This window comes from Porites lutea, chromosome 8 (genome assembly GCF_958299795.1).
Source record: "Porites lutea chromosome 8, jaPorLute2.1, whole genome shotgun sequence".
NCBI classification, from domain to species: Eukaryota; Metazoa; Cnidaria; class Anthozoa; order Scleractinia; family Poritidae; genus Porites; species Porites lutea.
The window spans coordinates 29,116,874-29,188,794 of record NC_133208.1 but is presented as its reverse complement, the minus strand read 5'-3'; the positions used below and the strand labels follow the sequence as shown (position 1 = coordinate 29,188,794).

General features: G+C 39.1%; 3 protein-coding genes, 1 long non-coding RNA gene and 1 pseudogene across 4 annotated transcripts; 4 read left to right on the top strand and 1 right to left on the bottom strand.

Annotated features, from left to right (window-relative positions):
• The first annotated feature begins 21,405 nt into the window (after positions 1-21,405).
• On the top strand, positions 21,406-29,481 carry LOC140946259 (uncharacterized). The gene is made up of 6 exons (XM_073395352.1): positions 21,406-21,796; positions 22,696-22,840; positions 24,146-24,268; positions 24,347-24,469; positions 27,731-27,762; positions 28,247-29,481. The coding sequence occupies exons 1-6, from the start codon at positions 21,419-21,421 to the stop codon at positions 28,883-28,885; spliced, it is 1,440 nt and encodes a 479-aa protein (XP_073251453.1). The 5' UTR covers positions 21,406-21,418; the 3' UTR covers positions 28,886-29,481.
• Positions 29,482-40,899: 11,418 nt separating this feature from the next.
• Positions 40,900-44,987, bottom strand: LOC140946277 (COX assembly mitochondrial protein homolog). The gene is made up of 3 exons (XM_073395366.1): positions 44,859-44,987; positions 43,548-43,638; positions 40,900-41,949 (listed from the first exon to the last, which is right to left on the bottom strand). Exons 1-3 carry the CDS (start codon positions 44,959-44,961, stop codon positions 41,856-41,858), a joined length of 288 nt encoding a protein of 95 aa, XP_073251467.1. The 5' UTR covers positions 44,962-44,987; the 3' UTR covers positions 40,900-41,855.
• Positions 44,988-45,032: 45 nt separating this feature from the next.
• On the top strand, positions 45,033-49,485 carry LOC140946269 (progestin and adipoQ receptor family member 4-like; annotated as a pseudogene).
• A 2,383-nt stretch (positions 49,486-51,868) lies between these two features.
• On the top strand, positions 51,869-54,133 carry LOC140946278 (progestin and adipoQ receptor family member 4-like). Its single transcript, XM_073395367.1, has 2 exons — positions 51,869-52,114; positions 52,932-54,133. Exons 1-2 carry the CDS (start codon positions 51,895-51,897, stop codon positions 53,585-53,587), a joined length of 876 nt encoding a protein of 291 aa, XP_073251468.1. The 5' UTR covers positions 51,869-51,894; the 3' UTR covers positions 53,588-54,133.
• A 6,070-nt stretch (positions 54,134-60,203) lies between these two features.
• On the top strand, positions 60,204-65,650 carry LOC140946281 (uncharacterized). The gene is made up of 3 exons (XR_012166830.1): positions 60,204-60,403; positions 60,515-60,729; positions 64,440-65,650. It is a non-coding gene; the product is annotated as an uncharacterized lncRNA (long non-coding RNA).
• Positions 65,651-71,921: the final 6,271 nt, after the last annotated feature.

Sequence of the window (71,921 nt, the reverse complement as noted above, 5' to 3'; positions counted from 1 at the left end):
TTCCACAACTGTATCATATAAAGATGAAAATTTCTTGTGATTGGGGTTTTATCGCAATCGGAGTCGCCATGGCAACGTAACGACGCCATTTGGTTTCTTATTTATCTTTGTGTTTCTCTGCACCAGGAGTTTTTTTAAGAAATCGCTTAAGGGAGTTTGTACCTGCCATAATTGCCTCAATTATTGTAAAGTTTGAACAAATTCTATGAGAGCATTTTCGAAATATTTTGAAACGAAGTTTTAAGCATCATATAAACAGGGAAATAGCATGCTATCCACACAATTAGCTAATTTTTTAAGAGCGAATGCACAGAAAAATCCAGCAAACCGTGGCCACAGCTCAAAAACTATCCTACCCTCATTTTAGGTCTGTAATAAGGTTTTAATGAATTTATAACACTGCTGAGGTTTAAATTTCAAAATGCGGCAGAATTTGGGAATTATTTGAGATTTTCGATTTCAACGGTCTGCGGGCCTAAAATTAGCCGCCGAACACGGCAATATAGCCAAGCGACAGAAATGAGCTGACTTTCATAAACGAGCGAATATATTGGCAATCTTCCACTTAAATCTCAAAAAACAGATATGAACAATTTCTAAACAGCACATTTTTTTAGATTTAGAGAATAAAATATCGACGAACGAGCACAATTTTGAAACGTAATTTGCATAATGCTTATAACTGCAACAATTTACCGCTAAAACCAAAATCGAATTTTCTATATGGGGGAATTCTCCAAATCACCCCAAATCCCGCTTACTACCCATTGAGATATAGTACTTCAACATTATCTGAAAGTTAGTCTGGTGTTCTTGCGAACGCTTGTAAAATAGATTGATTATTTTGAGTCTTTTGAGGTTATTTTGCCCCAAACAACCGCTAATTGACCCCAGGGTCAATTGACACGTGCACGTCACCCTAGTTTTATGCATCGATTTGAGCTCGTTAAAAGGGAGAAACTAACAAGATTCTTTTAATATGTACCTGTTTTAATGAAATACACACAATCTTCAAAAGGAGAGGCCGTTCAATGGGTAATTTCTGTTCTTGAGATCTTGTAGATTGTACCATGGCGTCTGCGAGTGGACCTGAGTCTAGGTCTGTTTTCCCGTGACTGCGAAATCAGAATCAGCTTTGCAGTGCCTTACCTGAGATAAAAAGTGGGCCGAATAGAACAACATTCTAGCGCAATTTGGATCCTTTGCAGCACGTAATGTATTTTGCTAAGCGGCGATGGTGTCAATCAGATCAAGGACTTTTAATTAGTTACTCACCTCCGATTGCGTGACCAGGCAATTATCGATTGTCTCCTGCGAAAAATAAGTGCACGGGAAACCAAAGCTTTCGGGATGCAGTAAATTCATCTTCCTGTATGACCAGGTGTCCTTTTGTCCTATTTTAAAAGCGGTTAACTAAGATGATTAGCAAACATACTGTCCCACTTTTAAAAATGGTACGGTAACTGAATGTTCTGTTCTTCTGATTTTACCCCCAATCCCGGAGTGTTCAGAAGATATATTTTTGCACTACGCATGAAAGGCAAATGGATTAAATTTTAAGGTTCATGGCGGTTTTAAGGCATGGGTTACCAGTGGATTAGTCAGACTTGTCATAAGGTGCATTGAACAGAAAATTACAGGCATGATATCTCTGCTATTGTATGTCCATTAAGTGATTTTCCAGCAAACACTATCTTTTGACTTTTTTACCCCAAAAGTTTTTTTCCGTTCAATTCTTACTCTGTAATTTGTTGTTAAATGCAATTCTGCAAACAACTAAGTATTTAATTTTGCGTAAAAGCTACATGAAATTGTACTGTTTAGCCGTAAATCATTAAAAAGAGAAAGCAAAATGCTTTCTCTTTTCAAGTCTAGTAGGACTTAAGCAATGGCATTGCTTAAGTCCTAGTAGTTGTTCTCCATGTCTGCTAAGGAGGAAGTAGTTTGCTCTTTTCAAGAAATTGTTCTTGCCCATTGCGGTTTTAAACCAAGGATAGCAGCAAGTCTGTCGTGGTCATATACTGCTACTTCAGTGCAAACGAAGCATAGTGACACACGTCAGCGCTTGCTTTTTAGTCAGGTGCCGAAAATGAAGTGGAAACTTAACCCCAAGGGCGTTCATGTTCGCTCTGGCTCGAAAAGGTAGAATCAGTTGTGCAGTAAAAAGTAATGCGAAAAACCTGCGGGGGCTGGGGAAAGAAAGGCGTATTATTTTTCTTTGGCTTCTTCTATTTTCGCGACGTGGTACAGGCTCCTGAGGCTACGAAATACTGACAAGCTCAGTATATGTCTTCACCACCGAGAGTCACTTGCCCTTAGCCGGACACGCCCCTCACGTATCATGTTTCGTTCCTAAAGTTATTTCAAAGCACAGAACCAAACCTAATCAGCGGCCGAAGGCAGAAAGGGGGATGAGCAAACGGATGTCACAGCATATTTTGCAAGAAACTGGTATCCTTGTGCCTATCGGCTCAGGAAGGATTGATTACTACTAGAATTAATATCAGGGTCAGAATTTGAGTGCTACAATGGGCGGGAAGGAAGAAAAGGAAACCGCCGCGCACACCTGTTAAGTCTTTTATAAACTTTCTCGTCCTGACGGTTTCAAATTAGGGCGTTGTGGCTGCTATTTAATTTACAGTGTCTGTTGCAGGTGTCGAATTAATCTTACAGCAACTGGAAACGTGGCCACGCCTGCTGAAACTGAGATTTGCTTGTACGATGAACGGCTATAGTTTGGTATATTCACGAGCGCGTTTTGTCCAGTGAACTGAGCGCGTAGTTCTTCTTAACGAAGGGATGGAGTGGGTCAAGTGAATAGTTCGGGGAACGTTTGCTCTCTTAAGGGGGGGGGGGTATATTTGTTGATATCAGGAGTTCTCGCCTGGATAGAGTCGTTGTAAAGCTATTTTTGCTTCGGAGTATCGGTTTACCGGAAGCTGAGCAAGGAAAAGTCAATGGTGCATTTATGGAATAATAATAGAGATTCTCATGGTCTAACAGTGCGAACATTAGACTTCTGGTAAGGTGGCAACGATCAAGGCCCGCATTATTATTCGTGATAATTGAAGGTCATGATGTGGAAAAAGCGACTGAAATGGTGGATGCCATGCAATCCTCTCGGGTGGAGGCGGCTTACCTGGCCTTAACGGTTGCCCCTGCGACAGAAGGCAAGCATGCCCAAATTGTCCACGGGTTGCTAAATGAGACCGTCCCTTTCTTAGTACCCGTTCCCTGTCTTATAATTTAGACCCGGGCAAATTTCTCGAGATTGCACCATCATTTTGGGCTTAAAGCTTCCAAAGTCCAACAATAATAGCGCATGTTCGCGACGGTTTCTTAAGTCAGCCAAGTTCTTAAATCAGGCCTTAAACGGCCAGTTTTAAGTGTCGATAACAGTTAAAAAGACATACAAGCCTCATGCAAAAGACAGTGGGAAGGAAGTGCACATCGGTGATGGGGAAAAAGGAGTAGCCCACAGTTATTTAGGGATGGATCTTTCGAAACATTCTTATACTCTTGGACAGATATGCATTGTTTAAAGTTTTAGACAAACCAGGTGTAAATTTATAGTAACAAACTGTTAAATATACACCAGCAAGATTTTTGCGAATCCTATTTTTCGCTGGAGACTATCGTTTACTGGCTGGTCACGCAATCAAAGGTAACGTACTTTTCCACGTTTGTTTACTCACCTTTCGCACAGCAGTACACTGCGATCCACAAAGGATCCAAATTGCTCTAGAAATGTTTTGCTATTCGGCCCACTTTTTATCTCATGTAAGGCACTGCAAAGCTGATTCACTTACGAAGATTCGAGGGAGAATTATTTCTTGATGTTATTCTGATTTCGCAGTCACGGAAAAACAGACCTAGACTCAGGTCCACTCGCAGAAGCCATGCCGCAATCTACAAGATCTCAAGAACAGAAATTACCCATTGAACGGCCTCTCCTTTTGAAGATTGCGTGCATTTCATTGAGACAGGTACATATTAAAAGAATCTTGTTAGTTTCTCACTTTTAACGAGCTCAAATCGATGCATAAAACTAAGGCGACGTGCACGTGTCAATTGACCCTGGGGTCAATTAGCGGTTGTTTGGGGCAAAATAACCTCAAAAGACTCAAAATAATCAATCTATTTTACAAGCGTTCGCAAGAACACCAGACTAACTTTCAGATAATGTTGAAGTACTATATCTCATTGGGTAGTAAGCGGGATTTGGGGTGATTTTGAGAATTCCCCCATATAGAAAATTCGATTTTGGTTTTAGCGGTAAATTGTTGTATTTATAAGCATTATGCAAATTACGTTTCAAAATTGTGCTCGTTCGTCGATATTTTATTCTCTAAATCTAAAAAATGTGCCGTCCAGTTTTTGTCAGATATCTGCTTTTTGAGATTTAAGTGGAAGATTGCCAATATATTCGCTCGTTTATGCATGAAAATCAGCTCAATTCTGTCACTGGGCTATTTTTCCCGAGTTCGGCGGCTAATTTTAGGCCCGCAGACCGTTGAAATCGAAAATCTCAAATAATTCCCAAACTCGGCCGCATTTTGAAACTTAAACCTCAGCAGTGTTATAAACTCATTAAAACCTTATTACAGACTGAAAAAGAGGGTAAGTTAGGTTTTGAGCTGTGGCCACGATTTGCCGATTTTGCTCGATTTTTCTGTGCATTCGCTCTTAAGAAAATGATAAGCTTTGAAAACTGCGTACAAAAACAGAGGGGAATTGCTTCTGGCGATCGCGAGTAAGAAGAATTTTATTGACCTGCATTCAGCTGCTTTTGTTACAGTTTTTGCACGTAATTTGGTCCACGCCTACAAATTTCGCATTTTCCAAAAAACCACTCGATAAAACATTTAGCGACCGGTTGTTTGAAAAATGCGAAATTTGTATTCGTGGACTAAATTACGTGCAAAAACTGTAACAAAAGTAGCTGAATGCAAGTTAATAAAATTCTTCTTACTCGCGATCGCCCAGAGCAATTCCCCTCTGTTTTTGTACACAGTTTTCAATGGAATCAAACCACCATGAGATGAAGTCGCGTTTCCAAAGCTTATCATTTTCTTAAAAAATTAGCTAATTGTGTGGATAGCATACTATTTCACTATTTTTATGATGCTTAAAACTTCGTTTCAAAATATTTCGAAAACGCTCTCATAGAATTTGTTCAAACTTTGCCATAATTGAGGCAATTATGGCAGGTACAAACTCCCTTAAGCGATTTCTTTAAAAAAAAAACTCCTGGTACAGAGAAACACAAAGATAAATAAAAAACGTAATGGCGTCGTTACGTTGCCATGGCGACTCCGATTGCAATAAAACCCAAATCATGATAATTTTTCATCTTTATGTAATACAGTTGTGGAAACCTTTTTTCCATATCTTTACTCATGGAGACGTGGTTAATGCTCAAACTTGGGAGGTATCGCCCCCAAAAAATCCAGTCGAGCCACCTTAAAATCCCAATCAGTAGAATCCCTTATAATTTCACCCCGTTAATGCGGCCACTCGATCGAACTTTAGAAAATTAAAATGCCTGTGACATGTCGATTTTATTGATCTAGTAATCTTAGCTTATTCTCGTACTGTTTTTAGACTACAGTGCACTTAAATGCTCTTGTGGCGATTTATAGCCGAATTTTAAAGAGTTTCATGAACTGACAAAAAAAAAATTAAAAGAAGTTTTTTCACTTACTGCAGGCGATATCTGCATTCCGCTTGTTTATCAATGAGATCAGTACGATGAATGCTATGTACGGTGTATTCCTGGTGTATTTGTCATTACGGCCCTCAAGTAATGAAATTTGAGCCTACCCCGGTAGTACGGCCACCCTGTTAATACGGCCAATTTTTTTTTTGGCCTATTGGTGACCGTATTAAAAGGGTTCCACTGTAATAATTATTTCTTCTTTATTTTTTCCAAAAGTGATAATTATTTCTTCCTCATAATTATTTCTTTCCGCTTAAAGAATAAATAAAAGAACTCGAAGATATCTCGAACCAATTCCGAAGCAACTTTGGGACCTCCGGATGCATCTTTGAAACGTTCCTGAGCTGCGCGAATCCTTTACTTCGCGCTCCGCTGAAGTAATAAGCGTGAGGTGACGTTAACCCACTTGCGCAGTGCCGTTTGGAACCCAGTTATGTATTTCCAAGAATATTTTACCCTGCTAACAACAAAACCTAAGTCAATACTGGGAGCATCAGTACCCAATGCACTCTACGAGTTATGAACGGTTTCTGTCTTTAATTAGCACCGATATTAAGTTGTTTTTCAAAGTGACATAACTAATAGCTCACGATCCAAGTACTTTAGAAATGTAGTTTTCAGGCGAGTCTAAATTCACATGACAAGTTAGATGGCACTGGCTCATTCAAAACCTCAAAGACTAGGAGTATACTATTCGGCAAATCCCAACGCGCTCTGCGAAGGGCGGCGGAACAATTCGAGCAAGGCATTGATTAGTCACGTAGACCTCAACTAGCCCACAACTAGCCCACAACTTTGACATATGCATTGTGCGAGCAATAGTGAAGAAGGCCACTGGAAAGAGAGGAAGGGGCACAGATCCTGGGGGTTACTCCTGGGAATTCTTGGTGGGGTGTGCCGCCCGGTTCTTCAAATCCTGACCCTAGCTATTTCAGACCACAAATGTCATTTCCCGAACCCGTTTTCAAACCAGACCTCTAAAATCCACCCCCGTTTTCGGACCTGGCCTTTAGGCAGAAATTATGTCATCATTTCTTATTAGATTAGAGCGCAAACAAAAAAATTCTTCAAATCCATTTAGAATTTGCATATTTCTCTTTCTTTCTTACTCATTTGGAATTGAAACAATAAATACGTTCATACACTCACATAGTTCCCGCGAAAACCACACCCGATTCCAGACCAAACTGGGCAAAATCTATACATATTAAATTCTGCAAGGAGAATACTACAACGCTGATCGTACTACGTGAAATTTAACTTTGCAACACATCAACGCGACACCAAAAGAACTCAAAACAGAGCGCTCTGTTTTGAGTTCTTTCGTTGTCGTGTTGATGTCTTGCAGAGTTAAATTTCACGTAGTACGATCAGCGTTGCAGTATTCTCCTTGCAGAATTTAATATGTCTACATTATTATTTTTGCTGATCAGGTCTTTATAGATCCTACGTTCTTCGGCATATTCGTTTGCGGTCCTGTGCAGTCCCTTGTGGTTAATGTTTGTGCAAAATCTATACCCGTTTTCAGACCAAAAAGGCGCATGAAAACCCTACTTGTTGGGGCGGCAGATACCTATATGGCTTATATAAGGGCCACCCCCAGGGACATAGAGTTTGCTCGAAAGAAAACCACATTATGGGCCCTGCTGCATACAGATTAATAAATTTTAAGTTATTTTCCGTACCAAAGTGGTGAAAATTGCACCATATCTTTGATTTTTTATAGCCAAACTTTCATATGCGACCACTTCTCAACTTCTCGTTAGCAAATACCTCCGATAACTGTCCACCGATTCAAAACACCAAAACTTCAGTCCCAGTCAGAGCCCTGTAGTTGGAACCTCGTGAACGACCATCTTCAAGCGGCCACGACCACTCTTTGGGGTTACGGGTTAACAATGTTTGACGGTGTTTTTTTAAACCTCATGCAGCCAATAAACTTACTCTGCATGATCTCTAGCTATCTCTATGTTCGCGGTATCATGTACTACGCTACCAAGAGTATGCAAAACACTTTTACAAGTGACAACACACATCACAACTTAGAAACTGCGTGGAATAAATCCTTTGCCAGAAAGTAGATATCTCTGGAACTCTTCCCGAAAGAGACTTCTGTGGTTTTTTCTCCGCGATAGAATGTAACTGCCTCATCCTGTAAGCGAGCACTTACGAGGAGGATCATTTTCTTTAAAGGAAACCAAAACATATCGATCAAAGGTCCAAACTAGTCAAGCTTTCAAAAATGAAAACGCAAGATTTTACCAACAGAATTCTGAGAATTCACTGGTAAAACTTGATTGTTAGACTAATTCGTTTGTTAATAGGCCAACGGTTCTAAATATATTTTTGATTTTCTCGTCTTGAACTAAAAACAACCTGGGAGGGATTATTATCCGCAGAATATCATGCTCTTAAACCTACAAAGTTTTCAACACAAGAACATTTTTCTAAGATATATTTACTTAAACATACAAAGCTTTGAACAAGAACATTTTTCTCACATATATTTAACATGGTGGGCTAGAATTCTGGTGGCTGAACAAAATAGCCACTGAAAAACAAGAGAAAGGCATTCTGCAAGGCCAGAGAAAACTGCGATCAGTGATAGTCTTAAAGCGATTTTTAATTGTCTGAAAACGTCTTCACTTCCTTTTTTAAAGTTATAATTGAGCGTACTTCCCTCCTGTCTCTTCTTGAAACTGTTCTTATGTATGGTCATGATAACAATGCCAAAAACCAAGCCACTTTTGGAGGAATTTCCGTCATTGATGCACTAAATAAAAAAAATTCTATTGGTTTTACAAGAAATACTTCATAACACCGCCCCTTTAAACGGACTCTTGAGCCTAAAACGGGTATATAGTAGTGATCTTCTGCTTTGGTTTGCAGGACACGCCATCAAGTGTTACCAATGTGTTTCTACAAAGAGTTGGGATGACTGTGTTCCTGAAAAAGATACGGCATGCCATTTCCCCCAATTTAACAGTTGCTTGAAAGTCAAATTAGAAGGAGAAAAGGGAGGCAAAAACATCATCTATTTCGTCAAATCATGTGATCAAAAACAGAGTTGCACCAAGGAAAACTGCAAGTCTGCCGCACAGAATCGGAATATGACGTTCAAAGATTGCGATGTCAACTGTTGCGACACCGACCTGTGCAATGGAGCCAAAGTAACGATGGTCAGCAGCTTCCTGTTCTTGGCATGCGCTCTGGTAGCTAATTTTCGTTAAAATATGTACACAGTTGTTTGAATCCGGCAAGTTACAGTCTTTTGTGCTACGTTTTCTTAATTGCAGTTGATCAGTCTCTGTGTTTTGGTTGATTTTACGACTTAATTTCTTCATGTACATGTAGTGCTGTAATTGTTAGTATTGTTTTCAAAAGATGAACAAATAAAAACATTGTAATTAAGTAAAGTCACCGTATAGCCTTGATCGGCCTTGTTTTATACTGGTAGCCTCCTCTCTTTCGTTTGGCTCACCACTTTAAAAAGTAACAATTGTGATTGTTAATATAATCAGAAACATATGAATGGACCTATAACCATGCACGAGGTTTATAACCGGGATTTTGCGGTATTAGTTTTCTTTCCTACTTGAGCATATAGTAAGACTATAGTAGTTTGCGAATACAAACGTCTGTACTCACTCCTCGCCGCTAAGGATGTTTGGGGAAACGTCTTTCGCGATCGGCGATAGGGTAGGTGGTTTTTGGGGTCTCCATCCTTAAACAGGGTATCATTTTTGCCCTTGTTGGCGTTTTTTTCTTAATGGGATCCTTAGATCGGGTACCGTTGTTATATCAGCTAAAATTCACCCAGCTACCCGAGAAAAAAATCATCTGTAAAACCTGACTAAACCTTACCTTACAGAGTAATAGAAAAGCGCTTTAGGGATCAAAGATTTTTGTTTTTTTTCGTTTAATTTCTTAGCTTCTGCTCTTCCCATTGGTCTCATTTTTCAGCCTTAATTATGGTACCAGTTTTCGTTTGTCTCGCCCTTCCGATTGTGTCACATGGCACATAATTTCAGGGTAAGCTTTATATTTGATTAAATTTTTAGAAAATTTTCACTCCCAAAATATCATTGAAAGAAACACCATTGAAGAAATGGCACAAAATCTTTTTACCTCGGCCGGTCTGATTATAGCGCAAGACACTGAGAAATTATCTTTCAAATGTTATATTTTTACTAGTGGTCTCAAAGTTGCTATATCCCATTTGAAAAAATGGCATTTTTCCATGGGCGTCTTAGGGAATTCATGATCGAGTGTGCGGGAACTCGCTATCCTGTTAGGCGTGTGCCTGATTCATGACTGTGCCCGCGTGGCCAACGGAGACTTTATCAAAAATTACAAATTGGCAGGTCTTTTTTGAAAAACAATATTTTTTTTGTTTATTCAGGGATATCTATTTATCCTGGTTTTTTAAAGGGGCTAATTTGTTTGATATTTCATTTTACTGGATTTATGCATTTGTCTCAGTGTATTTTTGTGCTAATATTACCTTTCCCCCGAGTACTTTACTATAAGAGTCTTGCTGAAAATCCGTGACCTCATGTCTGGCTAAAAATGATGAATATGTGTCTTTTGGCTTAGGTATGAACTGGAAAGAATGGAAGTGGACGAAAGCGTGAATTCTTTGGATTTGACAATATTAGTTTGGCACAAATTCTTCACAAAACTTGTTTTGTGTTTTTGAAGTCTTAAGGCGGACTAAAGGTGATGTTACATGGGACGATTTGCAACGATGATTTTTTGCGGAAAGCAGTCTTCCAATGTTGGAATAATGCTGTAATCATTCAAAATTGTGTCGCAACAATGTTGAAACGCTGTGTTGCGCTAAAAATCGCCGTTGCGAGTAATCTTGTGTAACATCACCTTATTAGGAATTGATAAGTTACTTCTTGCAGTTCGCTAAGTCCATTTTTAGTTTACGAGTGCACCGTCCAGGATTATTTCAGCGTAGTCTGCACGAAACACTGGAAGAATTCACTCGATACTGCGTCTGTAATCTTTGAGTTTCTAATATTGGCTCATGGCACAAGTTTCCGCCGCATTCTCAATATTCGATCAAATTTTCTTCATGAATTTTTCAGAACCGAAAGGCTCTCACATCCGTGAAGCCTGTCCTTTTCCTCATTTTTTCCACTTGCAAAACGGAAGGAACACCAGCGAAAAAAAATCCGAATCCAATATTTTATCTATATGCTATTTATGGTTTTATTTATTGGCCTTTTTATATTCAATTTTTAAACGTTACGTGTGAACCTCGTTTGAGTTCACTTTTACGATTCCGCACGGTCTTTCGTTCATGTCCTCTTTTTTATTAAAGTAGGTAAATCTTACCCGGCCCACGTAGCCGGGCAGGTTAAAATTATGTGACAGTAGCTAAGAGATCCACCCTTACCAGAACAGTATCAATGCAAGCGAATTCTTCTAATGTGTACGCTGATATAATCAAATGGTCTCTCAGTGAACAGCAGGAGAAAATTAAGTTTAGTTATCATTCCTTAGTACGCCTTAAGGCTTCGAGCTATTTCAATTTTCCCTGAAAAGCTCAAGTCGCGCTTTTCTCTTTGACTTTTCGCTATTATAGTTCATTTGTCAGCAAGATTTTGATATTGTTATGGTTATGAAGGTTCAGCATTTACGAGAAACAAAGGGTTGTCCCGGCACGTAGATATTCCCATCTAAAGGGGGCGGGGACTCAAATCTGAGCGTGAGTTAAGAGTTTTTTTACTTCCAGAAGTTACAATTCTAAAAGAGACAGCTAAATAAAATCTATTATTTTTCTAATCCGATTCAGAAGCCGTCACGACAATACTTGTTTCTTCTTAGTTTTGCTTTCATTGCTCCTTAAAGCACATCCACCAGCGATACCTGTTTTGGAAAAGTGATGAATTGACGCTCCGATCTTTCCTGGTGATATCAAAATCTGCACGTTACACTCCTAAACGAGACGACGAGTGTTCCACCCTTTCTCATATGAGACTAATACTCTGATACTTTAGCACTTTTCACTGAAATATATGATTTCAAATATTTTGAAAAAATCTTTTTCATGTATCAGCTCAGAGATATTTCCTGATTGGCCGGTGCCACTCAAAAATTTGTATATATACATGTATGGGTGTATATCGCATGCCTCATTGTGCTCAGTACGGTAATACTGAAGGTTCCGTTTTCCAGCAACTCAAAGAAAATGAATATTTTGTTTGCCTCATTGTTGATTTTTGCCTTTTGCCTCTCTGTAGGTAAGTAGAACGGTAGTTTTTCATGTGCAAATACTAGCAATAGTCGAGTAGTGGAGTCCTTTGATTCTTAGACGAGGACGACTAGAGAACGAGAAATTGTCAGAAGTAAGTATATGAAGTGCTCGGGTGTTAGCCAGCGCCGTCATTTTTGGCGGAAAAAAGTGATAGGCCGCGTCGTCATTCACGGCCACTACGGCTTTTCAAGGGCGAAAAAATCGTAGTGGCTTAAGGAAGTTGTCAAATGTTTGAAGTTTTATCATTTTGCTATAGGGGGAGAACTTAAACTCCTTCAATAAAGATAACAGTGCTAGCTACCTTTGTTCTATTTATTTTTTGGAGAATACACCAAAAAAAGGCGTTAAGTCAAATCTTGTCCTCGAACAAGGTCTCCAATTAATATCGAGAAGTCGTGCTACAACACCTGTTTCTTTCTTAACCGTATATACAGTATGCCTAACAATCCTCGTTACCTTAAAACAACAGGGGCACCCTACGGCAATTTTCGGGAAAATATCTGTTCGGAAGACGATTTGAGATCTAGAATTTTCGGAGCATTTGTTGTAAAATTTCTTGCTTGCCTGCCTCTCCTAGGATTTTCGAACATCTACAAAATGGTATAATTACCCATTTTTAACGGATTTTGACCCTAAAAAAGGCCACCTAGAATTTTCGGGAGCCTTTTCCTGGCTGAAATTTTCGAGAAGGTAAGTTTTTATCCCTATAATTTTCGGATCACTAGACTTTCAGCTAGGAAATCCGAACAGATGAAAAGATTTTAAGGGATAAAAATACGCCTATATCTACCGTTTGAATTCTAAAATACGTTCAACAATGCTATGTTAAGTGGTTTTGAACTATATTCTCGTTGGGTGCCCCTGAAACAACCTAATTGCTTTTATTTATTTATTTTTTGTTCAGTTTCTTTCAACCTTGATGCAACACACAAATATTCAGAACAATTCGAGTAAAATGTGAAAAAATGAAAAAAGAAAAAAATAACGCGCTAAAGACGACGGATACAATTTAAATCAGGGGAGAGGGTGTCTCTAATAAAACTAATCTGTGCCCCATAAGCTAGTAATTTGAAAAAGAAAAATAGGAAGATAGGAGAAAAAGAAAAAAATACAATAAAGATAATGTGCCATTAGAATTAAGCAATGTACTATTGATAACCTGGCTGAAACGTTTTCTAGGGTTAGTCTTTAATAGTCTTAATTGACCCAGTGAGGTTACTATTCCAAAATCACATAAAAGTTAGACAAAAACTCCCCATGTTCGGACATGAAAAGTTGATTAATTAACAGATGCGAATCCAGGACGGGAAAAGCCTATTTTTGACAAAGTCTTTGTTTGCAGTAGACCATTTCCAAGTCAACTTCAAAGAAATTGGCACACTACAAATTAACTTGAAAGGAAAACGTTGCTGCTTAATTTTTCAAGTTTACCTATTGTGTAATCCGTGCTTTAAGCATTATTTTCCAGTTTACCCCATCCATTCTCTTTTTTAGCTTTTTGATATAAGTATTTCTCTCGTTATTTCTCTCCTTTTTCTTTCTTTCTCAAGTTTTTATTTTATTTTATTTTTTTTTTTTTACAGTGAAGCAGTCATTTGGATATTTTATTCAATGCGGTTATTATACTGTTTGGCCAATGCAAAAAAATAAAGTCACCTACATGTTTATATAGCCTTTTAGAGCCGGAGGAGCCCCTCGGAACCATGCAAAGTACCAATTTCAAACATGCCGAACTAGCGGAACTCAAAGATTAAAAGATATGAACAAGCACTTAATCAATATATTGAGCATCAATATCAAATTTTCACCACAAGTTATAAGATTTTGTCATATTCTAACGAACAAAGCTGTCTTGATATTGGCATACGTAACAGATCAAGATGCCAATCGCTTCTTGGTAATTATAGTTCTGGCTGGCGTGTCTGAATTCAGCTAACAAGTATGGTCACTACGTAAGTTGGTGCATGCGCAAGCCAATTCATTACAGTTGTGTTGCCCCTGTAAGAAGAAGTGACTGATCTTCCGTACGAAAACAACCTACCTGAAGATTGTAAAAGACAAAAATCAGTTGCAAGCTTCGCAGCCAAGCCATGATTCACCATTTAGCTATTTTTAATGAAAGTCGTTTATTTGCAGGTCTACACTCTAAACACAAGATAAGGATCGCGATCAGTTCGTTTTCTACAAGGTCACAGCAAACCAAGATAAGTGGTGTTTTCAGTTTAAGCACATATCTGAATTCGAAAAACTTAGCCTCGATCGATCCTTTCAAGTCAGTCCTTCCTATGCCTCTGTTTTTTTTTTTTATGTATAAATACTGATGGAATAAATACAAATTTGAAAACTTTAGTTAGATTTTCAAGTGGCTCAAACTTTTGGCGACACTGCCCCTTCAAACGTTTCGCCCGAAAGTCGATTCGCTCCACATTCTACCATACCGGTCATCATGCTTATTAGCAATATTATTTTTTTAAAGCTCGGATTCCAAATGCAGCATGTGCAGTCACTGTCTTTTCAACCCTACGAACTGAGCTTCCTTTTGTCTTCTTCAACGAGGAGGAGAAAAGGAGGCTCGGCCTGAGTCACGTCAAACCTTTGAAGTAGCCGCAGCCCAAACTTCTGGAAGAGTCAATCTTGTTTTCTTGTTTTGTTAAAGTAGACCGAAATGTTTACAAAACCGCTAACAAGAGTGTCTCGACTGACACACTAATCACATCCTGCTTTCTAGCAATCGGCTGGCGCTATCTCCATGATCTTTCACACACGTTTTTGAAAAGATTGAAACTACTATGAGGTAAAATTCAGTGCATGTCAAAAGCGTCTCGTTTTCTACAGTTAACGGCCGAACATCAAGATCATCCATTTTTTCACTGTAGGCTAACCATAAAAAATTCCTCCCAAAATATCTCGATAACGCTTTTACAGATTCCTCTTAAACGTCACGAACATCGAGGCGGCTAATGGAGGAAAAAGCTCCCGTAAGCGATTTTGGAAGGACCGTTCCCAGTGCCATGAAAAACTGCTGCAAGAAAAATAGGTAATGGCGTCATTTTGTTGCTATGACCACTCCGATGATTGCAACCTTGATCATAACAAATTTTCATCTTTATCTAATACAACTGTGGTGGCAATTTTTCCACATCTTTGTTTATGGCGACGTAGTTTATGCCCAAACTTGGGAGGTATTGACCCGGAAAAACTGTATCGAGCCACCTTATGCTAATGACCTCACGTTTTCCTTAGCATCAGGTCAGACCCTGGCTGCATTCGAAGTTGTCGCATTCAAAGTTGAACGCGTAGGAATGCAGGACTTAAGAAACGCGGGATATTGGGTTGAACAACTCTTTGCGATCGTTTATTGGCTGAAGGCCTTTAATTTAATATATAAATAAAGGGGTGTGTTTTTCTACTCAGTAAAGCTTCGTTTAAGGTGGCGGCTTCGAAGGTGGCTTATTGCTCGAATTCAATCTTCTGTTCTCCAGCAACTCCTAACAAAATGAATACTTTGCTTGCCTCTTTATTGGTTTTTACCTTTCGCCTCTCAGTGGGTGAGTACTTTACGATAGTTTGTCAGGTGCGAGTAGATAATTGAGCTGGGTGTGCCACACTTGGCATCCCTCAAAAAATTGCGCGTATTAATTTTAGTCAAATCAACCTTAATGCCTTAAAATGAACACAGTTGCTCTGATTACCACTTTGAATGTTTGACGTTTTCTCTAAGTCGCAAAATATGTCCATTTTGGTCAGTTTAGCCCTCCTCGTGTGCGCCTACATATAGCAGGCGTTATTTATCTATGGTTCGATCTGGTGCTTCAGTTTGCATTCGAATGTCTCCTCCTTGCACCTCTGCTGGCCATGTAAGATCACTAGAAAGGGTAATGACGAGGTACTAGCCTGGTCTATACTGAATTAATCGAAATAGGCTTCTGTGAAGAAGTACCACCTTAAGTATCTCATGAAAAATGCTGAAACTAATGTTTCAGGTCATTTAAAATCCTGTGAGCTAGGCACACCTCTAGAAAATCATGCACCCTTATAAAGGCTCGGACCCTCGGTGTTTCCATTTTAAAATTCGTTGCTACGGCCCTGGAAGTCTGTGTGGTGAGCTTATAAGCGTTATGACTTCGTTCCATGTTATTTAGCGCATAAATTTTGCAGCGTTTGCGGTGACTACTGCTTTTGAATCTTATAGTTATAGAAAATAACCAACAGGTAAATATAACATTTTCCAAAATCTTCCATTGCCACGTTTGTTTGTTTTTTAACTCCACCATCATCACTGCATTTTTCACTGTTGGCAAAATTTAATAATGGCAAGGTGTGGCGTTTGTAGTAATTGCTTTTTCTCGAATACTTCCAGAACATTTACGTTAAGCTGGTTGGCATTAAAAATATTTGCACTGAAGATCATGTTAAAAGAGTTTCCTTCTCAAAATAGCTGAGTTTCAGCTAGAATATTGATTTTACTCAATGCTGACTCTTTGGAGTGATCATTTTGATAAGCCACATTTCATGATATGAATGAATGAAATATCGTGTTGCGGTAACTTATGGCAGAGTTCCAACAATGCTACAGGTGTGGCTTTAACTGTTGACTGTTTAAGAGCGGATGTCAGTAAATATCGACCAGAGGTCTACAAAAGTGAAAAATCGAAAATTCTCAAAAAAATTCACAAAGTAGCACCAGGTAAGCTATTAACACAAATGTAATTTTTACTTCGACCCGCTAATTATTTTCCACGTACGGGGGGGTTATTGGTTTCGCGGCTCTCGGACCGGGTTTTCCAGGCCCGAGACCGTGTGTCACAAAAAAATCGTTTTAAAATTCAAATCCAAGGCAATGCGGACAACAAATAACTTATTCAGAATAGTATATAATTGCACACATTTTAAGTGGTGATGTACTCAGTTTGAGCGAAAGTGTAATATTTTGGAGATTTTTCATTATTTTCAATATTTTGAACGTTTTCGTTCAATGAAAAAATGGCAAATTTCAAAGCCCAAAATCGTCGACTGGTACCTCGATTTCAGTAATGAGTCTTATACCACCTTAAAGAGCGTTATCTCTTCTTTCAAAATCTGTTTTAAATACTATGGGCAACTTAAAAGAAAATTTTTGAGGCCAAAAGATACAAGTAGTACTTCTCCGAAATTTGAGCTTTCCAGACTCAGCGGGCCGATGCTAAAAACTCAGAAAAATGCAATAAGAAATCAGTTTGAGCAACAGTGGTTTAACGTTATCAGCTATCAGAAACCAACACGTGTTTATCGAGCGATATGATAAAATTTAAAGCCGTTTTCCAACAAGGAAAGCAGAGTTTAGCCATCTTCTGCTACCAAACGCACGAGTCACGTAAGGTTGTCAAAGGGCAAAGCACAATAATAAACTTCAAAAAGCACAACGTTTCTGCGTCCAGGAATTAGACTTTAGCGGACAGAACAATGCCTACGAGTGTATGTTTCATACCTTAGCATGGGTTTCCTAGATATTGGAAATAAAAAACATCAAGGACAGCATCGTCAAGAGCATCTTCAGCTGCTCTCAAACGACGGAGATTGCGTTACTTTTCACAGATTGACCGCTTACCACCTGTTTTTGGGCTCGCATTTCGACGGAACGCGCGCCTCGCAAGAGGCGCACGGCACGGATCTGAACTCTTCTTCACGAGACATTGAAATGAATTTATCGGAAATATGCCACCACCAACAACAAAACGAGCTTTTTTCGGGTATTTGTCGTTTTTTATACGAAAAGTTCGGGTAAGCAGATTCACGCAAAAACCATTTGGCTTAAAAAATGTGTTTAAAAGCCCACCCTGGATTTGAAGCAAAAAGTATTTCCTCGAAATAAGCTAAAAAATACCCAACTCACGCGGTGAAAAAATGGATGATTATGGAAAGATTATCGACAAAACCTAAGTCAATACTGGGAGCATCAACATCCGATCACTACGAGTCATAATCCTTGGCGCAAAGAAAAAGACAACCACACGTATATATACTATCAAAATCATCTTTATTGTTTGCCGGAACAAGCAAAGCCGTGTGGGAGGGGGAGGGGGAGGAAAGACCGTGGCCGTTCCCCCCTGATGCTGCCCGCACGGGGTGGGGGGGGGGGGAAGGGTGGGTAAAAACAAAGGCGAACTAACAGTGATGCAGTCGATAACGAAACCAGCGCACATGATTAGAAGCTCAGACGTATTATATTGCCATTGGACGGTATCCAATACCTCACATAAACAATTTCTGTTTTTAATTAGCACTGATATTAAGTTGTTTTTCAAAGTGACATAACTAATAGCGCACTAGTATCCAAATGCTTTAGAATATGCAGTTTCCAGACGAGTCTCAATTCAGATGACAAGTTAGATGGCGCAAGGCCATTCAAAACCTTACACACTAGAAGTATACTAGTAATAGTTGACACTACAGCTGCCCCCGCTCTGTATATTGTCGGTCAATAGCATTCTTGTTCGTTGTGTAGCTCTTTGAAATATACCGATTCTTAAGGAAGATTTTCACACATATTCCATACAATAGGTGAGATAAATATGGGAAACGCAAGGTTCCATGCACAGTTTCAGGTCGATTTACACAGCTTTGATCAAAACATTCTCAGTTTCGAGAATAGTTTATTCTAAACCATAAGAAAAGACTGATTTAATTAGAAGTTGAATTTTTCTCTTTCACTTTTTACATTCAGTTCATTTTATTTGCCGGAAAGGAAGCCTTAGAAATTAAAAGGACGTTTGATCAATTCACACTAGCGCATTCTAGTATTATTTTAAACTTTTTAGCGGAAGGACATCTCTGAGCAGGGAATAAGTCAGCACAGAATTTGATTGTCGGCGAATTTCTGTAATCGTCCATCGTTCTGCTAGTGAGAAGCTAGCCGTTGTTCACTCGTCTTACTTGTTTGGGGCTCAGTCTTATTCCGATCAAACAGAGAGAAAGAGTGTCTGGCAAGGTTTCCAGTGAAAGATTTGTGAACTCGTGTCTGGCAAACTCTCCAAGTGTTTATATATACACAGTTATACGCACCTTATAACTTCTTCTGCGCTTAACGAGTGTCGTTAAAATTTTGGTCCATAACTTTCACTGAAACAATTGCTCCACAGAATGTCACTGATAACACGTAACGCAAAAGAGTGTCGAAGTATGACTGCACAATAAATGTCACAAAATCTACCTAAGCGGTCCCTTGGGGATGTTGTCTTTACGCCATCCTAACCATTTCGTACTTGCGGGCGCAAACAACTGAAACGTCATCGTTACCTACCGATTCCTCGCGGCCCCTGTTCAAGCAATCGAGACTTTTTCTATATTGACTGTATGACTGTATATTTCAACTGTAAGTACTTTCCTTAACATTGTACAACTAGTAATAGTAGACACTACAGCTGCCCCCGTTTTGTATATTGTCGGTCAATAGTAGGTTAGTAATAGTAGGTTGTGTAGCTCTTCGAAATATACCGATTCATAATGAAAATTTTCACACATATTCCATACAATAGGTGAGATAAATACAGGAAACGCAAGGTTCCATGCACAGTTTCAGGTCGATTTACACAGCTTTGATCAAAACATTCTCAGTTTCGAGAATAGTTTATTCTAAACCATAAGAAAAGATTTAATTAGAAGTTGGATTTTTCGCTATTTCTCTTTCCCTTTTTGCATTCAGTTCATTTTATTTGCCGGAAAGTAAGCCTTAGCGCATTCTAGTCTTATTTGAATCTTTATAACGAAAGGACATCTGTGAGCAGGGAATAAGACAGCACAGAATTTGATTGTCGGCGAATTTCTGTAAATGTCCATCAATCTGCTAGTGATAAGCTAGTCGTTGTTCACTCGTCTTGCTTGTTTGGGGCTGAGTCTTATTCCGGTCAAAGAGAGAGAAAGAGTGTCTGGCAAGGTTTCCAGTATAAATCAGAGATTTGTGAACTCGTGTCTGGCAAACTCTCCAAGTGTTTATATATCTACACAGTTAAACGCACCTTATAACATCCCCTGCGCTTAACGAGTCGCTTTTGGTCCATAACTTTCAAAACAACTGCTCCACAGAATGTCACTGCGTAACGCAAAAGAGTATCGAAGTATGACTACACAATGAATGTCATAAAATCTACCTGAGTGGTCCCTTCGGGATTTTCTGTCTTTACGTCATCCTAACCATTTCGTACTTGGGGGCGCAAACAATAGAAACGTCATCATTACCTACCGATTCCTCGCGGCCCCAGTTCGAGCAAATCGAGATTTTTCTAGTATACTGACTGTATATTTGAACTGTAAGTATTGTCCTTAATATACGCGCGAGTTACTAGGGTGCCTCCTCGGGATTTCGCCTCTGGGCGAAATCCACGCGGGGGCAAATATGACTACAGTTTTAAGATAATTTTAACAGAATTTTTTTTTCTGTCAGAGCTATAGGACACTTTATCGACTTTCGAATTATATACAGATGCCGTGGCATCAAAGGGGAACGGAGCGATATTTGGAAAGCACTGGGTTTTATGGCCCTTTTCCTATAGTATATGGCACTGCCTTTTAAAATAAAACTTTACTCGAGCCTTTTTATTACTCCCGCGCTTCATATTTGGGGGCCCACCATGGCAAATGGTTGCGTCTTGTTTTTCACTGACAATGCGGCCCTTGTAGATATTATAAACAAACGAACCTCAAAAACATTAACAGGTCATGATTCTTTCTACGTAACTTTGTACTCAGCTGCTAAATACTGGGGGGGGGATATATCAAATTTTTTTGAGCCAGCCGCGTCCCCGACTTAAAGAAGAGTCCTGCATCTCCCGTTTACAGATGGAGGGATTCAAGGAAATCTCGCCAGAAGAGGACAACTTTCTAACAGCAGTGCCAACGAACCTACTGCCGGAAAGTTGGTCACTCACTTGAGAGACTTGCTATTAGGCTCGGGCTATTTGGCTACTGCCTCTCGCAGCCCGTACCTTAAAGCGTGGCTGGGAACCAACCCTTCCATACCAAGATGGCCGCCTTTATCTCCAATCTCTCGGCCCATTCTACGATTGTGAGGCTGCGATGCCTTCTGTCCTCTCCTGTCGTAGCCTCCCACGCAGACTTTCTTAGGGGATTCGTCATAGAGTGACTTCAACGAGAGCCCCCGAAGTTACTTTTAGGGTATCGGTATAAATATGGCAATTATATTTAAGTTAATTGAGCGGCTAGGTCAGAGAACTGGTTCCCCGTTCTTTTCTCCTGGCTTGTTTTTCGTTTTGCTTTATTTTGTTTGTTTGTTTGTTTTTATTTTCACTGTCCTTTTGTTTTCTTTTTACTAACTAAAAAATTTGGTCTTTTAGTCTTACTTCATTTTATGACTCGTTCGCTTCACTTACAGTTTAAGTCAGAGATATCAAAATGTTTCCTAGCCTCTGCGGCTCGACCGGTAGGTCTTACTGATAATGATAACGACAAACTCCGCAATGTTTTGCTGTAGACTGATTCGTTTCCTTACAGGAGAGGGATGCCGTGACGCTCTTGGAATGGAAAACGGAAAGATTACTGACGACCAAATAACTGCTTCCTCAGAAAGGGAAGCCTATCCAGCCGTTAATGGAAGATTACATCATATCACTCCACAAGGAAGACCATTTGGTTGGCAACCTAAAAACAGTAGCTGCATTGAATGGCTGCTAGTTGATCTTCTTCTTGACAATAGCACAATAACAGGAGTGGCAACACAAGGATGTAGCAGTCGCACGTCAAAATCTGTTTTAAGTGTAACCAAATACGAACTAGAATTCAGCAATGATAGTAAAGCGTTTTATGCAGACCATCGGGTAAGCTTATTTCGTTTTTCTTATAATGAAAACCCAAAGGTTATATATTTGTCTTTAGAGTTAGTTCCACAAAGCTGAAAGACTTTTTGTCTAAACGTCTGAATTGGGGGGTGAAAGTGCCTCTTTAGGGGACAGACGCCTGTATTTTATGTGATCAAGTAAATGGTTTTCCAGGGAGAATTTAGCATAACAAGAGAAAAGTATTACGTGTAAATTAAAGGATGGTTTCAAAGGAAAAGGTTTCAATTTAAAGTATTTAAATACTTTAGCAGAATTTCTCTCTCGATGAAATGTTTACAACTACAGTTTACTTGAAAGCAGGCTGTTTTGTGAACTCAACATTTCCTAAAAAGACGAATTTTTCCCCAAAATGAAAGCAAATCTTTACGATAATTCTACATTTCAAGTAAACAGAACAAACTATGGAACACTACAGAGAAACAACGCCTTATTTCAAGCAACCGTGGCCGTTGTCTCCGCTTTTCTCTAGCCGCCTCCTCCCCTCTCTGATTTTTTTTATGAGGGGAGGCTAATAGAACTCAGGCTTGAATAGCAAATTTATGCCTTTTTCAGATGTGCCAATTGAAATCGCGAAACTGTGATAAATCCCCGCGAAATTAATGTAGCAAAAACGGCAACATAACCCCTCAAAAAAAAAAAAACGTGGAAGTGTAATTACGGCACTGATCCTGAGGTAACAGTTGACTTTCTCTGTTGATATCAGTGTTGTTAATGTTTATTTCCGTACACTATGTTTCTATTTACTTTACCAAAGTACGTTAGAATAATTACTGGATGACACCGTAATACCTCTTTCATAAAACAGGGGAGAATAGTCATTACATGTGACTTATCTATGTTCTCCGAATACTCTAAAATCCTGTTTTCCCTTAAATTAGTTATACGCAGGAAACACAGACGAGGACACAGTCGTATATCACACCTTGGATACACCAATAAAGGCTCGCTACGTTCGCTTCCAACCAAAATTTTGGAAAAATGAGATATGCATGAGAGTGGAACTCTATGGCAAAATCCCAAAAGGTACTTAAGTTATGTAACTGGCACTTTTTTCCTATAAACTATACTGTTGGTCCCAAATTACTGTTTGAATCAGTTGGCTTAAAAAAGATTTTAATTTACTTTTGGCTCACTATAAAACGTAATCAAATTAACATCACATAAATAATACTTACAGTTACTATTTGTTATACTACTACATGAGAAATTTCTGCGATTTGATTGGCTTAGAGCAGTGGTATTTCAGCTTAATTTGAAATACCTACATGTGAAAATTACAAACCTTTTGCGGGTAGTAGTATAAACAAATAATAGCACGATTTGTACTGATATTTGGGATAAATACCACTCGTGATATTTCAAAATTGTCTCAAATTTCACTCGCCTAACAGCTTGTGAAATTATGTATAACAATTTTGAAATATCACTTGTGGTATTTATGCCAAATATCACTACAAATCATGCTATTACCTATACTAATATCATCACCTGTAAATTGTGCGTTTGGAAATTAAATGTCTGTTCAAGACATCTTTGAAAAGCGTAAATGAATTTATTATTTGACAATATGAAGAATTTAAAATTATCGAGGAGGTAAGTGTATCAAATGAGGCTCCGCTAGTCAATCAGGCCACCTGATGATCCCCTTCCTATCCAGTAAGACACTTCTTACTTACCCTACTCGGCGTGCGCTGATGAGCGCCGTTTCAACTCGATGAAAAGAATGAAGACTTCATTACCTAATACGATGACAGATGAGCGACTTTCGTCCTTGTCGATTTTACATATGCATTAACACAAAGATGTTTATTTTGATAACGTCGCTAAATTTGCGCAACAAAAGGGGAGGCACCAGAAAATGGTTTGATGCATGGCGAAATGACCGTAAACCTTGCTTTCTTATTAGCCTGTGTACACAGGGCTTTTTTTAAATATAGATGTCTTATTGTTTCATGTTCATTCAACTGTGCCATTCTTTCCCAAACTTGTGATTCCAGTCCATGTCTCAATGGAGGAACCTGTTCTGAAGACGAAAGCGGAAAAGAGTACATCTGTAAATGCAGTAGTGGATGGAAAGGAGACAATTGCGAAAAAAATATGACATGTAGCCACTGATATAAAGAAACATTCTCATTATATATTTGTGGCTTGTAAGAAATCTCATGCATGAGCGGTGAATTCCATATTTTGAAAAGACGTAAGATAAATGTTATGAATGAACTATCGCGTTGCAACCCCTTATCATAGTTATATCAACTGTAAAAATAGCCTATTGTTTCTTGTTTATTTATTAATAACTGTGTATTATCAATCTTTAAAATTTCCAAGCTTGTGATTCCAGTCCATGTCTCAATGGAGGAATCTGCCATGAAGAGGAAAGTGGACAAGGGTACACCTGTAAATGCAGTTGTGGATGGACAGGAGACAATTGCGAAAACAAGACTTATACAGGTACCCCCTAAATTTAGAAACGTTCTTCATTATACATTTGTGGCTTGTGCTTATTCAACTGTGCCATTCTTTCCCAAGCTTGTGATTCCAGTCCATGTCTCAATGGAGGAACCTGTTTTGAAGACGAAAGCGGAGAAGAGTACATCTGTAAATGCAGTAGTGGATGGAAAGGAGACAATTGCGAAAATAATACTTATACAGGTACCCCCTAACTTTAGAAACGTTCTTCATCATGCATTTGTGGTTTATGTTCATTCAACTGTGCCATTCTTTCTCAAACTTGTGATTCCAGTCCATGTCTCACCTTGAAATTTCAAGACACGAACCGGTCAAAAATCCGCGCTACAACATTCACTGTTTTGATGTTATGCTAATTTTTCCCAATTAATGCAGACCGTACATATATCCATGACTAGTACATTTCAGTGTGAGTATTGTCAATGTTTTACATTCAAAAGATTTGATAAATTCAGACTAAAATGTACTAGTCATGGAGGTATGTATAGTGCGCATTATTTTGGAAACATTTCCATAACGTCAAAACAGTGAATGTTGTAACGCAGATTTTTGACCGGTAAGTAGGATAGGTTTATCTTGAAATTTCAAGGTGTTGCAGTGAATCAATCTTAATGAAAGTTTCAGACATGATATCATATGACGAATTACTCCGTAATTTTGGCGCGAAATTTCAACGTTAATTTGTAATTTCACATGTGAAATTACTAAATTGCCATGGCAACCTGCCGTACGTCTCCGTTTCAAGATGGCGAGAAAGTTTTAAAATGTCATGAATGAAGATGTCAGGGCATAAAAAGACGCTTTACAAAACCTGAACACACGAAAGAGCACATCAAGAAGGATTCTTAGAGGTATTTGGTCGAAAAATTCTGAAAACTTAAGCCAAATTTAGCTCTAAACGTTTGAGAGAGTGGAGTTCACGATCGATCGATGCGATCCAGGATAAACAAGTCAAAAATCCTCGATTGCTAACGTAATTCGTCACCCATGAAAATAATAGGTAATCAAATGGCATACTCGTGAAATTAGGGAATAATTTCACTTGCGTTTTGTCCAAATCCTTATAATTTCCCAAGCCTTTCCCTAATTTCACTCGTCACCATTTGATTACACATACTTATTATGTACATTGTGAAGATTATGTGAAGAGATTTTAAAAAAAATTCGTTCGAGTAGTTTCAGAGATATATAAAAAAAGCGCTGAAAGTCCAAATTTTGAATAAAGTTGCACTTATACAAGTAGTGAGAAAACGGCTTAGCTTTCAAGATCGCAAGAACGAAAATACACCAAAATTTCCTAGCATCAAAATATGATATTAAGCAACATTCTGACGCTATACTTATTAAGAATAATTTGAGTCATTTATAACGTTTTTATTAAATAATCCATCACGGCTATTGAACATTTAAGGTTTTAAATTATATTTTCGTTTTAGTCGAATTCAAACCTACAGAATTTTTTACCTCTTACGGAGATAGTTTGCTAAATACTAAACTTTTTAGTTCCTAGTGTTAGATTTTCACTAGCTGGTCTAGATCACACAATACAATACAATACAATACAATAAGAGTTTATTGTGAAAATACACTTAGCCACAATAATGGTGTACTTTCACAGACGGGACCGAAATCGGGGTCTGTGAAAGCACGCCAGCTAATTTAGAGGTATTCCACAAACACAATAAAATTAAGAGTTAAAAAACTAGATATGGAATATTCTATAATTAAAATTATATCAATAAAATCTTAATAAGTATATCTTATATCTAAATAAATACTAAATTCAATAAAAAAGCGTCGAAATTATAAAAATTGCACTAGGTCAACTTGGCTAATGGATCTCTTAAAAGACTTAAAATTTGTTATATTTCTAAACATGTTCGGAGTTGAATTCCAGAGTTTCGGACCAATATAGCGGACTGAGTTCAAGCAATATGTAGTAGACTTTGGCTTGGGTAGCGAGAGGATATAGTCACCTCTTAAATTGTAGCTAACGTTCTTCCTATGAACTATCAGATCTTGTATACTTTTGGGCGCTAAAGAATTGTGGACGGCATTAAAAATAGACCGTGTGATTTTAATTAATCTTTGTTGTTTTAAAGATGAGAGGCCTAATGCGTTGAGAAGTTCCGAGTAGCTTGTGTACTTATCCCTGAAAACAAATCTGATCGCGCGCTCATTTAACCTTTCCAATTTGTCTGCAGCACTTTTACTACAAAAATTCCAGGTTTCACTGCAATAATTGAAGTGAGGAAGGATAAATGCTAAATATAGGTCGCGCCTTGTTTCGAAGGGAAGCATTTTCTTCATTCTTTTAAGAACAGCTATTTGCTGTGAAACTTTGCTACATATTTTAGCAACATGATTGGCAAACTTCAGTTTGTTATCTATCGTTATGCCAAGCATCTCAAATTCTTTAGTCACTGGGATACTGGAATTTTCACACTTGAAATCAAGTGTGGCGTCAGTTTTTCCCATCACAATAGCTTGATACTTAGAACTTTTACCAGTTTCAAAGTTTTTTGTTTATTGTTGTCATAGTAATATTGATTTTACTTAACACTACATTTTCACAAATTTCAATCCATAGGCAATTACTGGTGAAAATTTTATAGCGATCGGACAAGGAAAAAACGACTTTTAAGGCGATTGAAAAATGTCGGTATGGCCTCTGAAAAACTGTATCGAAACACCTTACACGCGGTCGGAATTTAGTAAAAAGTTGAATTTGCTAATCAGTAGTACGCTCACAATTATTAAGCTCACCAGCACGAAAGTATCGAGCTAACCCGTTTCAAGGACGACCCCCCGCAACAGAAGTAAGTAAAGCATGATTGTGAAATTAGGGTTTCGAATTGAGACATTTTCCAGTGAAATTATTGTGCTAGAAATTATAAACAAGCTAAGTTGCGTAATCTTAAATTGTATTGCTCTGTTTCAGATCGAATAATCAAATCAAATCAAATCTAGTCCAATCCAATCCAATCCAGTCTACTTCAATTCTAGTTTAATAAACAAACGATTATACGATAGATGGTGGTCGTTGGAGTTTGGCTCATGATTTAGTCCCGGGATTTAATAATAATAATAATAATAATAATAATAATAATAATAATAGACACTTATATAGCGCGGTATCCACTAATTGCTCAAAGCGCTGTCCAATAATATGGTAAGAAACTAGAGTTAAAAACTATTATAAGATAACATTAAATTAAATGAAGCTACTAAAATCAGACATCGTAGGCTAACTTAAATAAGTATGTCCTCAACTGCGAGCTGAACTGGTCGACAGATGTAACACCCCTGAGTTCCGAAGTAATTGGTTCCATAACCTAGGAGCAACTGCGGAAAAAGCCCTATTTAGTGCATGTCTACGTGAAACAACCCATTCCTTACATTCTTGTCCTAGAACTAACCTAGCGCTTAATGACAATTTTTCAGGGCCTTGTGAAATTCAAAGTCCATTTGTCAAGGTACACATAATTATTCATTTTTATAGTTTTATGTGTACTTACATTAAGTAATCTTCATCAATCTTCTAGAGTGGCTCTAAGGGGTGGCGTTGGGGGGAGGGGCTGAAGTTATTGAAATTTATCATGTTTGTCGACACTTCACATCACCCTTGAATTGTCATTGGTCTTTCAATATACTGTTAGGTCAAAACATCTCTTTGCTTTCCTCCTGGTGTCCTGAGTATAATTCATTGAAAACAAAACGCCACTGCGAAATTTACAGGACTATATGTCTGCTGATTTAAATGTTATGTTTCCGTTGTAACCACAAAGTTGTATTAGGAGTTGCTAGAGTCTCCAGATTACAGCTAATACAATCAACCTATGGAAAATCTCTAGACCCCTGCTAAACAGAAAAGTGTTATGTGTTGCCGAGGTACCTTCACTCAGAACCTCATTTGTAAAATAAGCTTTGCATGATTAAGACAATTTTTTCCCGACTTAGGGCTGTTACTCAGGCTGGATGCTGGTTGCTCGGTTCTCCAATAACGACGGCAAAAATTGGATGGCTGACAGTGGTGATTGGTGGTATGACCGACGTTTTGCTTCTGGAGCAACAACTGATCCGTCAGTTAACGCTGACATGATCTCACCAGCATTTTGGCTGCTGAAAGGCAGCGAGTTTAAAATCACGCGCAGTGATGACTCCAGTCACACGCCACTGTTGCAGACCACAGGGAACTGTTTGGGTGAAAAGACATTCCGATCAAAAATCACAAGTTATGGCGACTTTAGAAATGGTAAGGTGTGGTCCAGTGACAGGTGCCTGGGAAACTGCACGGTTCAATATGGCGGTCAGTACAAGACAACAGACGGGTTTCAACAGGCAGAGTGTAGTAGCATTATCCAAAGTAGCAATGAGATCGGCTTCTGGTGTGACTGGAGCAGCGGTGATGGATCAGTGATGATGATTGGTGGAGGAGGAAGTAGCTGTTCCCGTGCTGATCACGGGATTGGAATAACAGAACAAGATGCGGCCTCTTTTGTAGAAAAGAGCAGTTCTGAAACTGAATATGACTTTGGTAATAACGCGGAGCGAGCCCAGCCATCGCGATCCTACTCATTAAACTTATGGATTCGTTGACCGACAGTTATCCTTACTCACCCCTCTTTGTAAAGTGGGCTACGTCCATGAGTAGAACGTATTTAATCATTTTGTTATGAGGTAGTTGCCTTTAGTTTTGTTTTTCAGTTTTGCTATTTTTTAAGATTTTGCTAGCTTCGTGATAAACAGTTTATAGACTTTTATAGACTTAGAGACTTAGAGATTCAGTGTATTTCCCCACATGGTTAGTTCCTGAGTTTTTGTTTAGTATTATCCATTTGAAGTGTTTGTTAAGCTTAGTTTTGGTTCTTTGAAGTAGGCTTGTTTGGGGAGTACAGTTGACCTTGAGTTTTACCCACAATCGAGTTCCTATTTTGTATGTTTTGTCCTTCTGGGCAGTTTCACTGTTAGCATTTAACTGGTTCTTTGGTACTTATCGGTTGCGGCTGTGCAGGCTTATCTAACTATAGCAAACCTGTTGCAAGATAGGCGATAAGATATTCAATGGAAACTCTTCCGGTCAGCTAACCCAAAATAAGTCTACAATTTGGTTATTTTATTCGCTGTGTAAGCTAGTAGAATTAGTAGAGTTGTTGTCAGTAGCTGCTGAAGATTAAACTGCTATCTTAAAGAGAAAGAACAGAGTCTTGGTCCTCTCGTTATAAAGCCTAGCGAGCTTCACAAGCCCTCAACATACTTAAGAGTCCCAGAATTCAAGCTACTGATGTTGCTTCAATGATAAAAATGAAGGGCAAAATGTGACTATGAGAATTGTAAAATACCCTCACTGCACACCTATTACCCCGTCACGGAGAACTAAGTTATGAAAGATGCCGCGACTGTTAGGGCAATAGGCGTGCCGAATATCGTGCAAAAGCGGTGCCAACCGCCACCAGGGGAGGTGGGAGGAGCGAAACTTAAACGCCACTTTCACCGAACTCCGTAGAACTGGCCAGTGAGCAGCTAAACAGCGCTATTTGAAGCGAGGGCCGCAAGGCATCTGATGCCCGGCAGCACGAAGGTCCAGTAGGACGGAATTTAACTGAGCACCTTTCCGTGTTACGGGCTATTTTGCTGTGAGAATAGTCACTGAACAAAGCATCAAACTAAGAAACTCAGGATGCCGGGTTTGACTTTTTCTGATAACTTTAGTGGAAATCTTTCATAGCAAACTAAATAAAGTAGAAGTCAGTCGTACAGAAGAATATTTGCTTCAAAAGTTGCAAAGGTTTTCTTTAACTCAAACAATATTTATTGTCAACGAGCAGCTTCGAGAAGACGAAAATTTACACAAATTGCCGTACAAGGTTGATTACATCTGTATGATTTGGTTTAAAATTTTGAAAACCCACGAACGTGCCAGCCGTTAAGTGATTTTAATAGTAAGGTGATGTATTCGAGATGTATTATCCACAAATCTTTACTGACCAAACAACTGGGAACTTTTTGGAATAAAAGTTATCCCATGTATTAACATATATTCACAAACCTCTTTGCAGTGAAGATTTGTACTTTTCACAACAACAATTAGTATTACTGACTGAGTTTCTTGGTTGACATAAATTAAATTGAACAACCCCGACACTCTTCCCCTACAAAAACCCTGCGTATGCAGGCCCCAGTCAGGTGAATATGTTCCAGATCAACTACGAAGTGAATAACACTGAAATTACAGGCCGACTTTTCTGGTCCAGTTTGATCTTTCCTCCTAATGTTAGCCCGTTAAATATCTTAGCCAAATCTTGATTGTGTGACATTTAATAATTATAATTGTTTATTATAGATTTAAGACAGAATCCACTAGGAAATTGAGTAATTTCAATAGGCCATTTCCGATTTCCCCCGGGCTTCTGTTTCGAAACGAGGGTAGGTGCTCAGCTTTTGATATGGAAATCATTTTTCATTCTCATGCAAATAAAACTCATTTTCACAAGAAAGATTGTACACCTAGCCTAATTTTGAAAGTGAGGGTTTTTGGAACTCGGTAGTGGCCTATTTTCAGTGGACAAAAACCTTGTACCAAAATACATGTAGTTTAAACAATACCGGATTCTTTTTTACATTTTTCAGGGGCTATGAATACGTATAACCCTGTAAAAAAATAAATCTCAAATTTCACGAGAATTGTGAAAACACAGGTAAAGTTCCGAAAATGTCATGCTTATTTTGTGAAATTTGACATGTACTTTCTTGGGCTCTCATAAGAAATATTCTTTGGTGTTATTACAGATAGTCAATTACATCTCTCGCCCTTGAAAAATGTAAAAAAAAGAATGCGATATTGTTTAAATCATTCTGGTACAAGATTTTTGTCCACCGAAAATTAAAAGTACTCGATTTCCTGATGGATTTCGTCTTATTATGTGTTGCTAGTCATCAGTTCCTTCGAACCCGAGGAAGACTGTTGTTGTAATACAGCCATCTTTGTTTTACTTTATTTATCGTGTCAAAGGAACCTCACCTACGTAGCCTTTTAGTCTGTTTATGAATTTAACTGATGCGTTAAATTCTTGTTATTATTCAGTATAAATGTGGCATATGAAACATACGAAAGTTTTACTTACTAAAAAAAAAATTCTAGCCATCGGATAAAAAAAAAGATTTCCACCTTACATCCGGCGCGAGTTACTAAATACGTTCATACACTCACATTGTTCCCGCGAAAACCACACCCGACTCCAGACCAAACTGGGCAAAATCTATATCCGTTTTTAGACCAAAAAGACGCAAAAACCCTACTTGTTGGGGCGGCAGATACCTATATGGCTTATATAAGGGCTACCCCCAGGGGCGCTTAGTTTGCTCGAAAGAAAACCACATTATGGGCCCTGCTGCATACAGATTAATAAATTTTAAGTTATTTTCCGTACCAAAGTGGTGAAAATTGCACAATATCTTTGATTGTTTATAGCCAAACTTTCATAATATGCGACCACTTCTCAACTTCTCGTTAGCGAATACCTCCGATAACTGCCCACCGATTCAAAACACCGAAATTTCAGTCCTAGTCAGAGCCCTGTAGTTGGAACCGCGTGAACGACCATCTTCAAGCGACCACGACCACTCTTTGGGGTTACGGGTTTACAATGTTTGACGGTGTTTTTTAAAACTTACTCTGCATGATCTCTATGTTCGCAGCATCATGTACAACGCTACCAATACACACATCACAACTTAGAAACTGCATGAAATAAATTCTTTGCCAGAAAGTAGATATCTCTGAAACTCTTCCCGAAAGAGACTTTTGTGGTTTTTTTCTCGCGATAGAAAGTAACTGCCTCATCCTGTAAGCGAGCACTTACGGAGAGCATCATTTCTGTAAAGGAAACCAAAACATCGATCAAAGGTCCAAAATAATCAAGATTTCAAAAAATGAAAACTCAAGACTTTACAGACATAATTCAGGGGCACCCAACGTCAATTTTCGGAAAATATCTGTTCGGAAGACGATTTGAGATCTAGAATTTTGGAAACATTTGTCGTAAAATTTTTTGCTTGCCTGCCTCTCCTAGGATTTTCGAACATCTAAAATATGGTACAATTGCCCATTTTTAACGGATTTTTACCCAGAAAGGTCACCTAAAATTTTCCAGAGCCTTTTTTCTGGCTGAAATTTTCGAAAAGGTAGGTTTTGATCCCTATAATTTTCGGATCGCTAGACTTTCAGCTAGCTAGGAAATCCGAACAGATGAAAAATATTTAGGGGATAAAAATAAGCCTATATCTACCGTTTAAATACTAAAATACGTTTAATAATGCCATGTTTAAGTGGTTTTGAACTATATTCTCGTTGGGTGCCCCGGAGAAATTCACGGATAAAACTTGCTTCATGGTTAGACTAATTCGTTTGTTAATAGGCCAATGGTTCTAAAAATATTTTTGATTTTCTCGTCTTGAGCTAAAAACAACTTAGGAGGGATTATTATCCGCAGAATATCATGCTCTTAAACATACAAAGCTTTCAACAAGAACATTTTTCTCACATATATTTAACATGGTGGGCTTGAGTTCTGGTGGCGGAACAAAATAGCCACTGAAAAACAAGAGAAAGGCATTCTGCAAGGCCAGAGAAAACTGCGATCAGTGATAGTCTTAAAGCGATTTTTAATTGTCTGAAAACGTCTTCACTTCCTTTTTTAAAGTTATATTTGAGCGTACTTCCCTCCTGTCTCTTCTTGAAACTGTTCTTATGTATGGTCATGATAAGAATGCCAAAAACCAAGCCACTTTTGGAGGAATTTCCGTCATTGATGCACTAAATAAAAAAAATTCTATTGGTTTTGCAAGATACTTCATAACACCGCCCCTTTAAACGGACTCTTGAGCCTAAAACGGACATATAGTAGTGATCTTCTGCTTTGGTTTGCAGGGCACGCCATCAAGTGCTACCAATGAAATTCACCAAAGAGTTGGGATGACTGTGTTCCTGGAAACAATACGGCATGTGCTTCGCCCCAAAACAGCTGCGTGAAAGTCAAAATAGAAGGAGAAAAGGATGGCAAAAACGTGAACTATTTCGTCAAAGCATGTGTTGAAAAAAAGAATTGCAACAAGGACGACGGTTGCAAGCCTGCCGCACAGCGTCTGGGTATGAAGTTCAAAGATTGCGATTTCAACTGTTGCGAGACTGACCTGTGCAATGGAGCCAAAGTACCGATGGTCAGCAGCTTCTTTTTCTTGGCATGTGCTCTAGTAGCTTATTTCCGTTAAAATATGTACACAGTTGTTTGAATCCGGCAAGTTACAGTATTTTGTGCTACGTTTTCTTAATTGCAGTTGATCAGTCTAGGTGTTTTGGTTAATTTTACGACTTAATTTCCTCATGTACATGTAGTGCTGTAATTGTCAGTATTGTTTTCAAAAAATGAATAAAAAAAAACATTGTAATTAAGTAAAGTCACCGTATAGCCTTGATCAGCCTTTTTTTTATCCTGGTAGCCTCCTCGCTTTCGCTTGGCTCACCACTTTAAAAAGTAACAATTGTGATTGTGAACATAATCAGAAACATATGAATGGACCTATAACCATGCACGAGGTTTATAACCGGGATTTTGCGGTATTAGTTTCCTTTTTCTGGCACTTGAGCATATAGTATTTTGCGAATACAAACGTCTGTACTCGCTCCTCGCGGTTAAGGGTGTTTCGGGAAACGTCTTTCGCGATCGGCGATAGGGTAGGTGGTTTTTGGGGTCTCCATCCTTAAACAGGGCATCATTTTTGCCCTCGTTGGCGTTTCATTTTTCAGCTTAGGCCTTACTGCGCTTTTCACAAACATGCGAATTCTGAAGTTCAAAAGCCAACTGACGATTGCGTTTTTTGCTGCCGTCAATCATCTTAACGGACCTCTTAGGAAACAAAACTTTATATTAGGGGGTTCAAAAGGTCAAGGTTTGTGATTTGTGATTCGTGGATTTCGATCCGTTTTGTGTGTTTCTGTGTTTCCAGGTTCGTTGCTTGTGATCGTAATTATGATTGACGGCAGCGAAAAACACAATTGGGAAGGCGGCTTGTGAACTTTAGAGTTCGCATGTTTGTGAAAAGCGCAGTAATTATGGTACCAGTTTTCGTTTGTATAACTCTTCCGATTTTGTCACATGGCAAACAACTTCAGTGCAAGCTTTATATTTGATTAAATTTTTGGAAATTTTCACTCCAAAATTAAAATATCATTGAAAGAAACACTATTGAAGAAATGGCACAAAATCTTTTTACCACCCTGCTACATAAGACGATATGTGTTGTAATGTCGGCCGGTGTGATCATAGCATACGACACTGAGAAATTATCGTTCAAATGTTATATGATTACTAGTGGTCTCAAAGTTGCTATATCCCATTTGAAAAAATGGCATTTTTCCATGGGCGTCTTAGGGAATTCATGATCGAGTATGTGGGAACTCGCTATCCTGTTAGGTGTGTGCCTCATTCATGACTGTGCCCGCGTGGCCAACGGAGACTTTATCAAAAATTACAAATTGGCAAGTCTTTTTGGAAAAACAAAATATTTTATTTGTTTATTCAGGGATATCTATTTATCCTGGTTTTTTAAAGGGGCTAATTTGTTTGATATTTCATTTGACTGGATTTATGCATTTGTCTCAGTGTATTTTTGTGCTAATATTACCTTTCCCCCGAGTACTTTACTATAAGAGTCTTGCTGAAAATCCGTGACCTCATGTCTGGCTAAAAATGATGAATATGTGTCTTTTGGCTTAGGTAGGAACTGGAAAGAATGGAGGTGGACGAAAACGTGAATTCTTTGGGTTTGACAATATTAGTCTGGGACATTAATTCTTCACAAAACTTGATTATTGTTTTTTGAAGTCTTAAGGCGGCCTAAAGGTGATGTTACACGGGACGATTTGCAACGATGATTTTAGCGCAACGCAGCGTTGCAATGTTGGAACAATGCTGTAATCATTTGAATCTATGTCGCAACAATGTTGAAACGCTGTGTTGCGCTAAAAATCGCCGTTGCGAGTCATCTTGTGTAACATCACCTTATTAGGAATTGATAAGTTACTTCTTGCAGTTCGCTAAGTCCATTTTTAGTTTAGGAGTGCACCTTCCAGGATTATTTCAACGTAGTCTGCACGAAACATTCCCTGCTAGCAGAGGTCTCTCAGGACGAGGCAAAAATGAGAGATTTTTGCCTCGTCCTGAGAGATCTCTGCTGGCAGGAAACACGAAATATTGGAAGAATTCACTTGATACTGCGTCTGTAATCTTTGAATTTCTAATATTGGCTCATGCATGGTACAAGTTTCGGCCGCATTCTCAATATTCGATCAAATTTTCTTCATGAATTTTTCAGAACTGCAAGGCTCTCACATCCGTGCAGCCTGTCCTTTTCCTCATTTTTTCCACTTGCAAAACGGAAGGAACATTAGCGAAAGAAAATCCGGATCCAATATTTTATCTATATGCTATTTATAGTTTTATTTATTGGCCTTTTTATATTCAATTTTTAAACGTTACGTGTGAACCTCGTTTAAATTCACTTTTACGTTTCCGCACGGTCTTTGGTTCATGTCCTCTTTTTTATTAAAGTAGGTAAATCCTACCCGGCCCACGTAGCCGGGCAGGTTAAAATTATGCGACAGTAGCTAAGAGATCCGCCCTTACCAGAACAGTATCAATGCAAGCGAATTCTTCTAATGTGTACGCTGATATAATCAAATGGTCTCTCAGTGAACAGCAGGAGAAAATTAAGTTTAGTTATCATTCCTTAGTACGCCTTAAGGCTTCGAGCTATTTCAATTTTCCCTAAAAAGCTCAAGTCGCCGCTTTTCTCTTTGACTTTTCGCTATTATAGTTCAGTTGTTAGCAAGATTTGGATATTGTTATGGTTATGAAGGTTCAGCATTTACGAGAAACAAAGGGTTGTCCCGGCACGTAGATATTCCCATCTAAAGGGGGCGGGGACTCAAATCTGAGCGTGAGTTAAGAGTTTTTTTACTTCCAGAAGTTACAATTCTAAAAAAGACAGCTAAATAAAATCTATTATTTTTCTAATCCGATTCAGAAGCCGTCACGACAATACTTGTTTCTTCTTAGTTTTGCTTGCGTTTTGCTTTGCTTTGTTTTTTTAAAGCACATCCACCAGCGATACCTGTTTTGGAAAAGTGATGAATTGACGCTCCAATCTTTCCTGGTGATATCAAAATCTGCACGTTACACTCCTAAACGAGACGACGAGTGTTCCGCCCTTTCTCATATGGGACTAATACCCTGATACTTTAGCACTTTTCACTGACATATATGATTTCAAATATTTTGAAAAAATCTTTTTCATGTATCAGCTCAGAGATATTTTCTGATTGGCCGGTGCCACTCAAAAATTTGTATATATACATCCATGGGTGTATATCGCATGCCTCATTGTGCTCAGTACGGTAATATAATACTGAAGGTTCCGTTTTCCAGCAACTCAAAGAAAATGAATATTTTGTTTGCCTCATTGTTGATTTTTGCCTTTTGCCTCTCTATAGGTAAGTAGAACGGTAGTTTTTCGTGTGCAAATACTAGCAATAGTCGAGTAATGGAGTCCTTTGATTCTAAGACGAGGACGACTACGAGTACGAGAAATTCTCAAAAGTAAGTATATCAAGTGCTCGGGTGTTAGCCAGCGTCATTTTAGCGGAAAAAAGTGATAGGCCGCGTCGTTATTCACGGCTACTACCGCTTTTCAAGGGCGAAAAAGCCGTAGTGGCGTAAGGAAGTTGTCAAAGTCGATCAAAGGATAGGATAGGATAGGATAGGATAGCTGCTTTATTATCAACAGAGCGCCTACAGACACATGTGTTTACAACGATAACAAAGATTTTAGTGCAACAATTACAAAGATGAACATTTGTAAAATTTATACAACTAGACAAGGTTATATTTAACGCGTCTTTCTCTTTCGCGGAAGCGATCACATACGTATTTAGCCACAATTTTTTGCGTTTTCTCTCCTTGCTTCATACTTATCAACGTTGCGAAAGCTGAGCTTGGAGTCATAGAGTCAAGAAAAAGATTAGTTTCCTTTTTTTAGCGTATTGAACAGCTCTCTCCTAGGATCCCTATAAGCTATGCAAAAAAAAAAAAAAAAAAATGTTCTTCTTCTTCTAATCCAGTTTTACACAATGGACAGATTCTTTGGTCTGATGGTTGATAGGGTTTAACGTATCGCCCAGTTTCAATTGCTAGTTTGTGGTTGCTTAATCTTAGCTTTGTGATTGCTACTCTATGATTGATGTTTCTTACATTTGGGAGGTAATTATCGTAGTCATGGGTAAGTTTAAATTTCCTATAAGTTCTTAGTTTGTTTTTTTTTTTGTTGCGGGTGCTTTCGTTCATCATTGTGTATTTCGCTAATCCATGTTTGCTGTTCTATGTCTAAGAGTCTCTGTCGTATATAGATCATGGTAGCGGGGGTGTTCGTTTTCGCTGACCATATGTCGCCAAGACCTGCGAGATTTAATTGCCGTTTTAACTTGCTTGGCCAAAGTTCCTTTTTGCCTTGGCCAATTTGATCTGTAAATACTATTCCAGAGAGTTTATTTTGGTGCTCCGGCTCACAAAATTTCAGCCAGTATTTAATGGCTCTGCACTTTGTCTTCGTTCTTATATATTGGCAAACGGCCTACCTCCGATCTGCACGCATTTGAGCTACAGAATTTGTTAACTCCCAATAGCCACCTAATGAACTTTGTTTGTACAAACTCAATTGGATCATTTTCTAGCTTTCCGTCGTGATCAACCCCTTAGACCTCGCTTCCGTACGTGAGTATTGGGGTAATAACCGTGTCAAAAATTTTCATTGTGAGCTGTACATCGTCTCTGAAATGGTCGTCCATTTCCTTCCTGAGTTTGTACAAATGTTTGAAGTTTTATCATTTTGCTATAGGGGGAGTACTTAAACTCCTTTAATAAAGATAATAGTGCTAGCTTCCTTTGGTCTATTTTTTCTTCGGAGAATACACCAAAATAAAGCTTTCAGTCAAATCTCGTCCTCGAACCTAAAGGTTTCCAATTAATATCGAGAAGTCGTGCTACAACACCTGTTTCTTTCTTGCAGTATGCCTAACTATCCTCGTTACCTCAAAACAACCTAATTGCTTTTATTCATTTTTTTTTTCAGTTTTTTTCAACCCTGATGCAACACACAAATATTCGGAACAATTAGTACAATGTGAAAAAATTGAAAAAGAAAAAAATAACTCGCTAAAGACGACGGATACAATTTAAATCAAAACTAATCTGTGCCCCATTAGCTAGTAATACGTTGAAAGATAGCAGAAAAAAAAATACAATAAAGATAATGTGTCATTAGAATTAAGCAATGTAATAGTGATAAACTGGCTGAAACGTTTTCTAGGGTTAGTCTTTAATTGTTTTAATTGACCCAGTGAGGTTACTATTCCAAAATCACGTAAAGTTAGGCAAAAACTCCCCATGTTTGGACATGAAAAGTTGATTAATTAACAGATGCGAATCCAGGACGGGAAAAGCCTATTTTTGACGAATTCTTTGCCTGCAGTAGATCATTTCCAAGTCAACTTCAAAGAAATTGGCACACTGCAAATTAACTCGGAAGGAAGAAGTTGCTGTTTAATTTTTCAAGTTTACCTGTTGTGGAATCCGTGCTTTAAGCATTATTTTCCAGTTTACCCCATCCATTCTCTGTTTTAGATTTTTGATACAAGTATTTCTCTCCTTTTTCTTTCTTCCTTTTGTTTTTTTTTTTTTTTTTTTTTTTTTTTACAGTTTGAAGCAGTCATTTGGATATTTTATTCAATGCGGTTATTAAATTGTTTCGCCAATACAAAAAAATGACGTCACCTATATATAGCCTTTTAGAAGCCGAGGAGCTCTGCGGAACTATGCAAAGTACCAATTTCAAACATGCCGAACTAGCGGAACTCAAAGATTAAAAGATACGAAGAAGCACTTAATCAATATATTGAGCATCAATATCAAATTTTCACCACAAGTTTTAAGAATTCGTCATATTCTAACGAAAAGAGCTGTCTTGATATTGGCATACGTAACAGATCAAGATGCCAATCGCTTCTTGGTAATTATAGTTCTGGCTGGCGCGTCTGAATTCAGGTGACAATTAAGGTCATTAAGTTGGTACATGCGCAAGCCAATTCATTACAGTTGTGTTGCCCCTGTAGTAATAGGCTTGAATTCTGTTGGGAAAAAAAGCCACTAAACACAAGATAAGGATCATGATCAGTTCCTTCTCTACAAGGTGACAGAAACCAAGATAAGTGGTGTTTTCAGTTTATTAAAAGCACATACCTGAATTTGAAAAACTTAGCCTCGATCCTTTTAAGTCAGTCCTTCCTATCCCCTCTGTTTTTTTATGTACAATTACTGATGGAATCAATTAAACTTAAAAACTTCAGTTAGATTTTCAAGTAGCTCAAACTCTTGGCGACACTTCCCCTTCAAACGTTTCGCCAGAAAGTCGATTCGCTCCACATTATACCATACCGGTCAACATACTTATTAGAAATATTATTTTTTTTAAGCTCGGATTCCACATGCGGCATATGCAGTCACTGTCTTTTCATCCCTACGAACTGAGCTTCCTTTTGTCTTCTTCTTCTTGGCGAGGAGGAAAAAAGGAGGCTCGGCCTGAATCACGTCAAACCTTGGAAGTAGCCGCAGCCCAAACTTCTGGACTAGTCAATCTTGTTTTCTCTTGTCAAACTGGTTTCTTCGAGTGCGAGCATCCGTTTAATGATAAAGAGATGGTCATAACTTTGCCTAGTCCCTAGGCCTCATTTTTCCTCGCGGCCAAAGCGTTTCGGGTCACGTGGTCCATGCGAAAATGTTCCCCGCCCGTTCGCCTCGGATACGTCACCGAAACGAATTGACCGAATTGGACTGGGAAAACGCCGTACATGGACTAGGCAAGTCATAACTGAGCCCGCTGCACCAAGCGCACACCAATTAGGCCTGGATTCAAAACTGTATCAAATATGTATCTTAGCAACATACAGCGCATGTTCGACAAAGATACCACTATTCATGCAGAGTCTTTTTCGAGTACGCCAATAATCGAGCAACCGAAACAAAGGCTCTGCTGGCACCGGGTGTGTCTTTTCAAAGTTATTCCTTTTCTCAGGCATCGAAAACGACAAATACAGCTACCCCGGACATAGGCTATTGAGAAACTGATTCAGCTCTGAAAGTTTAGAAATAGCAATTTTCTGCTTTGGTTTGCAGGACATGGCATCAAGTGCTACCAGTGCACCTCGACAAAGAGTTGGGATGACTGTGTTCCTGGGAAAAATACGACATGTCCTCCCGAATCAAATACCTGTGCAAAGGTAGACATAGAAGTGGAAGAGCAAGGCCAAGCTAAGAAGAGTTTCCAAAAAGCCTGTGTTGTGAAATGGAAATGCAACGAAGCTAGTTGCAAACTTGCCGGACTGTTTGGGGTTAAGGTAACAAAGTGTGATGTCAACTGCTGCCACAGCGACCTGTGCAATGGAGTCAAAGTACCAATGGCCAGCAGCTTCTTGTTCGTTGCATGCTCTGTTGTGGTATTTTTCCGTTGAGTTTTCACAGTATGGTCGCTCGAAGTTTAGATCTCGTGCTACAGTTAAACCTAAAAATGAAATAAACGTGGAAAGATAATGGCTGCATGGCGGAGTAATGCAAGAGCTTAGTTTTATGTTAACCATTGTCACACAAAGCAACTTCGGGCAAAATGTAAAGTTTTAGTGCGGTAAAAATATAGGATTCAAGTTACAAATAATATTGTAATTAGATTCAAGTTTTTAAATACATTGAATTTATAGAAACGAAATTGTAACGATTGTTTTCAGCGGGTTATTCTCTACTGAAGAAGTCAGGCTGTGACAGACGAGTGAAGGGAAACTATTATGCAGTGTACTCTCTTAGCCTGTAAAATCTGTCTTGCTTCATTTAATGCTAAAAATTAGCAGCACTAACGCATTTGAACTTTGCTGTATTACCTTCGTCAATCCGCAAAAGGGGAAAAAACTCTTACAAGCCAAAGGTAAAAACACAGTGACACATTAAAGGTTTATACTTCGCAAACCGGAATACCGTGCAAATAAGCTTCAAAGTTTATTGTTCAGTCTAGTTTGTCTCCACGAAGAAGTCTAGTTTGTCAACACGAAGAACGTAACATTATTTGGCATGATTTAAGACATTTTGCCCGCTTTAAATATATACTCCGGCTATTCTCTCTTCAGTTATTTATATATTCCAAGTTTCAACTCCCTTCCCGATTTGCATAGTTGGGTAACCTTCAACAAAATACATTACATGGCCTATGAGAACACGCTGCCTCCCCACCCATCCCTTCCTCACAGATAAAAAAAAAAAGGGCCCCTGAAGTAAGGGCAAAACGTTTTGAATTAACTGCCATATCAAAATCTCTTAGCAGTTAACATCTGTGTGATAACTGTGATCTCAATCTTGACAACACCAGGTAGCTAACTGCATTACAGCCCTTTAACGTGCCAGTAAAAGGTGACTGTCTACTTGTTCCACATTTCATGGTCCGTTGATTGATCACGTTTGTCATTTCTTAAATATTCCTCCTTCCATAACTGAAAGTCTGTTTTTCTGTAACTGAAAATAAGGGAGAAATAGAGATGTTTAGTGTAAACTTTTCATTTATATGCACAAAACGCGGGAATCTGCTCGCAAACACTGCAAACTGTAGTGGCGGATCCAGACCATCAGATACGGGGGGGGGGGTTGGTCATCCAAACCCTGAGATAAGGGGGGGCGCCGGTCTCCAAAATAAATTTTTTCGGCCCTTCGGGCCTCATTTTGGAAAAAAAAAATAAGGGGCGGGGACCTAGCCCCCCCGGGCCCCTTCCCTGGATCCACCACTGAACTGATCCACATTGCAAGGGGGATTCAAATGGGACACTATTGTAGCTTGAGGAAAAAGAGCTGTACTGAGACCAAAAATGTCCCAATGCGATCACTGTTTCTTTGGATAAGACCCCAACAAAGAACAAGGTTGTTGATAGTTGTATATGCTAGTTATCAATGGCCTTGTTCTTTGCTGAAGTCTAGTAATTATTACTATTTGACAAGAGTAAAGCTAAAGAAGACCTGTGCATTATCAGGGGAAAACTCTTTAAAAACCCTAATGGCAATAAAAAAACGCAAAGACCCATTCTCATCACTTGATGAAGATGGATCCAGTCCAATGACGGGGTCTTGGCATGGACCAAGACTCATAGGAAGTTTGGGTAGAGGGTGCTGCCATAGCCTGGAGAAAGGGAGAGGGAAAGCCTGGAGATAGAGAAAGGAAAGGCAATCCTTTCCTTTCTCCCTCTCCAGGCTCTCCAGGCGCACTCTCGTGCGCCCAAATTTCCCCTTTTAACACCTGCCATGCAGGCTAGTGCTGCCTTTAAACCCTGACCCTTTTAGACAAAATTATTCATTTCACTACCTTGTTTAACCCATTAAGCCCTAAGAGAGAGAGATCAGCATCAAATTTCTCCTTGTAATATCAATGCTTTGTAAAACAGAGTGGTCATGAGAATTACAGACACACAAGATAAATTTGCTTGATATTTTATCAACTTCTCCCTACTACCTCTTTAGGAAATGAATAGGGCGACAAATGAGAATTCAAATTTTGATCTTAGGGTTTAAAGGATTAAGACAAGAGACCCTATTTCACGACCCCGATTCATTTCACTTTACAGACAGACTTATTTTATTTTTTAAACTAACATTATGGAATTAGATTTTCAAAAAGAGGATTGCTAGGACTACACAACTATACACTGAAGCACACACTGCCAACTCTGCAGTATGGCCAGTACCTTACTCATGTGCACAACCATATCACCTCGGCAGTGGCAGCCATGGACAGCTGTTTCATCCTTGTTAGGACTCATCAGCATGGCATAGCCAGCACGGTCTCACTAATGATCACAGACCCTGCCTTTACTGCCGAGGCGAGTGCAAAGCACTCCTTTAAGTGCAAGCTCCACTGTACACATGTCGTAGCTGTTGGCTGGGAACTGCAAGCAGTTCTCAGCAAGCGTATGGGGATGGGATCAACGTTTTACCGATTAGTGTGCCACAAAATTTGTAAACAAGACCAGAATTGTACACTGAAGCACACACAACCAACTAATACAAAATGTAGTCTTTGAAAGGTGTTCAGTCCAAAAAGACTAGTTATTACGTATACTTCTTACAATTTTTCCATGCAGTCCTTCATGGCCTTGTGTTCTTTGCGACACGCCCATGCTAAAGAAAATGTTCGCTGATGTGCACATTTTGTAAAGGCTAGAAAAAAAATGACAACAAGCAAATATATCATGAACGTGACAAGTACATTATTTTTATATACACTTTAAAATTAATGTCAGATTTCTCAGGTACAGGGAACTCCTAGAAGGAAGTGAGGAGGTTTTCAAGATCGATTCAAGAGTCGTAGGGCTATTACATTTAATATCCATACCTCACCCCCCTGTTGAGGAATTACCTTTTCTTCTTATCCCTGACTATTAAATAAAATTGCATTAACCCCTGAAGGCTTCCATAAAATATAGGTTTAGACTCATACTCATGAAGAATTATGTGGGTTTTCCGAAAGGGTAATTTCATCAGTATCTTTGACCAATAATACTTCCCTCTCTAAATAAACAAATGTGTCGGCACTTTGATGGGTAAAATTCCTCTTTTTTTCTTACGGTAGAATTCAATTGTACCTCCAGGGGGGTTAGGGCCAGGGGTGGGTGAGGATATTATATGGAACGGTCTTTTATACAGCAAGCTTCATGTCTTTCCAGACTTAACAAGTCTCATGACTTTGTCTTGAGTCTTTTGATTTCACGAGCTATATCTCATGCTCTCACGAGTTGGCAAATGATTTCCTACAGTTTCTCTAAAGGTCAAACTCTAAAAATATTTTGGAGTTGAAGGGTTCGTTTCCTAGTCAGATATCAATAGATAGCCAGCTCAATCCAAAGAAAATGCTAGTGGTCACATTTGATTAGATTATCTTAGCCTACCACAACTTGCCACTGCCACCAAATGTGCAGACCTAAATCTCTTGTTTCAAGATGGCCACCAACAAAACATAGAAATTACAAAACCTTAATCGTAAATTTATTGATCTTGACCTGATGTTTACAGCTCTCGCATCAAAGTGATAGGTGATCCCAACTGGAGGTCCTTCAACATCTCACAACGTTTTACCTTTTTCTCACTACTTTTCCCAGCTCCAGGCTCAGGATAATCTCACATTTTTGGGGGTTTACCTCGGTGTAAAAACCCTTGAAGTTTTCTTTGTTTTCTAGCTATTACTTTCCTTGGCTCTATTGTGTTGTCTTCTCATTGGCCTCTTTGTGTTCATTGTTTCACGTCACTCGTGAGTTTCACAGGTTTTTACACCGAGCATGAGCCCATTTTTTGCCTCAATTTGGGGGTTGGCAGGTCTGTCTTTCTTTATGGAATATGACCGAACCTATTTTACTATGTTTCTTATCGACAAAGCTACCAACCTTTCACGACCGAATCACAGGTAGTTTTAGCTTTCTCCTTCATCATATTAGAAATAAGCGCGTCTTTCTCAAATTCACTCAAATTATCGTCTGTAGCAGCCATATTGGATTTTACCCATACTGCAAGAGGGGCAGACGAAACCCTGGAGATCTGAGAACCACACTGGCTTCGAGTTAGTTTGTTTAGTTTGTTGAGGTTTGTGAAATAGTTCTTCTGTTTTAGTTCATAACTTTTCACTTTTATTTTCTCCTTTAATTCGCCGCGAAATTCAGAACTCGTCCAAAATCTATCAGGAAGCATGCAGGAAGAGACTCACAGAAATCATTTTAGAAACAATCACTTTGTGGAAAATAGAAAAAGTGACAACAACACGAGGCTTCACCGACTGGAATCTTGTCCTCCGTGGTTACAGTTTAACAAATACATTCTCAATGGATATCGATGCAATCTGTCCACTGGTCAGTGTGTGGAGAGCCTATTCTACATTCATAACGAAAGCTTTAATATTTATTCTCATGGTAAGTAAACATGAAGCCATAAAATGCAGCTGGTTTCAGTATCCAAAAACACGGGCACGGGGGGTGACAGCTCTAACAAGGGCTGTTTCGGGAGAAAAACAAATTTATTCCGGGAATCTGGAGATTTTGCCGGGAATCGGGAAACCTGGGAAATTTTTCGGGAAATATGAGATATTTTCGGGACATTGAGCAAAGATTTGATATTACATGTTATCAAACAATATATATATAGAGGATATTACACGGTGGCGAGAAGATATGAATTTTATGTTCGAGTGGCAAGAACAATATCTCACGAGTGAGCGAAGCGAACGAGTGAGATATTGATCTTGCCACGAGAACATAAAATTCATATCTTCAAGCCAACGTGTAATGTTCTTTTTATTATATGGAGAAACCAATTCAACAAAAGCAAAAGGCGGGAATCGTGACGTCATTGAACGATACGACACTCACAAAGGTGACATACGGAAAATACACCACTCGGGTCCCGGATGAAGTGGCGTATGAAATCTACGAGTGGTTTAGTTCTCAGTAAAACACTCTCCTCCATATAATAAAAAGTGATATGCACCCACTGTACGCGCTGTATTCTATGTATTTTGACACTTGAAAACAGCTGAACTCCCCATGATATGAAAAGACCAATCAGCAACGTTTCCAACTAAAGTAGCATGAAGTTCGAGTGCGATTGACCACGTGCAGTCCTCAGTTCACACCAGATCCCATCATTCATTAGCTCAGGGGTATTTTTACGCTGCACCTTAACGAGTTTTGAGAGCACATTCCACTGATTGCATACTTGAAAACTTGAAAGAAGTACGTAAGAAGTATGTAAGAAAAAAACGAAACTCATTTAACCTTGTTAAACACAAATGAGGCCATAAAATGTAGTATGTCTGTGAAGACTCTTTAATCATCCTGATCTTGTCGGGGTCCTTCCGATTTTGCTCAAAAATCCCGAATCCCGATTAATATGCATTCGGGAAAGGAAAATTTCAGATTTCGACAGTTGTTCTGAAATTTTCAAATGAATTCTTATGATACTCGTACAATGACACCACACAGAGTATACTTAGCTGAAAGTGATATCCAGAGCAATTTCAAAAACCGCACAACTTGTATAAAATAAAATTGACTCCTTTTACGCGAAGTCACGCCAAAAAAATAAGCATTAAAAGGACAATTGATTTAGAGAACATTTTGGACAGAATTTGTCCTCTCAGAAACCTAGAAATGGCATTTCAGAGCACCAAGATTTCAAAATTTTCTGGGGGAGCATGCCCCCAAACCCCCCTAGTGGTTGGCCCCTTCACTGCTCGCCTGATTCATTGGTGATTAAAAAACAACAAAAAAACGATTTTATATACTTAAAAAGTTTGACAGTCTTTCTGTGTTAACATGATACCCTCTAAACGAAAAAATAACTAAGGCTAGTTAATTAACAAGTTACATAATTAACAAGAAGCTGCAGAAAATCTCTAATCAAAATTTTAATTGTAATTGTTAAAACATTCATAGGGAATGCCACTGAAAAATTCGGGATGGTCGACGGAATTTCCGGGAGGACATGAAGTTATTCATAGGACTGCCCAAACAGCCTTGTTAGAGTTGTCACCGCCCGTACGGGCGTTGTAACTTAAGAACAGGGCCGAGTTGTTCAAAGCTGTGTTAAGATAACCCAGGGTTAGTGAGAGAGTTGAATTTAGATTTGAAAGCTTAAAAAGCATTTCAGTTTTAGTTTTTCTGTCTACAAGTTGATGATTGGAAGCTCTAAAAATATCAAAGAAAATTATCAGAGAAAATGCTTTTGAACACAAGAAAAAAAACCTGGGTTAAATTTAACCCCGGGTTAAGCGCTAATCAGCCTTCGAACAACTGGGCCCAGGGTTCCCATCGCCAGGCACACAAGAAGCTGAAGAAGGGGCATAGAAATAAAATGGGTTATTTATAATCATCCAAGGACTTAACTTTTTTAAAAAAAATCGAGCCTGAGCATAAGACTCTAAATACTGGCATTACTATTAAGACAATTTGAAATGATAAATGCAAAATTCATAAGAAAATTATCAGGTCTCGGCTGATGTTAGACACTAAAACAGAAAAACATTTACTTTGAACTTCAATAGCTATATCAAGAGTTTTATGATATTGAAGACCTATATAATTTTCAAGATGATCCATATTCTAGTGAGTTTGAGATTCTGAGACTTGAATAAATTCTAAATGCCAAAAAAGACTCTGTTTGAGTTGGGAGACCAGTAGCCGATCCAGGGGAGGGGCGCGGCCACCCCTTATTTTTAGACCTAATGGCCTGATGAGCCGAAAAAGGCCCGCCCCCCCCCCCCTATCTCGGGGTCTGGATGACTGCCCTTCCCCCCTCCCCCCTTCCCTTATCTGAAGGTCGGGATCCGCCACTGGAGACTCACCTGCTTTGGAAAGACCATTCTATACCCCATAGCCCTATAAGAAGAGATTTAACTCAAGACGTAAGGCATGCTTCACGTCAGTGGCACAACATGGTTTCAAAAACGTTGTGCCACTGCCTTGCTTAAGTCACATCTAATTTGATCAATTGAGCTTAGTGCAGCATGCAGTAGCAGGATGTTTGAAACAGCTGTTATTTCACTTTTGCTGCTAAGACTAGATTCATTCTTTCATTTTTATTTCAGGAATCCCATGTGCTGTTATCTTGGTTCTGATTCCACTAACGGCAAGTGCTGCTTGTCTGGCAGACCCAATATGGTTTTTCTTTCATTTCTTTTCCTGTTTTGCTCCATTCTTTGCAAGTCCTATTTATCATTTATTTATGTGCCATCAGGGAGGTTGTGACACTTATCAACAGCTTCTCACTTTCGACGTCTGTGGAGTCTGGGCAATAAATGCATTTGGTGGTCTCTGCGGAATTCGAGCAACTTTGTATTGTATGCCATTTTGGGGAACCTTCTCTTGACATTTTACATGATAGTTTCTTTGCTGTCTATTTTCCTAATTCTGAAAGCAAACAGTGCAAAGGAAAGGTTTAAGCCTTTAATAGTATTTGGAGTAATGAGATACTTTTTCATCTGTGTGCGGCTGTCCCTTTATGCCTTCAACTGGACTACCATCATTACTCCCATCCCATATTACCTCTGCATGGATCTGCTGGCTTTCGTTGGTGGCACACTCAACGTTGCCAAGATACCAGAGAGGTGGTTTCCTGGGAGGTGCGATTATATTGGCAACAGTCACCAGATTATGCATGTTCTAACAGTAATCAGCGTTTATTGTTTACACGTTGGTTCTGTCCGTGACTTCAATTGGATGCAAGATGCTGTTTGTCACTGATTCAAAAACTTTTTAGTATTAATACTAGTAATAAGCAAACGTTACGGGCTGCAGGCAACATCGATGAAGGGTCAAAATGTTTTTGCTCTATCATTGTACTTTGAGTAAGTTTCACGTGACAGATAGTAAAAACAGGTATATTTCCACGACACAATTAATCAGTCATTTAGGGTGCATTCATTTGCAGCATATGCGTATAGTTATCGCAGTTGCCCACTGGAATTTTTTAAATTGTTTTTAGGCTTAGAAACAATAAAAATTCCAGCAGGCAAACGTGACAGCTATACACGTATGTGGCAAATGAATCCACCCTTAGTCAGCCAATCTATGACTGTAAACTGCTGTTTATAGACCCTGCCATTTTTAACCTGCCACTTCCCCCTCCCCACAGTTATAGGCCCATCTGCCCACAACACATTTATGATTAGCACTACCATTGATAAGCTATAGAAAACGTTTTCTGTGTTTGCATAGCCTGATATAATAATGATAATAATAATAAATATTAAACTTATATTGCGTATATACAATACAAATATTTTCATATGCGCATAACAGACGATAAGGTAAAAATAAGTCGAATTAAAAGCTATTATGAAAATATAAGTCGATCAAATAATGAATGACCCAAGCTAGATTTTCCCTTTCCCTTACGCATTACGCGGCTCTTCTGTTCATAACAGAAAATTTGAATCCCTAATGATTAAGGAAAAGATTTTACGATTTGTCGGGTTTGTGTGGCAAGAGAAATCCTTCTAATTTTCGGCTGGCTGTTCCCTTCGCTCAGGCTGCTTTTGAAATACCTAATTTTTATATGCTATTTCATTTCCGATCCTGCTGAAAAGAATTGTCCAAAAAGAACTGTTTGCATGTTAGCAGAAAGTTCACCACGTGCCTGACTATATAGCAAAAATCGGCAAACAATTAAAGCGAGCCGAGCAAAGAACTGAGGGGCGGAAATATGCTGTGTGACATCCCTTCCCTAACCCTTCTCAAGCTCCAGCTCGTTTGGCCTTTAATTTTCCTTCGCGCTCTCCACGTTCTTCGCTTTTTCCCCCACTAAAGAGCCTGGTCTTAGGCTATTGAACGTAGCTGACGAAATAGTCACAATCAATTGCGATTAATCTCCACTCAAGTGGCTAGGATTTGATATTCTTGTGGCCCTAAAGCAAATCTTTGGCCTGGCCAAGAATGAACTGGTGGCCCAGGGAATTAAAAACCATCTGCGCTTGAATAAATTTCAGAACAGAGCAGACGAAGGAAACATAGAAACTAGGTAAATAATTCAATCAACTGCCCTGACTACAATGACCACCTGGAACGAAGGGTTTAGGACGTTCAGGCGGAATTTGCAAGTTACCGGATCAGAAATCATACTTCTAAGCAAGTCAAGTAATATCGTCATGAATTTTAAGTTCAACCAAAATCATTTATCAGCGTCACAATGCCACTCAGTTTCCATAGAGGATAGAGAGTGCCCTCTCTTATCCTCTCTTGGTCGGCTTCTAGATGCGAGGGAGAGAGAGAGTGATATGTGTTTCTTTTCTTTCTAAATTTCATATTTTGTATTCAACTTGTGATCTTTTCAACCACGTTTCATGACTGCAGCGATCTCCTTTACTTTTAATTTATTCAATATCTAAATGTCCGCGATAGTTTCCTTTGCATCAGTGACTTTGCTGTATCTTATGTCGATACTCCCTTTGGTCTCTTTGCTTCAGTAACTTCGCTGTTAATATTGCAACAACCCAATATCCTTACGTAACCTGTTCTTATTTATCGTTTCTTCAAGTGCGAATAAAGGTATTTTTGTAGGCAAGACGTTTGGCTTTTATTTTTAGCAGTTAAAATAAATTTCTTACTCAGTCAGGCTGACAAAAGAGATCGCGTTATCCTACTTCAGGTGCTGGTTTCCAATTCTATTTGCCGATACTGGAGAAAGCTAATCCACTGATTCACCAGCGAAACAGAAAACTATGGGAAACGCGATACACATTCTCCACCTGATACGAAAGCACGAGATTAGTTTCCGACCAATGAAAACATTGCACCCTCTCGCACACTATACTTAATTGCTATATTTCCTCCCTGGCCGCCATTCACTTTTTGAGAGTCTATCCAGAACTTTGAATAAGGAACAACCCTACTTCAAGGACGGATTACCTTGTTTCAGTTTCTGGTGAGCCCTTTAAGAACTGATTCTAATACACCAGGAGCACCCAACGAGAATATAGTTCAAAACGACTTAAACATAGCATTGTTGAACGTATTTTAGCATTTAAACGGTAGGTATAGGCATATTTTTATCCCCTAAAAATTTTTCATCTGTTCGGATTTCCTAGCTGAAAGTCTACTGATCCAAAAATTATAGGGATCAAAACTTACCTTTTCGAAAATTTCAGCCAGAAAAAAGGCTCCCGAAAATTCTAGGTGACCTTTTTAGGGTAAAAAATCCGTTAAAAATGGGCAATTATACAGTTTTTTTTTAGATGTTTGAAAATCCTAGGAGAGGCAGACAAGCAACAAAATTTTACAACAAATGTTCCGAAAGAAATTCTAGATCTCAAATCGTCTTCCGAACAGATATTTTCCAAAAATTCCGGTTGGGTGCCCCCGATACTCTCGTTTTTTCTAAACTCTCTTTACTGTTCTACGTATCATTTCATTTCTCGCCAACGAACTACATTTTTAATTACGTATTGTATATGAATTATCCACTTCTTAAATCATTGTACCAGCCTCTTTATGCACTTCTACTTGCCGCAACAGGTCAGTTCTTCTATTTAAAACAGTACAGTAAACTCGGCGCGACTCTAAGGAGGCAAAATTTCTGTCATTTGAATTCTATTTTCATCCTCTATTTTCTACTGAATGATACCCTTCCACGGTTTGTTTTTACTAAGTTTTGATAAAGAGCAGTTAGTGAGTACCCGTCCATTGGCTCTTCTGGAAAGGGCGTCTTAAAATTAGGAAAATTAACAAAGGCAAACGTTTGTAAAATTCGGCGACTTTTCGCATTATGTCTTCGTTATTTGTCTACAGATCACGTTCAAAGTTGGTATCTTTACTAATTCTCGTTCTTTTCCCCGTGTTGACGGATTTTCGCTGTTTTAGTTCATAACTTTTCACTTTTATTTTCTCCTTTTATTCACCTCGAAGTTCACAACTGATCCAAAATCTACCAGGAAGCATGCAGGAAGAGACCCCCATAAATCATTTTAGAAACAACCACTTTGTGGAAAATAGAAAAAGTGACAACAACACGAGGCTTCATCGGCTGGAATCTTGTCCTCCGTGGTTGCAGTTTAATAAATACATTCTCAATGGATATCGATGCAATCTGTCCACTGGTCAGTGTGTAGAGAGCCTATTCTACATTCATAACGAAAGCTTTAATATTTATTCTCATGGTAAGTAAACATGAAGCCGTAAAATGCAGCTGGTTTTATTTAAAAACACGGACGTTGTAAATTAAGAACAGGGTTCCCATCCCTGGGAACACAAGAAGGGTCATAGAAATAAAATGGGTTATTTATAATCATCTGAGGACTTAACTTTTTAAACAAAATGGAGCCTGAGCGTAACACAGGCTCTAAACCGCCTAAATACTGGCAACTATTAAGACACGAATTTGAAATGATAATTGCAACAGAATTAGCAGGTCTCAGCTGATGTTAGTCACTAAAACAGAAAAACACTTACTTTGAACTTCAATAGCTATATCAAAAGTTTTATGACATTGAAGACCTACATAATTTTCAATTTTTTCTGGATTAAATTCTTAATCCCAAAAATGTCTAAATGTCAAGACTCTGTTTGTTTTGGGAGACCAGTGGTGGATCCTGGGGAGGGGCCTAGGCCCCCTCCCCCCTTATTTTTAGACCAAAATGAGGCCCGAACTGCCGAAAATATTTTTTTTGAGGTCGGGCCCCCCACTTATCTCAAGGTCTGGATGACCCACCCCCCCCCCCTTGCCCCACCTGTTTTGGATAGACCATTCTATACCCCTTAGCCCTATAAGAAGAGATTTAACTCAAGACGTAAGGCATGCTTCACGTCAGTGGCATAACTTGGTTTCAAAAACCTTTAAACGTTGGGCCACTGCTTTGCGTAAGTCACATCTAATTTGATCAATTGAGCTTAGTGCAGCAGTAGCAGGATGTTTGAAACAGGCCCTATTCCACTTTTGCTGCTAAAACTAGATTCATTCTTTCATTTTTGTTTCAGGAATTCCATGTGCTGTTATCTTGGTTCTGATTCCACTAACGGCAAGTGCTGCTTGTCTGGCAGACCCAATGTGGTTTTTCTTTCATTTCTTTTCCTGTTTTGCTCCATTCTTTGCAAGTCCTATTTATCATTTATTTATGTGCCATCAAGGAGGTTGTGACACTTATCAAAAGCTTCTTACTTTCGACGTCTGTGGAGTTTGGGTAATAAATGCATTTGGTGGTCTCTGCGGAATTCGAGCAACTTTGTATTGTATGCCATTTTGGGGAACCTTCTCTCTAACATTATACATCATAGTTTCCTTGCTGTCTATTTTCCTAATTCTGAAAGCAAATAGTGCAAAGGAAAGGCTTAAGCCTTTAATAGTATTTGGTGTAATGAGATACTTTTTCATCTGTGTGCGGCTGTCCCTTTATGCCTTCAACTGGACTACCATCATTACTCCCATCCCACATTACCTCTGCATGGATCTGCTGGCTTTCGTTGGTGGCACACTCAATGTTGCCAGGATACCAGAGAGGTGGTTTCCCGGTAGGTGCGATTACATTGGCAACAGTCACCAGATTATGCATGTTCTAACAGTAATCAGTGTTTATTGTTTACACGTTGGTTCTGTCCGTGACTTCAATTGGATGCAAGATGCTGTTTGTCACTGATTCAAAAACTTTTTAGTATTAATACTAGTAACAACCAAAGGTTACGGAGTGTGGGCGACAACTATCGAAGGTCAAAATGCTTTTGCTCTATCGCTGTACTTTGCGTAAGTTTTACGTGACAGATAGTCAGATAGTCAGAACATGCATGATCAGATTACGAGTGATAGAAAGTCCAAACGCGCATGATCATGTGTCCGTGCTTTCCATTCGTTCTTAGTAAAAGTCCGAATGAATGCTGGCTACATACCTGCGACGCATGTGTAATAACAACCTGGAGATTAGGTTAATAAATTAGGATAGTAGTGAAAACAAGTGTGAACCTAGGATGGGGGGGGGGGGGGTAAGGGGGGAGGGTTAATAATTAAATATTGGCCTGAAGACAGCTTAAGAAAACCACTTTAAACCACTGAGGTTTGAGAACTAACCTTAAAACGTTGTACAACTTTATAACTTTATTTATGCATGAAAACATTGATGAGTTAGCCTGTGTCCCAGATGTAATGTAACCTCAGTTAGCAACATCTGCAAAGGAGCACCAATATCCTTGTTAACCCTTTAAACCCTGGCCTAAGATCAAAATTTGAATTCTCATTTGTTGTCCTTATTCATTTCCTCCTGAAGAAGTGGGGAGAAGTAACTGTTGATATAATATCAAGCAAATTCATCTTGTGTGATCATGTCTGTAATTCTCATGACCACCCTGTTTTACAACGCATTGATATTACAAGGAGGAACTTGATGCTGATCACTCTTAGGGCTTAAAGGGCTAAGAACCTCCCATGGACTCAAGTTGACAAGACACGCACTCAAATCCTGGTACCCAGGTGGGGGCCTTGAGCAAGGATTTTGGAGTTGTTTTGCAGGTGGACCGTACGAGTTTTGTCAGTTCTGTCTGTGGCACAGGTTACAGATAGTGCGTGTTGCAAAAATAATATTGGCAGTATGATTATTAAAGGCTATGATAAGAAAATGAGAAACCAGAGATGCTGCTTTCATCCCTAATGACTTGGAGAATGCTATTCCATAGCCCACCGTTAGTGTATCAGAAAGATTTTTGTCCATAGTGAGCATTGGCAGCACACCTGTCCTACTACCCTCTACCCTTAATTATACCTCCACTGTTTGACATAAGAGAAGTTGTCTATCATGATTAAAGCCCCTGCACGTAATAGCCCTTAGCTGGACGGCTAGAACAAACTTCCTGCTTGCAAAAATGTTGTTTACAAGGACACAAAACTGTAGTACTGAGATTCGCAAACAACTATAGCATATTTTCAGAACCTTTCCTCAGTTTCACAGACTACACACAAGGCTTAATTTTTCAAAAAATGATTCACAAGCTCTTGCCTCTTGCAGGGTGGACACTTCTTTAACGTTCACTATTTACATCAGACTGTAAATACTACGAGACGCTTTCAACCTCTCATTGTGGTGATGATTTTATGGAGACCGGAGTCATGTTCCATTAGGGGTAGTTCGAAACTTTAGTTCCTTCCATCTGATACTGATCCATCCATTCAAGAAGAGAATAAAAACAGCTTGGCCGCGTGCAAAGATGCCCGCGAAATCATCCCTCCTTCGAGTTTGTAGGTGTTTTTGAAAGGTCTGTGTTGCACATTTAAAGTATTTTGTTCAGGGCGTTCACTCTCCGCGACCAAGTTGATACTGTCAGCATTTATCTTTGATGTTGCGTTCACTCGCTTTACGTAAGCTAGACTGATCGGTGTTGATGCCATTCTTCCCAAGCATGCAACACAAGAACGTATTATACAACAGCTTCTTCCGCACAAAAATTAAGCTGTCTGAGCTTCCTTTTTCTTTGTCTTCCAGCGATTGTCTTCGCTTTGCTTGCGATGGTGTTGAATGTCCCTTTAAACTGTCTTCTCCCACTATTCGAGACGCTTAGCGCATGCAAAGGGAGTTTGAAACGAGCGCGAATTTAAGCCAATCTCAAACGCGTTCCATGAAAAAAACCTGGAATGAGATCGTCATTTGCGTTGATCAGATCCAAATAAAACCGTAAGCGTGATGTTGTAAACAGGTTGTGTATGTTTTAACGTGACAGGCTATTGCACAAGCACGTACACAGTGCACCTCAGCCAATCAGATAACAAATCTTACGTCAGTTGGAACGCGGCCATTTCTAGGCGCCAAGGCCGACAGAGACTCGTGATTCATTGATTGTCCAGTTTCACAGAACGTGATTCTGTGTTTTTAGGGAGGGTGAAATTACTTTAAATGTACTTTTCTCTGGCACCGAAAATAAAAAAAAACAGAATTTAGACTGGAGTTTAAGTAAGGACAGACCCGATTGAGCAACACTTTACAGAGTCTTGTGTAATATTATGACGTATGTTTTGCATGTTTTGCATGTTTTCCTGTCCTTATATGGTAAAATTACGTAAAGGAATCAAGAAAGACTGGAAATAAAAGTTCAACAGTAACATGATGTTGTCCGTACGGTATCATTGAGTCATTCAGTTGTGATATTATGCAGTTCTTTTGATAGGCTGCTTGCAGTCCGCCTTTTCTCTTAAAATCCGTCTAGTTCTTATCTCATCTAGCGCGATTGCAAACAGACCAGACGCCCTCGTTTCTTGCGGCTCGCGGTTTGCCGCTCGCGTGCAGAGGCTTCGCGTGCAGAAACTTTGCAAAGAAAGATAAATTGCTCTTTGTTTTGATTTTAGCTTAGCGCAGTTCATAATAAGGAAAGAAAACAAAGCTCAGCCCATGGGTTGGTTGGTACGCTGATGCATGATGAAACAGGTCATGTTTTTGTTAATACCTAACGCACCCCAAAAAATAACGAGATAATTTTTAGGCTATTTCCATCGACGTAACATCCACTCCTGCCATTTTTTACAACTTTCAAGTGAAACGTGACGGCCGTGAGTCAAACAGAGTGACCAATTTAAGACTAAAAGAAAAGTAAAGTCTATATAATACTACCCTTCTTCCCCCTCCCCCCAAATGAAAAAATTTAGTCTGTAGGGGAAAGGTTGAAAACGCGATTTTTTTACAGACTAGAAAAAATAATACAACCGCCCCCACCACCCCCAAAAAATGACCCCTCCCCCCCCCAAAAAAAGTCTAGTCCAGTTCAGTCCAATCCAGTCCAGAGTCCAGTCCAGATTTTCCAACTGGCCAGCGTGACGGGCCGGACCTTACTGGAGAAGAGAGTAATTAAACAAATTAATTAAACTCCCATTATCTAGAAAAGAACAATGTCTAACAAAACTACGACGATAAAAAAGATTAACCCATTTACCGCTGCGGAGTGGTGCGGAACGGAAAAACGTGCCGACTGCATTTTCAAAGAGCAAAAGGGATGTGCTGCGTCAGGTGGTCTATCGTGTTCCATCTGCCGACCTCGTTCCCAGGGTTCTCTTCTATACGGGTAGGAGAGAACCCCGCTGTGATTTCTTTGAAACTTTTGTATTTTATAGACATCAACCATGATCGAGCCTATGGGCTCCTGCTTCAACTGAACACAGTAAAATACGTTTCTACCTGTTGCCCCCTTGCCTTGTCGATTTTTTGAATACAACAGCAGAAGACCTGCAAACCAGGCTCCTGACAAAAACTCATGACTGGTCATGACTATATATGAATGGTTGCAAGATGGTGTCATTTTACTATCATGTACGACCAGATTCCCTTTCGTTTTTCCTTTCATACTTTAATTTAGAAATCCCAGTGAGGTTTAGATAACAAAAGCCTTGGTTTGCAGAGAAAAGCAAGACCCTGAAGGTTTCTGCTCGTAGTAGTATAATGACGTCATCATGCAAATGGCCTATCACAGTCTGAGTGAAGGGGCCGAGGTGAAGATTGCTAAAATGGCCTTCAGTTCCAGTTCCTTGCTTGTAGTCCGGCCCTTCCCGTTCGAGAAGGATGCTCCTAAGCAAAGTTGAGAGACTAGCAAATTGTGACGTGGTCAAAACATTTTGAAGGAAATTGGCGAATTGGTGGCGAATTTGCCTTGTATAGTAAAATAAATTAGCTTTTCTGATTGATAATAATAATAATTACTTTCTTTGTATAATGAATATTCCGGGGATTGAAATTAAGCGCAAGCTGGATGGAGCCCATAACCGGGAGGAGCAAGCAACTACCGATACTAGGCCTTTGTGTCACGGATTTTTCACGGACCGGGTTATTCTTAGGGGCCTGTTTACATGGAGGTGGGAGACCCCAGGTAGGTGAGGTAACCCGCTTAGGTGGGGTAACACACCTGTCCATATAATCTCTCATTTTAATTTGATCACGTTTACATGATAGGTGTGGGGTGACCCTCCCTGGGTTACCTCACCTATCTGGGGTTCCCCACCTCCATGAAAACAGGATCTTAGATACTTTTTATAGCACCTTTCCCGCGAAAAAGGTTGAACGCACCAAATGCTTTATTTGCATGACTATAAAGGAATAATTACAGTATTGCAAAAGCTATTAGTCTAAATTTAAGTACTAATTTAACTAATTAGTGCGTGAAAAACATTACAAAACGTTACAGTATTCATTCATTCATTGATATTAATTTGGTTCTTAATTCAAAGCATTGCGAGATAAATGAAACTAATTGACAGTTAATTAAATAATCAGAAGAATTCATAAGAAGAGATATTAAAGTATCGTGTGAAAGTGATTTGAAGTCACGTATTGTAGTTTCTAGTTTGGAGAAAAATATGTCTCTGATCTGAGAATAAGCCTTGCAATCTAGTAAGAAATGATTTTCATCTTCGATTTTGTTACTTGTACAAAAGTGACATATCCTTTCATTGCGAGGAATGTTTTCGTATCTACCTGTTTCAATTCTAAGTTGATCACTACTTATTCTAAATCTTTTTTAAAAGTTAGCCTAGTCCTGCCCAATGTTGCACCAAAGGTCAATAAAAGACGTGACAAGTGACTGGAACAGGATGGTACTTGGCTGTCCGCAGCCGGCTCGTCTCGAATTTGTTCCAAAATGACATGTCATTCCGATCCCGGATAAAAATCTAAGTATGTACGCCGATGACCATCAGATGTATGCCACAGGGAAGAAGCACGACGTAGTCGCGCAAAGTATAAAGACCCAAAATGAGAGCAAGTTCCATATAATCCTGGTACAAGAACAACTATCTCTCAACAAACCCAATAAAGTTTCAGCTACTTACAATTAACCCGAGAAATGTTGACACAGACAATAATAATCAAGATATTTCCGTAGATAGACATGCTATTGAGAGAAAGGGGGAAAGCCTTTAGGAGTTCAAATCGATTAAAAGTTGAATTTTACCAGTCATACAAGTGAACTGTGCACCGAAGGCCAGTCAAAAAGTAGGGGTCCTTGTGCGGTAGACTACGAGCAGTCTCTCTGTTTTCTGTAGTCCGTCGAGCAAAACGCGAGACACTCAAATGGCCACGGGCGTGACACTCAAATGGCCACGCGCGTGACTGATAGCGCGAGATGGACTGCCGCCCTCGTTTCGTGCGTCTCGCGGCTTCGCCGCTCGTGCGCGCATGCACTCCCCTTACTAAATCTGAAGAAAAAGAGAGACTGCTCGCAGTCTGCTAGTGCGGCTACCCAACTTGATACCTTGTAATGCTAAAACTATCACTTTACAAGTCTTCAATTCTGCCCCATCTAACGCAACCTCGTCCCCAGGGCTTTCCCCTTAAAATTTGGGTTTTTAAGGGAAAACCCCTGGGGACGAGGTTCCATCTACCCCTCTGCCATCTAGTCTGGCACTTTTGCAATGCATCGGATCGCAGAAAGCTAGAGAGGATTCAGGAGCGAGCGCTAAGAGCCGTGTACAAAACCAGATCAGCGTCCTATCAAGAACTGCTAGACCGCGCCAAACTACCGATGTTGTACAATACTAGAGGCGTCCGACAAGACAAAGCCACGTTGATGTTTAAAGTTATAAGCACAGTCTCGTACCCGTGAATACTTCTGACTTATTTAAACTCAGTATAACTTACGAAATAGTGACTTCGAGCTGCCTAGATTCGAAACTGTTAGATTTGGCCGGAATGGGACCTCTCATTTGGTCGAGGTTGCCAACCTTAAACTTTAAGAATGATAACCAAACTTTAAGAATGATAGAAACTCTGAACTCGTTTAAGACTGAACATTAGGAAAGTTAACCTTTCAACTCTTGTAAATATAATAGACGTTTTTAGGCTTTTTAACAAATTTTGTAAATAATTATATAATCTAAGCGCAGTTTTTTTTTATTTTTTAGTCATTTGAATCTGGTATTTAACTTATTATTTTACAGTGTCCCCCATATAGCTTATAGCTAAAAACATATAGACACTTAAATGTAGTTTTCATTCATTTTCATTCATTCATTCAATAAAGTGTGGCACCTTTCCGATTATGTGACGCTCCACTTTCGAGATCGGCGCGGCCCATATGTGGCGCTCCTTCTCAGAAATCGCTCCGAAATCACCGTTCTTCATGTGTGTGAACAGAATCCCTATCCGGTATAAGGGGCTTCGTGGCGTGCAATTAGCTAGTGTGAACAGAGCCTTACCTAAACACGTGTAGGTGACAAAACAATAAAAATTAAGCGTTCTAATTGGCTGCCGAAAAATGACCTTTGTACTCCTTATAGCACTCAAGTGTCTTGTCGATTTTGGGGGCAATTCGATTTTTGAGATGAGTTATCCTTCCGAAAAAATGGGGTTTCTCCCTTCATTCTCAAGCGAACGTGTTTCTACTGACTGGCTGAGATTTGCTGTTATCTCTAATTCATTTTGCGTGTTGTGAATTGTACACTCTCTGTACAGATTGTACACTTTTGGAGGTAAAAAGGTGAATGCATGTACAAGGTAAGGCCTTACCACGACGATACAGGACACGTACGGACACGTACTTGAAAACTTGTAGCCTTACATCGATCTTCTTATGGTGAAAATAATTTTACTTCGTTTATTTTTTAGATGTCTTCAGTCCCTGTAAGCAAGGCTTACATCTCAAAGCTCTCGAAAATGGTTAAAGAAGATCCTAAAATTTCATGTTCACAAACTCTCGTCGACAAGAGAGATGCACACGGCTGCGGGCGCTTTCTGTTACAAGATTACAAGATTTCTTTGGAGTGGGATGTGGAAGCTGTTCGAGTTCTTGTCGAAAGAAAAGCGAGATGAAATAAGCCGGCGTAAGTTCTTCATTGTATTTATCTCCCTAGGGAAAAAAGCCTCTGTGCATTTATAATTATTGTCAGGGGCACCTAACGACGGTTTCCTCCCAAATGCACTGAAAACACTTTTTAGTCTATCCAGAGTACTATTAGACCTCAAGAAACGCATTCTGGACTATAAAATTTGTATCTGCCAGGTCATTCTAGGGGAACTTGAGTCTTTTCGAAGTTAAAAGGGCTTCAGTATTACTTCCCGCAAAAATTTTAGATGCAATTAAATTGCATCTAAAATTTGCGGGAGGTAATATACTGAAGCTCAATTAGCAGATTACGAAAATGAAAATTTCTTTGATTCCTCTCTTTTAGGTTTCCTTTTTCCTACAAAATCGTAGGGAATTTATTACATAAGATTCGGAAAGTGTACATGAATGGAACGCTGGAAATTTTTAGCCCTCCTCAAGTGATAGAAAATTCTAGGCAATATTTACTTCTCCGAGCAGATGTTTTACTGAAAACAGTCGTCAGTTGCCCCTGCAATGTCTCAGGGTCATAATTTGCCGTAGATCGGGTCAACGCTATTTATTAGTTATCTGATGATCACTCGTTGTTGGGTGTCAGTAAAACGAGGGTTAGAGGTCTATCTTTTTAAAAAAAAATCCTGTTTTAGGGATAGGTTAGGGTTATTTAGGGCTAGGGTTCTAAAAAAATGGGGAAAAACCATTTAGAAGGTGGTTTTCTCGGACAAATGAGATTTGGGCTATTGTTAAGCGAGTGCCAGTGGTTGCTCTCACTGCAATAGCCACCAGTGAAACAAGATATCAAATCGTCAGGGCTCTTGAAATGAAAAATCCTGCTTTAATAACTGACATTCCAAACACGCAGAACATTCATCATCATCCGGATTCATTTTGCTCTGTACCACATAGCTGAGGCACCCGGAGAAAGTTGAACCCCAAAATTTTGTGAGCATTTGAATTGCCACTTAAAGGAGCTGTGTCACGAAATTCAACCAAATTAGGAAATTACAAAATGCCCGTTAAATTAGGAGAAATATAAAATAACCGCTTAAAACTTTAAAGGAAGGTTAAAATGACATAACAGAAACAACAGATGCCACGGATGGGCAAAACTGAAGAAGACTGAAACGGATTGAAATTAGGGTTTTTGAAAACTGTTCAGCCTAACAATTTTTCAAAGTTGATCCCTGCTGCTTGCAACTTCAAAAATAATGCTCAGGAGACATATTTGTTTGTCTCAGATCTCTGATTTTGTCATTTACATGTAATTTCTCTGCTTCTTTTAAGTTCCATAGTGATTGAGGGAGAGTAATGGGCAAAATTAAACAAAATGAACTGGACTGCTGTGACACAGCCCCTTTAAATTCAAAGTAGCCATATAAATCGACGTTAATTAAAATATAATAAACTATATATACTTGCGATTGCTGCATAAAAATAGTACAGTACTGGCATGCGACTAGCCAAATTTGGCGCGAAGGTGTGATGACAACATGTGTTTGGTGTCAAATGACATTTCCAGCAACCAGTAAAGATACATAAATGAGATTTTGAATTAACATCACAGACACAATTGGTCACCCATGTGTTCATCCGTCTCTTCTCAGGAAGGACCGAGAGACCGGCAGAAATCAAACCTACCCCGTCCAGTAAGAAGCCTCCCACATCTCATTTTTAAATGAAAATAATTCCCAAGTGTTTTAACAAAGCACATATTTCTTCGTTTTTTGAGCTTAAATTTTGAGAGCATTTACTCAAGGGTGAAAATTACCAGCATATATGTAACAAAATTGTGCCGGTAGGTATTTTTAACAGGTCACATTCCACATGTCAGAAGACAAGTCATCATGCTACAGATAATTAAACAAGACTAGAAATGTCTCCTAACCCTAATCCTAATCCAAAATGTTGTTTTTGATGGGGGGGAAATTACTTGGTGTACTTAAACTATCAACAAAACTGTGACCTTCAATCACGACCTGCGGAATCAGTGACCTGTAAAAGAAACCTCTCTCCGACAGGAGAAGTCCTCGTAAGTGTCAGAGGCAAGTTCCATTAACTTTTTGTTCCTCCACAGGGCAGCCACATAATCTGTTTGTGAAACCAATTGTATTGTAATTTTTGTAGTAAATGTTCTGGATTTGCCATTCGTCTTTTTGAATGGATGTCGTTAATCAAATGGTTAAGCAATAACTAAGTTAAAGCAGACTTGGTGAGCAAGATTTATTGTTTAGAGGGACGGTTTCTGGCTGGCACATGTAAATCTTGCTGCACATTTTGACTGTTCAAAAATTGTGGGATTAGGGCTAGCTCTGGGCCTTTGGATGGATTTTCGTTCGTAAGGTATGGAAAAAAGTGTGAATCTTTCGAGCTTTCTGTGGCATCAGGTTTGAAAGCAGAGCGATGAAAATTGCTCCAGCGCTGGAGCAGTTCAAAAAATTGATTCCACCTTTGTCCTTCTGCTAAGAGGAACAGTAAACAGCAAACTCAAAATCCTGCAAAATCGCTCAAAATACCACCTCTTAGGCAAAAACACTTCAAGGCAAAAGGACAACAATTTATCATAGGTAATTAAAGTAACACAATGTTTATTTAGCATTGATCCATGCACACATTTGGCGATACACTGCTACACTGACCAAGCAGACGGTTAAATACAAAACATTTACCATAAAATTGCATCAGTTACGTTACACAAACAGATTGTATGGGTGCTCTGTGGTTCTTCAATCTCTGAAACATCTGCAGCTACACCAACATTATACTAGAATGGATTTCTGTCAGCCCATTTTTTGCATTCAATTATATACCATTTCCAGAATAGAATCAGTATATCGCTCTGTAAGTAACCCTTTCATCCCTGAATTTCTCATAATCACCAGTGCTGATCCACTTCCCTTCTATGTCATCAGTTTTAATGGTCAAGGACAAATTTAACAGCTAACTTGTGAAGGGTGAGGAGATTTTTCAAACCATATCCTAATGAGCCTGATTCGGTCAAGGAGACTGGAGAAAAAGGCAAAAAACCTGTAACTTTAACCTGAAAATTCCCACGAAAATTTTGTTCCACGCACCTACCTGTCCTTTCATCTAATTCTAAGATCCTAAAAGCCTTCCCAAAAAGTCTTGCGACTGAAATGAAGCCTACTATTAATACCCAGCAAAAGAAAAAAGAAATGAAGCAAGAAAAGCAAAATAAGAGGGGAGGAGAGAAAGCAATAGTGTTTTAATTATTTATTTAATAGGTTTTTTTTGCCACACAAAATGTACAAAATGAAGAAGGAAAAAAATACACCAAAGAACAAAAGTGGTGAAACAACGGGGCTTATAACGTAAGGCTTCCTCAATTTATTACAACTAATGATGGCTACACATGCAAAGCTATGACAATTAGCAGAAATAAAGACTGAGTCAAGACTGTTGTGTCACTTTTAAACCTTAAACTTTTAATTTTGCTTTCTGTGCTGCACATGCGCAAACTTCAAGAGGTAAGGTCTTGTATCTAAATCAGAAGGACGCAAAGTGTTTGGCCCTAAGCAGCTTTGTGGTAAGATAAGATTTAGCTGTTTAATTATAGCCAGAGTGAGCAGCCAGGCTTGGTTTAAACTTTATATAAAACGTGTTTTTTTGACAAAATTCCCAGGAGCAAATGAAAAAATAGAATTTGGATTGGTTGCATATTATATTTACTTGAATTTTTCTTGTTTTCAGGTTTCCATCTTCTGGCAATATTTCAGTGACATTATAATTAAGAGAAAATGTTTGGCAAAGCATCTTAGCTCTCAGATAAAGCTACTTCTGCAAATGGAGGAACTAATGCAAATTATTGCTGGAACCACTAAGAAGAGCCAACATATTGGATTATGTATATAGACTCAGTTTCCTTGAAACAAAAATATACATCACTCCAATTAACTGGCCATGGTTAAGGAGCTTGGTTCAGATATTAATGATAGAATCATTTGGTTGCAATTTAATATTATGAGCAAGCAGAAACTATAGTGACGGCGTTGAAAGAAAAACAACATGCTAGTGGACTGACAAGTGGTGAAGTTTGCCATAGAGGACTTAAGTCTCCCACAATATAAAAAGTCAGCAAGTGTCTCATGCACCTTGTAGACTTGCAGTGTTATCGTCTATTTGAGATACATCTAAGAGGTAACAAGATGTGAAAGTTCCATTTTAAAAATCTGGCAAGAGGTTAGGACTTTAAAAGGCACAAGTAGTGTACATGCACGCATGCATGCATTGCTTTGATTAAATAGTTACTCGAAGGCTGTTACATCTGGAGAGGAATTAGTTTATTACTAGAAGTGGTTCCAAAGTGCTTGATGGTGTTGCATCGAGTGAAAAAAAAAAAGCAGTTGTGAATCAAACAGAGCTGTGCACTGGCTTTGTTCTGTGACTTTCACTTTGACTCTTATCAGGCTGACACCTCTCTAAGGAGCTGACCATTTGACTTTTGAGGTGGTGAGGGGGGTATGGGTGATTTCAGGAAAAAATATCCCTCAGACTGGCTTTCAGGGAAAACAAATTCTTGCAAGGAAATACCGGAAGGAAAAAATCCTACACTGACAAAAATATCTTTCAAGGCGTGTAAAGCTGGAAAAAAATGTTACACCTCTGCATTCCAGGAAAAAAATTCTATCACCAGAGGCCAAATCATCCGTACCCCTCTCAAAAGTCAAATGGTTGGCCCCTAAGGAGTTAGGTATGTGCAGTTATAATCAGTTACAAGTGGAAACTCCCTTTTGGCTCAATTTGTGTGAAGCCTCATATTTTCTGAAAACATTGCTCAGCTTTTAGCTGAATGACCAGGTATTTTTAGTTAAGTGTCAGAGACTGGTGTGAGTGCTAACTGGCAAGTAAACACAGGGGCAGATCTAGGGGGAGGGTGCAGGGGGTGCACACCCCCCTCCCCCCCCCCCCTGAGGTGACCTGCGGTTTTCTAATACAACTGGTATTCTGCAAAAAAAAAAAAACCATGTGGTGTATTGGTGTTGAAGTAGAGCAAGAGATGAGTGCAACCCCTCCTAAAAAAAATCCTGGATCTGCCCCTGAAACACCCGACCAGGAAGTATTTCTAGTGCCAGCTTCCTACCCAGATGTTCTTAGTGTGGTATGAAGAATTAAAGTTGTGCAACAGCCAGTGAAAAATGATTATATTTGTCTCTTAACTGCAATGTTAATCTTCAAACTGAGTTTTCAGAATTAAAATTCTAAAGAACATAAACATCAACAAACCTTAAGTGCATATCACCTCAAATTTGATAAACGTGCTGTCAGCTTTAAAGAGGTACAATTTGCATGAATAGAATAAAACCAGTGGTCTCCATGCTTGGTTTAAAAGTACGAAATTTATGTATTTGAGAAGCTTTTGGTCAGAAGGGTGTGTAATTTCCTAGGTTGAGTGAAACAATGACCTATTTTGAGGCATTGTTCTTAGGTCCGCCCCACTGCCAAACAAAGGCATATAGTAGCGTGCAAGAGTGGTGCAAAAGCCTAGTATAATGAGAACAATGCCTCAAAGTATGTCACCCAGACCCAGGCCCAAAATGCAGCATCGCTTAAAACAAGTTTAATTTCTATTTTTAATCCATTTTGTAACAAATTTTGGGTCATATGCACTTAACAACATATCTTATGTCTAGTTGGTGTAAGTAAATAAAGATAATATAAAATTTATATTTTAACCCGTATTGAATAAACAATAACTGAAATTTGTAGACTGCAAGTGAGTGTCTCTTTTTCTTCAGATTTAGTGAGGGAAGTGCATGTGTGCGCAGTTCTCCAGGAAACTGAAGGGTGTGGTCATGCAGTCGCGCATCTCGCACATTTCGTTCAACGGACTAAGAAAGAGAGAGACTGCTGGTAGTTTATGAAATTTGAGGAGGGGGTGGGGTGAAGTCATAAATGAATAAAAATTGTGCATCATATGCCATTAACACAGCAATCAGGAATCATCAGCTTCTGAAATTTTGCACAGCTCTTAAAGTTTGAATACTGATAATAAATGTTAGCAAGATGTAGACTTATATATAGTTATTATAATAATTTTTATATGAAATTGATCTTTAAGTATTAGCCGCGGGGATTTTTGACCAATACAGTATCTATACAAGGTTGTGTAAATTATGCCCAAAAAAATGAATGTTTATCTTAGTAAAGAACAAAGACTTTATCAGCATGCAAATATATTTGTTTTAATGGATTGTCCACCAAACAAAGAGCAGATAAAAAATATTGAGTGACTGAGTCAGCACAGCAATGCTTACCATCTCTTAAGGTAATTCCCTAGAAAATGATGTACTGTCCGGATTTTTTTCAAACCTGGCACAAATGTCAGACATACTAGGACATTCAAAAACTGCAAATCATAAAAAGATGGGGTCACTGAGCTTGTTTTCGCCCGGTGTGCCCTTAATTCTAGGTGGTTTTTCCAAGTTGTGCAAAATGTTCCATACTTAAACAACCGTCAAAAATTCCTTTTTTTTGGAGCAAAAACTGGGAATCTTACCAAAACCTTGAGCCCGTTTGTTTGCCGCCCAAAAGAGGAGTTACTGGTCTCGTAACAACAAAGGTACGGCTGCAAATGATCATTTTGCTCGAGGGCACTGGGGCGAGTTTCTAGACAAACACCTTTTTAGCCGCGTAGAATTATTAAAACCGCCAGGACTACAAATGGGGACATAAATATCTCTTTTTAGAAGACCAATGGAAATAACAGCCCCCATTGAAGTTGCAATATTATGCGCACTAAGTGATGCGCGGTGCAAAACTAGGGAATTAACTTAAGGTTAACCCTCAAGGTACATCATGTACATGGCTAAATGAAGAAGTGTGGCTCATGGGGAGCCAGTATAGTACTAATGGATCTAAACCTGGAAGGGAGCACAATTTATAAACACGTTTAGTAATGCTCAAATGGTAGAGTTTGTAGTCCTTTGGAATGAGATTAGGTGTAGATTTTTTTCAGTTGTGTTCTGAAACAGGGCTTGGTTCGGTCCTTCGCAGCTGTTCGAGCCGGATTCAAGCAAAAAATTTTAGCAGAGATTTGCCTGTAGCCTAGGAGTCTAAGCTGCCGCCACATTATGTAGCTTAGAGCATGTATCAGATATACTTCAATTCCTCGAATTCTGCGAGGCGTTGTAATTGTTGACTCGATCAGTCTACCCTTCAATCTAAGGCATGAGAGATCACTCAAAACAGGTCTAGTTTCAGTGTACTGAATTATGAGTAGTGTTAGTATTTTTACTGAAGAGACTTTTGTAGAGAAAACTACATCCTGTGTTTATTTTCACGTCATCCAAATTAAACGTGGGATAAAAAAGTTTCCTGTCGTGGTCGTGCACGGCAAAGAAATGTACCAAAAAGCGCGCTACATATGCAAAATTTGTCGTTTAACTTTTAAAACCTTTTGCGTTTTGACGCGGTTGTTCTCGTTGCCGTGTCGCCGTCGTCCGCCACCCAGTTTCATCGATGTGTGTAAACTGTTGGGAATTCGAATGCGTTTTTTTGTATGAGACGCTATGAACGCTTACGAAATGATCCGAATACCTTCAATAAAATATAAGCCCGGAATCGTGAATCCGAAATATTTATGAATCCTCTAGTGTAACTGTAGCGCCTACGCGAACAATCCAGTGGTATCCCAGACTTTTAAATGCAAATGTGTGGTTCTTTTACCGTTATTTGCCACATTACTTTTAACCGACGAAGATCCCTACGATGATGTTGATGTAATTGATCTTGCCCTTCTTCGTCTTGTTCGAAGAGAAGCCGAAGTGAATAAAACAACACGTTTACGCTGTAAAACCATCCAGTTTTGCTATTTGCGCCTTTCCCGCTGTTTCTCTAAATATATACCATTAAAAATTCGGTACACCACCAATGAATCACGTCTCTTTCCTGGAAACCGACACTAGGGTGTAAAAAGAAAAATCAAACATTCCGTTGTGAAATGAATTTAGCTCAACTGTACTTTTAAAGTAATCAAGATTTATCTATTTTATCTTTTGTATCTTTTTTTTTTTTTTTTTTTTTTTCATTATTCACTTTTGTATTCCATTATTTTATTATTTTTTTACCGTCGACTTTTTCAGGTACGCACAGGTTGCTACGTCCCTGACAAGTGGACAGAAGAATGTAGAGAAGCTGCCGATGGAAATCCTGTTACTCTGGAATGGGAATAAGCATTTAATTACAAATCTGACTTACATTCCTGGTAGATTGTCCTTGAAAACTGTTGAATGAGATCCTTGAAAAGTCATTTAAAAGTCTTTAAAAAATGGTTGCAGTTTTTTTTTCTGAACCCTGAATTCAATCGATATAATCCGCCGTGTTATAACAATTTTACGATAGCTTGCATGGTTATTACAATTCTCGACAGGTGTTACAATTCACGAAATTATTACAATTCACGACAGAACAAACTTTTATGGGCCTGATTGAGCTTTCGACGGTTGTGCCATGGCTAAGCCAACCAGATTTCATGTGAGCAATTATTTACTAGGCTTAAATCATTAGAAAATATTCTCTGAGGTAACGTTTATGGGCGTGATTGAACTTTTAACGGTTTTACCAACGGAAAACAAAGGACATATGGTTCGCCCCCTGGGTTCGCTTGGCTTGCCACCAGCTTTCATGTTAGCAATTATTTAAAAGCGCGATGAGCAAAAGCTTTACACCATAAGGTGTATCATCATTAGTAGTCAGCATCCACACGGCACCTACTTGAGCTTGGGGGCAGGATGCGGTCCTTACCCAGATTAATATTTGCGGGGATATTGATTCAGTTATTGATTCCTAAATCAGCTTCTACTGGATGGATGCAAACCACTGTGCAGTTCCTGACAAAGCTAAATGATGTAGCTCGGTTAGAAACGCAGTGCAGCTCGTCCTCAAAGGAAGAAAAATTCGATTGCTTCATGGAGAAACTCACAGAAGACCTTCCCATCTTTGAAGAATTTTTAACTCAGACCAACCTAAAAGAAACAGAGCAAACTGATTTCTCGGGCCTGGAGCAGCTCTATACTGCATTTGCTGACTTTACAGGAAACCGGAAGGGATGGTCTAAGTTTGGAAATGAAAAACCTGAATCTCAACTGGCAAGCAGCCATGTCAAAAAACTTCTAGATAGTTCACGTCTTCGAAGTTTATACGAACAAACCTTTAGACCTCTTGTGGCAAGGCTGCAAAGAGATATCGATGTCCGCGAAGAATTGAAAAATAATGATCGTTCGTACAATATGTTTTTTGATATTAAAGGAGCGTGCGATCAAATTGAAGTGCAGCCTCGAAACGTACCAACACTGTCAGTCAAAGATGTTTGTCCAACCCGATATAAGTGCGCACCGTCTATCTTTAATTCAAGTGATAATGCTTGCGGCCAAAACAAATCGAAATGTGACATCAACAAAGCCATTCCACATATGATTGGCGTATTCTTCTATAAAGTGAGCTTTGCGGTCTTAAATAGATTTTGTAGGGAAAACTGTACTGATGGTGGCTGCAAATTGACGAAAGAAGACTTCTCCAGCATTGCCAAGCAGGTGGAGTTGATGAAAGCGTTCAGAAGTTTGCCCCCAGAAGACCCGTTCGGGCCCAATAAATTTTTTCAAACAGCTATTTCAAAGAAGGCCTACTACGAAATAGCGGCTGCCATGGAGATCATAGGCAAAAACGAGCAGCATTTCAAAAAAATTGAACTGAATATTGCCAGCTTCGCTTGTAAAGAACATATATCTCAGCCCGCTTGTCACGTGGCAAGAGTATATCCACATTATCTGCTGTTGAAGAAGATGAAGGAAAAAAGGCTTGATCCGGGACATACTGGGGATACAAGGGATCTAACTCTTTATCAGAATGTTGACCATGCTAAAATAATTGAACTAAAGAAAGAAACTATTAAACATAACGAGCTGCTGTCCGCCGTTAACCAGCTTAATAAAAACCTGGAAACACAAGTCCGAGGAATTGCTTCTTATTTTATAGGAGTTGCTAGCTTCGATCAAGATATAGCAGACGCGGATGTGATATTCATAAAAGGCAAACTTAAAGATTTTGATGGGGAGTATGAAAGAGTTAAGAGAAAGGTGAACAGTGATATGAGGGACATCAAGAATCTCACCCTGGGCCTTGTGATTACTGAGCTGGTGGAGAATACAGTAGCTCTCGTAGCAAAAATGGCAGAAGAGTCAAACCCCATAGCCGCGATATTCACTGGTGTAGACTCCAAGGGTATACGTGACGCAGCAAAAGATGTTGCCAAAGCAGCAGCAAACGTGAGGACAGCGGAAGCACTTGCTTCAGCCATGGAAGGACTCGTGAATGATACCGAAGAGATTGGAACTTGCTTGCATAACAATCAAAATCAAATAAAGTCTATGAAATCCCTCGTGGATAAAATAAAGAAAAACCAGGCAGATGACATTGGTGACGACGCAGAGACATTTATTACAGAATACTCTAATTATACACCAAAAGTGGCTGGACATCGCATGGCCCAGAACATTGCTAAGTGGGGGGCTTTCAAAGATTCCTTTTGTGATCTGATAAATGGGGCTGAAGGGGTTGTGGCGTCTGGTACAAAAGCTGCAATAGCTAATGGTATCTTATATTGTGAAAATTTGGAAGCATCAATCGCCGAGTTTGGTGCTCTCAGAGAAAACATTTTTGACTTTCAATTTGAAATGGTGGACAGTCTTGCTAGGGTTATGAGAGGCAACGTAGCCAAAAAGTTAGCTGACTCCATTCAAGGGCAAGAAGACGACATTTTTAAGGCTGATCAGCTGTTGAGCGGATTTCTGATGTCACAACAATTTATGCAGTCCCATGCTTGGCTATATTGCGACAAACTTGAGTATAAAAATGAGGGACAAAGGGTTCAGGCATGCTCACCAAGAACTGGTCTTTTCACAAACCATGACCTGGACAATCTTGTGGCTTTCAAAACTGAGCATCAAACCCAAATGTCGGTCGTGCGCACAGTTCACATCCCAACAAAACCTCAGTACGAAGGAGATTTGGGTTTTATCAACATCCAACGGTTTGCAAGTGAAAAGAAGGCGTCCTTTAGACTACCACGAAACGTAACCTGGTTGTACACATTCGACTGGAGCTTGATTGGTGAATCACAAGCCCCATACGTCGAGAACTTTCAACTGTTTTTACCAAACAGAGAGTACAACACTG

What these genes read in the sequence shown, in the direction of transcription:
- LOC140946277 (XM_073395366.1), bottom strand. Translation starts at nt 44,961, where the DNA reads ATGGCTGCTACAGACGATAATTTGAGTGAATTTGAGAAAGACGCGCTT. An exon ending in CTGTGATTCGGTCGTGAAAG is followed by an intron (nt 43,639 to 44,858) that starts GTTGGTAGCTTT and finishes TTTTTTTTCTAG; the next exon opens with CCTTTACAAAATGTGCACAT. An exon ending in AAGGACTGCATGGAAAAATT is followed by an intron (nt 41,950 to 43,547) that starts GTAAGAAGTATA and finishes CCTTATTTTCAG; the next exon opens with TTACAGAAAAACAGACTTTC.
- LOC140946259 (XM_073395352.1), top strand. Translation starts at nt 21,419, where the DNA reads ATGATAACGACAAACTCCGCAATGTTTTGCTGTAGACTGATTCGTTTC. An exon ending in CGAAAATAATACTTATACAG is followed by an intron (nt 24,470 to 27,730) that starts GTACCCCCTAAC and finishes ACAATTTTTCAG; the next exon opens with GGCCTTGTGAAATTCAAAGT. An exon ending in TTCAAAGTCCATTTGTCAAG is followed by an intron (nt 27,763 to 28,246) that starts GTACACATAATT and finishes TTCCCGACTTAG; the next exon opens with GGCTGTTACTCAGGCTGGAT.
- LOC140946278 (XM_073395367.1), top strand. Translation starts at nt 51,895, where the DNA reads ATGCAGGAAGAGACCCCCATAAATCATTTTAGAAACAACCACTTTGTG. An exon ending in CTTTAATATTTATTCTCATG is followed by an intron (nt 52,115 to 52,931) that starts GTAAGTAAACAT and finishes TTTTTGTTTCAG; the next exon opens with GAATTCCATGTGCTGTTATC.